Consider the following 72,089-nt stretch of genomic DNA (forward strand, 5'->3'; position numbering starts at 1 on the left):
GCAAGAGAATTTGAGCTTTGGTACATTATATGATAGTTTTGGTTAAGGCTCGAAGTGTTGTGATGACTTGGTAGAAGTATGACTTTTACTCATTTGAAATGCTGGCCCACTTGGAGTTAGCATTCTCTCGTCCCCTATAATCAACACCCACTCCCTATTATTGGTTTTGACTGATGTGACACTCCCACATTGCATGATGATTGATAAATGACTTTTCTTTCACTAACTGAGGGTGGCCAAGTTAACTGGCCACCTCGATTTTATAAAAAGACCTTACCTCCAAATTCATACATTTTTCATTATTTTAAACCTCGGGAGGAGCTTAGAGGTTACCATACCTATGTTCAATAGATGCATGATGGAGTGTTGGATATTTGTGCTACAACTCAAGGAGTTACCTTATTGTCGTTTTTAATCTTGTGTATGCTTTATTTGGTACAATGTGTTTGATTGTTGGTCTTGTTCATGTGTGTAGGTGCTTTGCTGATATCCCAGGTGATGTTGATGATGTTGTAGAGCCCTTCTTGGAGTGGCAAGGTACTTTAGAATGATGTTATCATCCCCTCAACTTGATGTGAAGAAAAAATTAGGTTTAAGGCTTATTCCAATAGTGGCACTGACTAATACACGAAATCCTTTAGCATCCCTTTTATCTTTTTCATGGGCTTCCAACTTTAGGGGAGTGAAGAGAAATAGTGTAGGGGGTTCTAGGATGATTTTAGATGCTTGATTGAGTAGTGAAGGGTGAAATGGAGGGAATTTCCTTTTTGTTTTTTTATTATTAATTTTTTTAGGATGAGAAAGAGATTAGGGTTAGTTTTGAAAGATAGTGATGTTTGTGATTCAGGGATGCATGGAGGATGGGTTATTGGTGGATCAAGGTGGAAGGACCCTAATTAACCTTTAATAGGTCATGCATGATGATTTTCCCAATAAAATCCTCTTCCTATAAAATTTCGAGACTTTCCTGTAGTGCTACAAGATCTTCCTGTCATAGTTAACAAACATCTTGTAACAATACACATAGGGCCTGCAATCACTTTTTGATCCCTAAGGATGGATGAGAGTGGCGAGGAAATGGTTTGCATGGATGGTATGGAGTGGATGGAGGGAAAAATTGAATCGAGCTTGAGCATGTTGTCCCTATAGCTTTGCAATTTTCCCTTGTCCTCAAAAGCCAACAAAATGATAGAAATTATTAATGGACAAGTTGTAGATCCATGTCATGGAATTCTCCTTTGTTTTTTTCTCTTTTTTATTTTTATTTTTTATTTTTATTTTTGTTTAGGGACATAGATTTTTCCTCAAGATATTTTTCAACCTGCATGTCTGCCCGAGGTGCCTCCAGGGATCTTTTCACCCAGGGATCTTTTATTTTCCTTTTTCTTATTTCACTCTTGGGCTACCTCAAGGAATTTTCAACCCAATATTTGGCCTCAGATGCCTCATGGAGGTTGTCATCCATGCCACTTATTGTTTTCTATTTTTTTTTTTCACACACAAAAATAATATCTAGGAATGTTGTGACTTGGAAGCTAACACACTTCCAATAACATTCACCTCTATGATAGTGGTGCTGATGAACTCTTCCTTGGACATAGTCTTTCTGTAAACCTTCAATCTATAGCCATTGATAAGAAAGGGAATCACTTACTCATCAATGGCCCTGATTAGAGCAGCTCCATTGTCATGGAATTTATCTATTAGGTATGGGCCTAACCACCTTATCAATTTTCCTTTGAAGTCATTCAACCTAGAGGAATATAGTAGATCCCAATCCCCTTCTTAAACAACCTTATCCTTGATGTTCCTATCACGTCAGACCTTCCTATACAATTGGATAACTTCATTGGAGTAGGAGGGCCTGCATTCTTAATTCATCCAACCCATTTAACTAGAGAAGCCTCTCCCACTATGCCTTTGTAACATCTAAATCCAATTCTCCTGCCATTCTCAAAGTATTATACTCAAACTCAATGGATATCAGAGCCTTATTTCCATAGACCAAGTCATAAGGAGTAAAACCAGTAGTTATCTTCCAAGTTGTATTATCCGTCCAAGTTTCCTCCACTAATTTGTTGGAAAATCCTTTCTGCTATTTTTGACAACCTTGGTGAGGATGCCTTATAATTCTGTATTTGTTACCTCTACTTGTCCATTGGTCTGAGGATGATAGGTAGTAGATTTTTTATGCTTGATATGATGTTTCCTTATCAAATTCTCGATTAGATGTGATGTGAATTGAACTCCTTGATTGGTGAATAACTCTTTTGGGAACCTAAATTTTTAGAACACATTCTCCCTTATGAACTCGGAAACTTTCTCCTCAGTTTCTACCTTGACATCCTTTGTCTCAGCCCACTTTATCAAATTATTAGTGCATACAATGATGTGCTTTTTCTTCCCTGATGGTGGATCAATTGGCCCAATGAAGCCCATGCCCCACTTTTCAAATGGCTCTAAAGCCACCTAAGGTTGTAAGGAAATTGCATCATTTCAAGTAGGTTTCCCCATCCTATTGCACTGATTCCATTGACTGGTGTATTTTCTTGCATCTTAGTTGAGAGTGGGCCAGTAGTAGCCAACTTGTAGAACCTTGGAAGTTGCCCTCTTGGCAGAAAAGTGACCTCCACAAGGCCCATAATGAAAGGATGAGAGAATGTCAAAGACTTCCTCTTCCTTGAAACATGTCCTAAAGATTTGATATGGTCCCAACTTGAAGAGATTTCCCCCAATCCATGTCAAAGGGGCACTCTTCCTTTCAATTTTTCTCCTCCCTGGATGACAAATTTGGAGGGAACTCTACAACACTAGGTAGTTGCTTATGTCAGCAAACCATGGAGAGCAAACTGAAATAAGAATTACGTGCTTAACTAGAAGCTGATCCTCAACCATCCCTTCCTCACCTACAAGCAAAGAAATTCCGGAAAAAAAATCTGCAACTACATTTTCTTTACCTAGCTTATCAATGATAGTTAAATCAAACTACTGTAATAGAAGCAACATTTTAATAATTCTAGCATTCACATCATGATTGTTCATTAATTAATTGATAGCTGCATTATCAGTATGAATTTTTTTTTGATATCCAATGATGTAATGTCTTAACTTGTTCAAAGAGTGGACAACATCTAGGAGTTCCTTCTCATTTATAGTGTAATTTGATTCATCCTTAGACAATTTCTAGCTAATTAAGTAAAAATCATATAAAATCTTATCATCTATCTAGTCTAGAGCTGCTCCTAAATATTTTTCAAATGCATCAGCATGGAGGTGAAAAGGAAGAGCCTAATTTGGGCCACTAAGTATGGGTGCAATAGTTAATTTGTCTTTCCATAACTCTAGGGCCTCTTGGCAACTATTCGACCAATGATCCAAACAATGGCAAGGATACTTTGTTGAAGTCTTTGACAAACATCCTATGATATCCAGCTACGCCCAGGAAGCTCCTAACATCCCTCTTCTTTTGAGGAGTAGGGACCCTTTTTGTGATGGAAATTTTGTTTGGGTCCATGTGTATTCCCTCCTAAGATATTGAACAACCAAGGAAAGTCCTTGCATTCATCAAGATTTCACACTTGTCAGGACTAAGAGAGAGGTTATTTTCAATGCACTTATTTATGAATTTACCCAAGTTAGAGAGAGCCTCTAGGAAGTCACACCCATAGGGAGTGAAATCATCCATGTACATCGTTACAAAGTCATGGACTAGCTCAACAAAGAGCTCAAAACGACCCTTTGAAAAGTGGCAAGCGAATTACATAATCCAAAAGGAAGGAGCCTATAAGAAAAGGTACCCCAAGGAAAATTGAATGTTGTTTTTTCTTGGTCCTCTGGGCTGATCTGGATCTAATTGTAACCACTGAATCCATCCAGGAAAGAGAATACTTTCTTCCCTGCAAGACCATACAAGACTTGATAAATGAAATGTAAAGGGAAATGGTCTTTTTAGTGGCTTTTTTTCAACTCTCTATAATCCACATAGATCTTCCACTTTCCATTCTTCCTTGGGACCAAAATTAAAGGGGACACCCACTCACTATATGAGATGGGGTAGATGAACCCTACATCCAATAATTTTTGCAACTATTCCTTCACTATGTCTTTGAGGGCTAGGTTCATTCTCCTCGAAGGTTGGTGCATAGGTTTGCATCCTTCATTGATTTAAATGTGATGAGTACACATCAAAGGATACACTCCCTTCATTTCATTATAGCTCCAAGAAAAGACATCTAAGTGTTCTCCTGACATGTTGTAAAACTTCTCTTCTTGGTTGGATGAGAGAGAGGGGTTGATATTCAAGGGTTTATATGGACCAAAATTTACCATTTTGACATGTGCAGGACTTGGGTACACTAGGAATAACTTATTCCAAGGATTACCCTCAGATTCCATCACAAGCTCATTAAGAGACATGGTGTTGGGGGGTTGGTTTTGGAGGATTTGGTCAATGAGGTCATATTCATTAGGTTTCCCCCCTCCTATAATAACATCTATGGTATATATTGGATGGGATGTGGTATGATACACTTTATCTTCCTCCTAATCTTCCAACCATAAGGGTATGTCATTCTCCAGAGATGGTTGAGCAGGAGGGACCAATACAAATTGTTTAGACAAATGCCCATTCTTAGTGGTCATGTTCCCATCTTCGCAACTTGTGTAAGCATCAATAGTGGCTATCCACGCTATTCCGAGGATGAGAGGATATCCATCAAATTTCTTCTTGTGCCGGAGAACTAGGAAGCCAATAGGATACTCCCAAAAATCAATAGAGACTGTTACATCCTCAACAACTCCCTCAGGAGTCACTGTGGACCTATCAGTAAGTTCCAGAATTGTGGTGGTCTTTCTCAAAGATCCTTGGGGGTTTAGTTTGAGCATGGCTTCCTTAGTAATCACATTTATGGCAGCCCTAAGATAAATCAAGGTTTTAGGTACAATGGTGCCATTAATGTGTACATCTACCATAGGACTTCCAGGGTGTAAATACTTTGGCCAAATCACTCTCCCTAGCATTAGATCAAACAATTGACCAATGACATTGATGGTAGGGGTGTTTTTATTTCTCCTCCTAAGATGTTTGAAGAATTTATCATTTATAAGATTTTTGTATATGGGAACATCCTTGATAATTTGGAGGAGTGGGATTTTAACACACAAGGTTTTCAATTCTCCCAGAAGTTCAGTCTCTTCTAGGGTGTGTTGGTTAGGATGGATCAATCTTTCAGGAAAAGGAGGTGGATTTACTTTAGGGAGAATTTGTTTCTTTTCCTCTTTAAGCTCCTCAAGTGGAGATGGAGGTTGGTTATCTGGGAGCAGCCTTCGAGACCTGAGGTTGATTTCTCGAATCTCCACAGCATAGGCAGGGTAAGATGTCTCTCCATTATGGACCTATGGTGCCTACTTTTCGTTTAGGTTTGGATTTGTTTGAGAAGGCATCTGAGGTTTATTGGGTGGAGGAGAATGAACGATATGTGGTTGAGATGGAGGTGGATGCAGTAAAACAAGAGGTTGGTTAAATTTAGGCCTCTAACATTGTGATGGATTATTCCATTGAGGATGTTTAAAAGCATATGGATGAAATGTTTTATTTCCAGATTGGGGAAGATACTAAGGTGCATAAGGCCAAGGAGAGGGTGTGGACCATGAAGGATGAGTACAAGAATACTAAGGGTAAGGGTGCATTTTGGTTGGGATGGTGATAGGAATAGGATGCACCTTGTATGCCATGATGGTATGGCTGAGGTCCTTGATGCCTCCCTTGGTTGATGTAATAGAGTTGTTCAACTTGACCTTTTGCCCCTTGGAATACAACTTTCAATCGAGGAAAAGAAGGACACTTATCTGTGGAATGGTTTTCATCACAGACCGAGGAGTTCTCTATAATATTTAATGGAAATTCATTCCTGGGATGCCTTCTAGTGCATTTAGGGAAAAGGATAGCTAAGGTTTTTGCTGATTCCTCTTCTCTCGTCTTGATGTACATGGTGTCTATTTATGGAGCAAGGGTGAGAAACATTTCAGTTTTAAAATCGCCCAACAAGTTTCCAATTTCATTATGGATAAATGCAGTGGAGGAAGAGGAAGTGGTAAAAGCTTGATTAGACCTACCCTTCTTCCTAGCATCCCTAGAATGGTTTTTGAATATTGTCTTGTTGTTGTCATAGGGTATATGATAAATTTCTCCTCCAAACAACATTTTTATGGTTTCCTGTATGTCCTCCTTGATTCCTCTTAGAAGGATTAACTTGAGTGATTCAGGATCAAGGGTTCATCTGGCCCTTTTGCAACTGAGCTAGATCCTTTCCTCATAGTCTTCCGACGATTCATCCAGTCTAACAGTCATGCTAAACATTTCCTCTTTGGTTTCTTTGGACCTACAATATTCCATGTACTTGTTGTTAAAGGATTGATGCATTTGAGCCTAGGTAGTGATGTTATCCCTAGGTAGACTCACAAAACAACATAAGGTTGAATCCTTAAGGGTGGACGAGAACAAATTCAACTTCTGGTCATCAGAGATATAATCATAAGTTCTATATACAACAACAAAATAAAAAAAAATGTAGTAGGGTCCTCTAAGGTGAAGCCATAGAAGTGAGGAAGGGAAGAAGGGCTTATACCCCATTAATCTCTCTAATGGGAAAATCACCCTCATTTCAGTTTTCAACCATGGTGTGGGTATTCGGAATGGTTTCTTCTTCTTCTTCCCCGACAGGCTCTTCAAAATCTCATGTTTTTCACCTAAGGGATCCACTAACTCCTCTCCAGTGAGAGAGGGAAGTTGACAGTAAGGGAAGAAGAGTGAAGGTTAACTGTTGGACAGTGTGGGGGTATTTGGGAAAAAATTCCCTAAAGTGTCTCTACTCCTACGAGGCATGAAAGATTTTTTTCTATTTTTAGGTCTTTTTTGCAAAATTAGTTGCAAAACAGAAAGGAAAGCAAGAATGACATCTACCTAATAAATGAAAAATAGAGAGAAAAGAAGAAATTATATTTACCTAGACTCCTCCCTAGAAACGGCCCCAAAAATATGGTGAGCCCGAGTATTGCACCAACAGTGGTGCAACTTCTAGACGGTCTTCAACTTTACTTTATCGACCTGAGGTTTCATATAAACTTAGATGTGACAATGCTATATAGACAGTAGATGCATCATCCTATTCATGCCACCCTTAACTGGGTCACTTGATCATTAGGGTTCCAGACCATTCCTCTACTGAACTCAAAGTAGTCTAACTACTGAAAGCAGAATGTGAAGGTTAGTCCTAGTGTAGAGAAAGGAAATGCATTTCAAATCTGAAAATGAAAGTTGTCAACTTGTAAATGCTATGAAAGGACACAAATCTTATGCTACTTTACATAAAGGAAACTATGTTATCTCGGACTCAATCATCTAGCTATCAGGGTTTCTTGAAAACATAATATTATTATACCATTTCATAATTCAATAATGCGTGTATTGACTCTCTAACTCACACTTGTAGAGAAAATAAAGTTCTAATTTCTAAATTCAGAATTGAAAGAGCTAATGCTATCTAATCTTACAAGAAAGGAAATGGAGTGAACGAACTAGTTTATGTGGCACTTTTGGTCATTGAATCGAAGTTAAGGGGTCAAACTACTCCTAAACTAAGCTAGGCTATCATTTCAGGTCAAAACAGGGTAAAAACATGCTGCTACAGGTGTGCTACATGATGTTGTTACATGATTCATGTACTGCTACAAGATGTCCTAAAATGATATAGGAAGTTGGCTAATGAGGTTTGAAGGGTAAGAATGGTCAGATGAAGTGCTGAAGGATTGTATGAAATTTGTGTAAAAAGTAGGGGAGGTCATCAACACCCTTATCCAAGCCTAGTACTTCAAGAAGGCCATATTTGGGCTAAGATGGTTGTTCATGGTGACTGAAAAATAGGGATCTAGAACATGGGTTGGAATGCATCAGGAAGGTGGAGAAGACCTAAATGGAGTTGGTGAAAGGGGTCCTTTCTTGCAGATCCAACAACCCTGGAATAACACATGTAGTTGTTTCTCTCTTCATTGCAAATTATTACAAGTCAATGTGGAAAAGATGAATTGAATATGGAAAATCTCATCTAACTAATGCTCAGAACTTGATCTATGAAATGAACTACCTTCTAAGAGACAATAGCCATGAGAAGAAAAAAAAATGTAAATCTTTCCAATAAATCATAATCAACTATCTAAACAATATTAAAACTTGATCTATGCAATGAACATGAAATCACAATCTATTTTTGGGTTGTGATAGTGGGGTCCTCTAATCATGATGGCATGAGGGAGATGAGATAGGGGTCACTGTCACTACCTTTTTGATGGATTTTTCCCTACTGTTTTGTAACAACTAATTTACTCTCTAAGAAAAGGGAAACATGAAAGAAACAACTTAATCAATCATCTAGGCTAAAGGAAAAATGAATAGACTTCAACAATTAATCAACATTCTAGACTAACAATATAGATACAGGAGAGGAACTTCTAATGGTAGGTTTGGGCACTAAACCAAGAGCTTCAACCCTTTGAGTGAACAAAGTGCTGGATAAAAAAAAAGAAAAAAAACTTCTCATTATCATTCAAAAAGTGTCAAATACATCATCAAAATTGTGGGTTTTTACCCCGTACAGAAATTAGCTGCATTTGAATTCTAGAAGATAGAAAATAAACAATGGTGAGAGAATAACACATAAAAAAATATACAGAGAGATTTTCGGCTAGATCCAAAAACCGGGACTACCAGATTGATTTTCATTACGTTCCTTTCAATGTTACAATACATATATATACATGATGAAGCATCCATAAACCCTAATCCATTAACCCTAGATTAGAACATACAGTAGTTTCCTTAACCGGATTTATAAAATACGATGGACCAAAAACCATCACGCCCAAAACCATGTGCGGAAACCATGCATAAAACCATAGGTAGGTTTTCCCACCGAATATAAGGTCCAAAAAAAAAAATTCCTAGGGTGCTTCTGTCCCCCTCAAACCCCCTGTGACCCCCCTGTTGCACATCCGCACAATGAAGGGGTGGCTCTGCCCCCCTTCTAACTCCTAAGTTAAACTACTAGGGCTAGTCATGGAAAGAATATAACACAACCCAAAAATATCCTAGTTTTTTTTCTTTTTCCATAGGGGGCAACATGAAAGCTTACTTATTTATCCAACCCTGTAACACCCATTGTTTCTTGACACCAAGAGAACTTCTTAGGGCTCACAGATTTTGTCAATGCATCTACAATATTCTTCAAAATGTCCACCTTTACTAGCAGCACCTTTTTGTATTATATCTTATCCCTCACAAAGTGATATTGAGCATCAATGAAATTTGGTTGTCATAGTCTATTCTTATAGCTCCCTGTAGTAACCCAATACTTGAACACAATCTCTGAAACCAAACTGCTTCCTTGCTTGCATGAGTGGCTGCCATGTATTCTACCTTTATAGTTGATAGTGCCACTACAAATTGTTTCTTACTCATCCAAATGATTGCTCCTCCAAATAGGTTAAACACATACCCACTTGTAGATGTTCTTTGGTTTAGATATCCATCCTAGTCTACATCAACAAAGCCACGAATATCCAAAACTCCATCCAATCTTGGTCTTCCTTGGTAGCACAAACCATAATCACTAGTGCCATGCAAATACCTACAAACATGCTTCACTGTTATCCAGTGCTCCTTCCCTAGTTCTGACATAAACCTGCTCAATACTCCCACTACATGTGTAATGTTTGGTCTAGTATAGACCATCACATACATCAGAGTACTGACTACACTTGCCTATGGAACATGGGACATGTCCTCTTCCTCTTCTTGTGTCTTGGGACACTATTCAGTAGATAAATTTACACCTATAAAAATAGGAACCTTCACCGGTTTACTATCCTACATATTAAACCTCTGTAGTATTGTCTCGACATACTTCCTCCAGTTTAACTAGAGATTCCTCTTTGCCAGATCTCTTTTAATTTCCATGCCAAAAATATAGTTTGCAGCACCAAGATTTTTCTTGTCAAATTTGCAGGATAATTGGGTCCGCAAATCCTAGATAATTTCTTTGTCATTTCCAACCAGCAATATATCATTCACATACAAGACCAAATAAATAACAGTCACCACTTAATTTAAAATACACACTGTGATATGATTTGCTTCTGGTGAAGCCAAGTCCTTGTATAACCCATACAGAGATATTTTTAACTTTCATACTAGTTCATTCTTACCCTTCACTGCAAAGCCTTCATGTTGCTTCATGTAGATCTCTTCTTCCAGATCCCTATGAAGAAATGTTGTCTTCACATCCTATTCTACCTCAAAATCAGGAGCAACAACAACAGATAAAAGTAATCCAATAGAAGCCACCTTGGCAACAGGAGAAAAAATATCACCAAAATCAATTCCCAACACCTGGGAATAACCTTTTGCTACCAAACGAGATATGTATTTCTCCACCTTTCCTTCTATATTCATCTTCATCTTGAACACCCATTTGCTGCCAATGGGTTTCCTTCTAGCTGGCAACTCCACCGAATCCCAAGCCTCATTTTTGTACAAAGATTCGATTTCATCAACCATACTCTCTTTCCAAAGTCTGCCATCCTCTAAATCTGTTGCTTCCTTCACAGTTTTGGGATCATTATCAGTAATAGATAAAGAAAAATTTGAACAAAAATAAGATGGACTATACCTTTTTGGCTGGCTTCTTTTTTGAATTGATATTCTCACAATGGGTGTTTGTAGCTCTTCATATTCTGATTCCTCTTCTGTTGTAGAGTTTGATTCTTCCTCCTAGAGCTCAAACTCTATCATCACAGGTTCCTCTAGTTGGAATTCATGTTTAATAACATCTTTCACCTCTATGAACACCACATCTCGGTTGTACATAACCTTCCCTTTTACTGCGTTCCAAATCTTATAACCCTTTAAACCATCCTTATACCCATTAAAGATGCACCTTTCATATTTACTATCCAACTTTGTTATTTTCTTATTTGGAACATGTACATATGCATCACATCCAAATACCCTCAGATGTGAAAGAGAAGGTTTCTTGCAAGTCCATAGCTCTTGTGGTGTCTTATCCTCCAATGTTGATGAAGGTGATCTGTTGACCAGGTAACATGCAGTCTCTACCACCTCTACCCAAAATTCCTATCCTAACCGAACACCACTAAGCATGCTTCCTACCCTTTCCATCAATGTATAGTTCATTCTTTCTTCTACTCCATTTTACTGAGATGTGTATGGAGTAGTATTCTATCATGCTATACCACACTTCTTACATATCTCTTCAAATTCCTTCTTGCAAAACTCTCCACTGTTATCTTTCCTCATCACCTTTATCTTCTTCTCTATCTAGTTTTCCACCAGAGACTTAAATTATTTAAACTTGTCAAAGATTTCAGATTTCTTCTTGAGGAAATATATCCATGTATTCCTTGAGAGGTCATCTATAAATTATACATGGTACATAGATTTACCCAGTGATGGGACCTTCACAGGTCCAAACACATCACTGTGCACAAGCTCTAATATTTCTTTCACCCTCTTACCACCAGAGGGGAAGCTTAACCAATTCTACTTCCGATATACACAATTTTCACATAAATCAAAATCCAGAGAGCTATTAGTCATACCTTATACCATAGCTTTACCATGAAGTGTTTGAAGGCCCTTCTCTCCAATATGTCCAAGTTTTTGATGCCATAGCATGGTATTTTGTCTACAGACGACTAGATTTTTTGCTCCACATTAAGGAACCATAGAAATGTTGCACCCATCAATAAAAATGCTACCTTGGAGCTTGTATAGAGTTCTAATCTGAACTCCCCGCATCAATAGTAGTGCTCCCCAAACCATCTTGCAAGTATCTTTCTCGAACACTATTTTTACACTTGCATAATCCAACTTGCTTACAGAAATCAAATTTTTCGGCAATCTAGGAATATGCAAAACACTTGGAAGTGTTCTTATCCTTCTACCATGCAACTTCAACTTTACTTTTCCATGACCAATGATTCTAGCCTTCCCATCATCCCCCAAGAAGACATCACCACCATCGTATTTCCCATATTCACAAAACCACTCTCGATGTGGAATGAAGTGAAAGGATGCACCTGAGTCAGTCAACCATGCCTCATGGTCTACATGTGTACTTGAAGAAGAAGACAAGTACACAACCCCACCATCATTTGAGGAGATTTTTGCCTCTACAAAAGGAGGATCATCATATCCCTTTCCTTTTTCAGGAGCTTTAGATTTACAATCCCTTTTGTAGTGCCCTTCCTTTCTGCATTTCTAGCACACCTTTACAAATTTTCCTGCAGATTTAGATCTCCACCTAGATTTAGATTTCCCACTCAAGGACTTATTTTGTTTTTTTCTGGGACCATCCTCGTATAGAAAAGGCATCACCATTCTGGCTCTCCATATCTTTCCATCTCATTTCCTCCATTAGAAAGGATGAGACCATTCCAACAAACTGCAAGGCTGTTGCATTGCTACCTATTGCAATAACCAGAGTATCCCACGAATTTGTTAGAGAACACAATAAACTAATGCACCTATCTTCATCTGAAATTTTAATACCAACAGACAATAACTGGCTTACAATAGTGTTAAATGCATTCATATGCTCTGTCACCGAGCCTCCATCTTTCATGCTCAGGTTATAAAGCTTTTTCCGTAGGAACATTTTACTCACTAGAGACTTAGATTGGTACAAAGTCCCTAACTTGTCCCGCAAATCCTTCATCGTAGCTTCCCCTAATACATTCAGCAATACTGAATTTGAGTCACATAATCGTATTGTTCTCTTTGCTCTCCGATCCAACTTCTTCCATTCTTAATCGGACACTCCTGTTGGTTTAATACCCGATTCTACTAAGATCCGCTGATCTTTATCCACCAACAGATCCTCCATCTTAAGTTTCCATAACTCAAAACTCTGAAATTAAATTTCTTGATCTCTATCTTTCCACTACTCACCATCTTCTTTCACCACCATAATCGATCCAGCAAATCTTCCACTGAAGAGGGTCTACCACAGGCCTGAGCAAAACCCCTCAGCAATAAAGGTGTCCCCTTGAATCCAAAACAACTCTGATACCAAATCTAGGTTTTAACACTGTACAAAAATTACTTGCATACAAATTCTAAAAACCAAAAAATAAACAATGGCAAGAGCATAACACATATAATAAATATACATAGAGATTTTCCATTCGATCCCAAAACTGGGACTACTTGATTGATTTTTCATTATGTTCCTTTCAATGTTACAATACATATATATACATGTCGAAGCATCCATAAACCCCAATCCATTAACTCTGGATTAGAACATAACCACAGTTCCCTTGACCAGATGAACAAAATACCATGGATCAAAAACCATCGCGTCCAAAACTAAGTGTGAAAACCATGCACAATACTATAGGTAGGTTCACCCATCTAATATAGGGTCAAAAAAAAATTTCCTAGGGCACTGCCCTGCACCCTGTAGAGGGGGACTACCACCCCCCTCAAACACCCTGTGACTGCCCTGTTGTGCATCAGTGAAACAAAGAGGGCACCCTAGCCCCTCTCTAACTCCCCTATTAAACTAATGTGGCTAGTTGTTTAAAGAGTACAACACAACCCAACAAAAGTAACTGTAAAATGTGCTTAAGCTCAATGGCCTCTTGGCTACAATAAAACTTTGAATCCTAATGAGTCCCTTAGTGTGTTTATTTATACAAAAGTGGAGCTACCAATAGAGCCCTAGAAAATAGGGATATGCCAATGACATTGAGTTGATGAGATAGAGTCAAGGGTCTTTGACTAATTGGAGGAGTTAAGGAGGTGGTCATTGAATATCTCTTTTTTGTCTAATTTGAGCTCCTGCATTCAAATCAAATCAAAAGTATCCCAATTCCTCCATTTAACACACATTAGGCCACATGACATAGCAACACATTGATGAGCCTCATCATTGGGTAATTATATGGGCCTTAATTCACCTGATAGCTTAGCCAAACCAACTTTTCTTGTAACTTATTACATGTTTTTTATTATATTTTCTTTATGAGGTGAGTTAGAGTTGGATATTATGCTTTGTGGTATAATATGCATTGAATGTAGGATAAAAGGAGAAAATCAAGGAACTTTTGCAAAGAGTAAGGTCAAGACTCGAATGGGACAAGGGAGAGGGATTGTAGGAGGTAAATCCTCCTCATTTACTACTCCTCGATTCGAATATTCTTCTATTCATCACATTCGCTTGGAGTGCAAACAACCAAATCATGAGGACTAGAACACAGCCGACCAAGTGAGAGACAAAACACCAATTTATCTCGATTTTGGGAGCCAAACCTCCATAATTTTAAGGAATTCATTAGGGACTTCAGATGTATAAGTAGAGAGGCCTAGGACCTCAGTAGGATTCAGATTTTTATTGTAAAACTCTAAGCTATTTTTGAGCTGCAATACTTGTGAAAGTTCTCTTGATGTAATTTTTTGTTATTGTAATAAGAACAAGTTTTGTTTTGAGCTAGCACTGAGTTAACCCAGAGGGCCAAAGGTCTTGGGTTAGGGCCCAACCCTAGCAGCCAAGGCTCCTCTTTATTGTACATGTATGTTCAGTGAGTGTAGATTAGATTGGTTGTTTAATAGTTTGCTTCCATTTGTGCCTTATTTCAAGTAGTAGGTTAGCAAGGAGAAAAATGATCACCATAAGGCTTTTAGCAGGTGCCTTGGCCTCACTTCCCCCCTTTGGGACCATGACTTGAGGAAGGGACCCTTAAGCAACACTAAAAACATAAATTTCTAGTTCTTTTATGAGCTCTGGAGTTTTCTATCTTTAATTTAGTATTTGTTTAGTTTTGCGAGGTAGATTTACGCTCATGTTTTTCATGTCCATTTCTGCAGTAGATCTCACTCATGCTTTCATTCCTTTCAACAACTTTCTACATGCATAGTATAGGAAGTTGACTCATTAATTCTTCTTTTCTAGTTTATGAAAATGTATCTTGTTGCATAGATTTTTGGATCACACACATGTTTTATGCAGAGTAGGTGCTTCAGGAGGAGACTAAGACTTCATAGCCAAAAACCACCTTCCCCTTCATCCAACTTAGCCATCCCTTGTTTTGACCATCACCTTCACTATTTTTTCATCATTTTTCATAGAAATTCTCCCAAGCACCTTGAGCAAATCTAGCCATCTATTATCTTTGATATTGACTCCTGAGCGATCCTAAACCTTGTCGCACTCCATTCCACCCATCACACACCTTTTATAATCCTCCCATCACCTCCAACATCTCACATTTAGCTCTTAGTTGTATCTTGTAGGTTTCCTATAATTCTTATAGGATCATCCTATAGGTTTCTAGTATATCCTATAGATTTTCTTGAAATGGCATGTTTTGAGGCCGAATTGATGGAAAACCTCTAGGAAGTCACAAAAAGCCTCCCAGGGGTCCTCCACACCATCCAACCACCTCATAACCATTCTAGCCATCCTGAAACATCCTTAATCCACCTGCCACATCCACAAGAACAATTAGCTTGCATACTTGATTTTGCATAAAAAGACCAAAAAATAAAAAACATATTTAGTTTAGTCACATTACTTGCACATTGGTATTGTTTGATGCTTTAGTAGCATTTGTTTCATGTTGATTTAGCATTTCTACCTAGCATAGCTTCTTAAATGGTTAATTAGGGAATGGTGTGATTTAGCATTACATGTTGACCTTCTCCATTAATGCAATAGAGTAACTCTCTTAGGGTATATTCACCTTTCTTCCATCAAATAATCAAGCTTCTTTTGACTCCATAGAATTTTGGCTTGGAATCCCAGTGGTCTCTCACCAGCTGAACAGTGACAAGAAGAAGAACCATCACTTTTACTTGTACATACAACACTGTCACCTCCAAGTTTGTACGAACCACGGGTTGATAAGTAAAGTTGGTAGCCCAAGAGTTGCAACATCCTTGCTGCAATACTGGTGTGCATCACCTTTTGGTGCGGTTGTTGGGGAGGCGTCTGAGTAGAATGTGGTTACTGCTTTCTTTTCTTCTATTTCTTGTCTTCCATATTCTACCATTAGTTTATTTCTGCAAAAGTAATCTAGTTCTTTCCTTTGTTTCATTTTGCATTGTTTGCTTTCCTATCCATTTTGCAAGCAAGATTCCAATTTAGCAAATAGATTTTTCATTATGTCAGTAAGTTTCATTCAGTCAGGAATTTCAATTTTGAAAGTACTTTCCATGTTTAAAAAATACAAAACCAAACCGAAAATATTTCCTTTCATGCCTCGTACGAATAGGGACAACTTAGGGAAATTTTTGCCAAATACCCCCACTACATCCAACAACCAACCTTCTCTCTTTGGTGTCTGTGAACTGGAGGAACCCTTAGGTGAGCAACCTAACATATTTAAAGAACCTACAGGGAAAGCAAAAGAAAAATCCATTCCTACTAAACTAATGGTTGAAAACAGAAATGGTAGAGGGAATAGAAAGAGATTTGAGGGTGCCTTCCCCATCAAGGAAACCAATGGGGACACTAAGATGAAAAATATAAACCCCTCTGCCCTACCTCATTTCCATGGCCTAACCATAGATGACCCCGACACTTTCCTAATTGAGTTTGTCGTTATATTCCAAACCTATAACTATACAGATGATGAGAAAAAGTTAAAATTATTTCCATCTACCCTCAATGATGCAGCATTACGCTAGTTCATGAGTTTACCTGGAGATAGCATCACAAATTGGGCTTAGATGCGGTAGGCCTTTAACAACAAATATTGGGACTACTGTCAGTCAAAGGATACTAAAGAACAAATTTTCAGGATAACCATAGAAAATGATGAATCCCTAGAGGATTACGAAGAAAGATTCTAGCTTAGCTACAAAAGGGCCAGGTGTACACTTGACCCTGAGTCACTAAAGCTGGCCCTCCTTAGGGGAGTAAGAGAATATTTTATGGATGCCTTACATTTGTTAGAAAGAGGAGATATCTACCAATTACCTTATGAGAATATCAAGAATGTCTTTAGAAACCATTCTAAGGCGGCCAGGAAAACGGGTATGGGTATTCAACTTATGGTCAGTACATTGTCTACCAACTCATCCATCAAGGGTGAGATTGGAAACATGCTGGAAGATTTCAAAAGTAAGATGTTGCAAACCCTTTCCTTGCAAATAGACACCATGCACATTAAGAAGAAGCAGGAGGAAGTAGAGAGAGCCTTGGCCATGTTTTGTCCTAGATGCACAAGGAGGCATCCTAAGAATGAATGCCCATTGAACTCTATTGAAATTTTCTCGGCCTGTGAAGAAAACAACTCCACAGAAAAGTGCCCTTCTTTTCCCCGATGCAAAGCTATATATCAAGGAGCTGAAGAGGTCATTGAGAAACTTTTCTACATTAACACAAGGAGACCTCATGGGCCTAGAATATACCAGCAGGGCATACATGGGTAGTCCCATGCATATCACAACCCCAACCAAACCACATCCATACCTTCTTGGGGACACCCTACTCATCCTTCTTGGTCCACACCCCCTCCTTGGTCCTATGCATCTCAGTATCACTCCCAGCGAGCCAACCAATCATTTCAACCACAACCTCAGTGGAATGCAACGCTCCAGGGGTGGAGGCTCCAATACAACAATGCTCCTGCTTTATTGCCTCCACTGCCTGCCCAACCATAGCTCCTATACTCTAATCCACCCAGGCAACTGCAGATGCCTGCCCAGCCAAACCTAAACCCAAACAATAGGTAGGCTCAACAAGTATACAATCGACAGACAGATATCCGACTTGTGTTGTGGAAATACAGGACATAAACCTGAGATCTGGGAGAGTTATCCCAGATAACCAACATCAACCTCCACCTAGAGAGGTTGAGGAAGAAAGAGATGAAACAAATATTAAAGTAAATCCTCCCTTTCTTCAGAGATTAGCCCAACCACTCCAGCCTATCCCTAAAGAGACTAACCTTCTGGGAGAATTTACTTACCTTTATGTTTGGAGGAGGAGGAGGAAGATGAATTTTATTCCGCCCAACTTTATGCTTTAGAAGTGACCATGGGAGGAGGACAACAGGATGAGGATGACTTGATTGAAAACCTACTACAAAGTCCAACTCCCGGTTCATTACCCTTAGATGAGGTAGTAAAGGAAACCCATAACAATAATCCAATTGACTTATGCTTGGCTGATTCCAACCCACTCCATGTCAAAACCATAGAATTCGACTGAGAGAGAACCTTGAAAATCAATCCATCTCTCTCTTCTCTCCAAGAAGAGAAGTTACGCAACATGTTAAATTAAAATCTAGAAGCCTTCGCTTGGAGTAACAAACAAATGAAGAGAGTATACCCCTCAATGTGTACTCACCACATATACATCAAAGAAGGTTGCAAGCTGGTCCACAATCACAAAGGAGGATGAATCTGACTCTTAATGATATAGTCAAGGAAGAACTTCAAAAACTGCTAGATGTAGGATTCATTTACCCTATCTCTGAGAGTAAGTGGGTTTCTCCTTTGATGTTAGTTCCCAAGAAAAATGGTAAGTGGAGAATTTGTGTTGATTACAGGGAGTTGAACAAAGCCACAAAGAAGGATCATTTTCTTCTACCCTTCATTGACCAGTGCTAGATGGCTTGGCAGGGAAAAGGTTTTTCTCTTTCCTAAATGGATTCAATGGGTACAACCAAATCCAAATCTACCCAGAAGACCAAGATAAAACCACATTCACTTGTCCTTGGGGTACTTTTGCTTATAGAGTCCTTCCTTTTGGCTTATGCAATGCTCCTGCCACTTTCGAGAGAGCAGTATTGAGTATTTTCGTTGAATTAGTCCATGATGCAATGGAGATCTATATGGATAAGTTTACACCTTATGGCTATGATTTTCAAGAACCCTTGTCTAGCCTAGGGAAAGTGTTGCACAAATGCATTGAGATGAACCCATCTCTCATTGTTGAAAATTGTGAATTCTTAATGACTGCAGGGACCGTGCTACGTCATTAAACATCTCAACAAGGAATGCAAGTGGACCCAATCAAAATAGCTGTCATCCAAAGGGTCCCACCTCCTCAAAAGAAAAGAGATGTTGGAAGTTTCCTTGGGTTAGCTTGATACTACCGAAGGTTCATAAAGGACATTAGCAAGTTGGCGTATCCTTTATTTGGTGTTCATACTAGCCATGTTGCAATCAAATATTTAGTTACTTTTATTACAACAACTTGATCTAACCATTGTTGATAAGCCTGGTAAGGAAAATTTTATTGCAAACATTTTGTCTAGAGTAAATTTGCTTACAGGTGAATAAGGAGTGGTCGATGACCAGTTACTGGATGAGCACTTATTACTATTTCAGTTCTCTCTTCGTGGTTTGCTGATATAACAAACTATTTGGTATCAACATAGTTCCCACCAAACTTTTCCACCAAAGAAAAGAGCAAGATAGTCAGGAAAAATGCCCCCTTCACTTGGATTGGGGAAATTTATTCAAACTTGGCCCAGATTAAATCTTGAGAAGGTGTGTCAGAGACGAGGAAGTCTTTGACATCCTTCTAACCTGTCATGATGGGCCTTGTGGAGGTCACTTTGTAGTAACGATGAAAGTGTTCAAAGTGTTACAAGAAAGCTATTATTGGCCCACTCTTCATCAGGATGTGAGAAAATATACTACTTAGTGTGATCGGTGCCAAAGGATGGGAAGGCCAACCCCAAGAGATGAAATGCCTCTACAACCTCAAGTGACTTTCGAGCCATTTGACAAGTGGAGCATGGACTTTGTTGGGCCTATTGAGCCTCTTTCAAAGAAAAAATAGTACATTATTGTGTGCATTGATCATTTGACTAAGTGGGTTGAAACCAAGGCAATTAAGGCAGCACCAGAAGAGAAGGTGGTTGAGCTCCTAAGAGAGAATGTATTCTGCATATTTGGGTACCCTAGAGAGCTGGTCGCAGACCAAGGTAGCCAGTTTACCTCTAACATGATTGAAGACTTGTTGAACCATCACAAGATCAAGCATAGAACCTCCACTCCCTGTCACCCACAAGCTAATGGGAAAGTGTATGTGACCAACAGAGGACTAGAGGGCATCTTGACCAAAGTGGTAAGTAGCAGCAGGAAGCATTGGGCAGAAAGACTAGTTGAGGCTACCTAGCCCTATAATACAACATGGAAGACCACCACTAGATTCACACCCTCTGAGCTTGTCTATGGGAAAAAGGCCTTGTTGTCCATTGAATTTGAGTACAATAAATTAAGGATGGCAACCCAACTAGATCTGGATCTCAGGAGTGCCCAAAAAGAGTGATTGTTCTAGTTGAATGGTTTGGATGAATTTACAATGTAGGCCCTCCTACATACAAAGGTAGTTCAACTTCAGAGGAAGATATGGCATGATAAAAATATCAAGGAGACACAATTTCAAGAAGGCGATTCGTTGTTACTATATGATTCTATTTATAAACACTTCAAGGGAAAGTTAAGGACAAGATGGCTAGGACCATATGTTGTGGAAAGATGCCGTGATAATGCTTTAGAGAAAATCAAAACCATAGATGAAGAGGTCATTCCTTTGCTTGTTAATGGACATCGATTGAAAATTTACAAGGGACCTGTTAGTGTCGGTATCATCATCCCTCCATCAGTGATAAAATTTCTCTTTTTGCATGCATATTAGGTGTCTAATCTGATCAACTGCATTCCATTAGGTCATGGATCAACTAATGGTAGTGGTTCATTGTCAATTTCCCTCATGGCATCTACTTGCTGGCATGTTTTCACATGTTCAATTCATTTATTGTTATTTTATTTCATTCCATTTACCAAATCATTTTTAGGGTTTTAGGTCTCACTAGGTCTAGGGTTTACCACCATGGTCATCAAAAACTCAATAAAGGGTCAACAGGCACATGAGGAGGTCTAATAAGTTCATCAGATCAAAATTTCATTAAAGATATGCTCAAGAAGTGATTTTTACCTCAAAACTCTTTTTTGAGGTGAAAACAGAGTTTTTATTTCTATGTACAAAATTTTATGTAATTTCAATATTTTCTATATGTAATAAGTTCAAAGTTGCTGCCCTTGCCCACCTTTCCAACTCCAGCCATTGCAAACAAAAGCACAAGTATCAATGCATCAGTCTACCAAGTGATTAAGAAAAAGCAAATCAAATGAAAAATAGAGCTTATGACCAAAAGTGACTTTGACATTAGAAAAGTGGGTTTGAGATGAGTAAAAATCAAAAGTCATCCATATATAAAGTGAAAGTGCCATTTATCATTTCATTGTGGAAAATACCCGTGGAGAGCAAAAAATCATGATTTGGAGCAAAGGAGATCAAAAACCATGTTTTCCAAAGCAACTTGGCCTGGCGCTATGCATCAGAGGCAGTGCACTGTGCATCAAGCTGGTGTTGCACATCATTGGCTTTCTTGGAGTGTAAATTTGCACAGGTGTTGCGCATCAGGACGGTGCTGCGCATTGGGCCCAGTGCGTTGCGCATCAACCCAGGACTTGCTAAATCACTCCAAATCATTCAAAAACCCTAAAAAATGTTGCATTTCCATTCTACAAGTAAGTAATCATCATCTTAAAGCTGAATTTGAGCTCATACTTGTGTTCTTCATGAATCTTGCATGTTGAAAGTGAAACCCTAGCTTGTCTTCACTGTTTTCCATTTCATTGTGCAATTTTCACTCCACCATCACTAAAAGCATCATTAAACCCTTTTCACTCTTTTATTACCCTAAATCACTCCATTTATCCCATTTTCCCATATCCCACTCCCCTAAAACAACTAATTCCCTCACCAAACCCTAAATCCCTCACTAAACCCTAACTTCTCAAAACTAATCCATCTATTCCCCAATTCCATTTCCCAAGAGTAAAATCTCTTCATACTCATCACCCTTGTCCTCTTACATTATCATTTTTCACCATATCTTCATCTCATCATTTTCCTAAGACAAGCACCAAGCACCATGGCAAGAAAGAGTGACTCAAGTTATGAAGAGGAAACACTAAGTGACAGTTCAAGAGAAAGGAATGTACAGCCTAGAAGACCTCACAAGGGTGGGAAAATTATTAGAGAGGAACCTATTAGCATGACTGAACTCCTTTCTTGCCCCCTTGCTACCACATGTTTGAGTTGTGCTTGGGTAAGGTCCATTTCCCTCTCCTAGGGTTTTGATGGTAATTTCTCTTGTATGGTCAAATCATCAACAAAACTTGTATCCTAATGTTCATACACCTTCCCATATCCTTAATATACCATATTAAACACTTTTCATCACTAATATCCCTCAAATTCATCATTTTCCCACAAACCCTAGCTTCTTGCTACAATTTGACGATTTTCTTGGCTAACCATGTGTTTTTCCCTTTTGGACCCCTTCCCCTCACTCAATCTTTGAAATTCCACTTTTGCCTATTTCCTAACATCCCTCCCTACTTCGAAAAACTTTCTCAAGAATTTAGAAGCCCCTTATCCCCTTCATTTCACTTCATTTCGTCAAATCCCCTGTTCCACACATCAGGATAGGTTTTACTCAAATGATGTTTCTGAGCAAGGAAAAATGAATTTGGAAAAAGTTAGAGATTGTTTTGTCCAGAATAGACGAAGGAATAACAGCCTCATTCACTTTTTACACAGGTTTTATGGTTTTAGAGAAATGTCAAAAAATATAGTTGCCTCAGGAGAATTGCTGCACCTCTGGAGTGACCTTGGGAAAATCATGTTTTCTCCTAGCTCGGTTGGCCAAATGACTTGCATGACGAGTGAAATGATAACTAGACACGAAGATATCTACAATGAGCTATCATGAGCTCAATGTTGAGTTGAGGAAGACCTTCAAAACTTGACTGCAACAACACTTTTCATTTAGGTAGCCTCATTTTGCACATTTTGACCAGTCTTGGGAGATTTGACTTTTGACAGGGTAAATGAAGTCCAAATTGAAAGATGCAAGATTTTTTGGAAAATAGACTCAATATGATTTCCAACGAGCTGTCCTGAACCCAATGTGGACACCAGGAAGGCCTCCAAAATCGGTCTGTAAAAGGGCACTGTGCATCAAATTTTTGCAAAACACAGGAATTTTCATCTGATCGGAAGCGCCACTAGCGTTGTGCATTGAGCTGGTTGGGAATTTTGTAAAATGGCTTACATTTTTGGATTCCTCATGAAAATATAATAAAACCCAAAAATTTTCATGAAATGTTTAGGATATTTGGGTCACCTAAAGGGCAAAAACACCTCAAAAAATGCCCTCTCTGCCACTTTTTGGACCCACAGGAAACAATCTTGGGAGAAGTGATTTTTGAAGGGGCAAATGGACTCCAAATCCAAAAATTCCAGTTGTCCTAGAAATTATATAGATAGGTCTTTCCCACAAGCCATCGTGGAGCTAATTTGGTGAAGGTGAAGGCCTTCAAACTCAGCCTTAAAGAGGCACTGCGCATGAGGCAAAATTTTGCCAAATTTGCTCAAAAACTCAGATTTTCGCCTAGTTTTCTACTAGTTTGATTTTTTCTTCTCTCATGGTCAAATTCATGATGTAATATGACGTAAATTGATGTACTATGACGTATAAATGATGAAAAATGACTCAAAGAGGTAGATACATCAGTTTTAGGTGGTTTTGAATTGAATGAATCAGTTTCCATAGTTTTAGAGGCAAGTTGTTCCACTACCTATTTTTTAGTTCGTAGTTTAGATCTTGTTGAAACAGCTCCTTGACTCATGGATTCGACCCCTGATGGCTAGCATAGGTGTTTTGATGCCTATATCTTGTACTTTCTTAGTCATTTGTCAAGGTTGGACTCTTGTGGATGCATTGAGCTACTTTGTACATCACTTCTGCAGTTTGGCAAGGCAATGAACGAGGGTTTTGCAACATTTTGTGGGATTCTTATGGTAATGTGTACTAGAATTGTTTTCTCCTCTGTAATTTAGTTTTATCTTATGTGTATATGTGCCATTATCTATCTTTTTCTGCATAACTAAATGAATCAAGTGTAGAAGGTGGAGTTCGTTGGTGTTTCAGTGCTCTACCTTGGGGTTTATTTAGTTTTAAATGTGTTCTACTATTTGAAGAGGATTCATGACACTTGCATGCCCTCTCTAGCTCCTCACCAGTCTTTAGACTCACCATTACACTCATTTCAAAGTGCTAAAACACTTGCCTAACTCGCCCCACAGAAACCTCTGCAAATTTGTATTGAATTCCTGGGCCCAAAACTGCCTTCCCCATCTAATCCAACAACCAAACATTAAAATCAATCAAATTCATTTGAGCACATACCTAGCCTAAAATTAGTATTTATATCAGTCATCTCAGAGCCTTTCTTGACATATTTTCAATGATATTGACAAGGAGAGAGCCCTCTCTCGACCTGGTAGGGCTAGCTACCAGGTTAAGCGTGGTTTGATGTTACCTTAGACCTGTCTTTGTCAGCGTGAGGTAGATTTAGGCACTAACAAGACCTTTATCAAAAAAATAGTTCATTTATGATATCAATAAAATAGTGATGATAATGGAGCAAGTTCCATCTCCTCCCTCATCAAATCACTGAGAAAAAGAAAAAAGAATAATGACTCAGGTGAAAACCTCCATGACGAACCTCAGTCCCATCATTGGGTTGAAAACCTCTTAAGGCGGCTCAGTGGTGTCAAAAGAAAAAAAAGAGAAAAAAGATAATAGGAAAGATCCCTAGGTGAAAACCTCTCTTGAGGCACCTAGGGAAAACAACTAGGGTGAAAACCTCTCCGAGGCAGCCTAGTTGTTTTAAAAAAAATAAAATAATAAAAATAAATAAATAAGTAAACAAATTTAAATCATGTAATTTCCATTTGATGGTGTTATAGACATATTTGGGCACTGCAACCCCAGTCTCATATGTCCATAAACCAAGGGCTTCTAAGCCCTTAAAAGTGTTGTTTTATACCCTAAAGGAACAAGGTAAGCTGATTACATCATCTCCCAGAAGTTCTCCCTGAAAAACTACTCAGAACTGGTCAAAACTAGACCATACAGACTGCTCAGTGCTAAGGGTGCGATGCATACTGAAAATCCCTTCTGTAGGGTGCGATGAGTGAGAGCGGACAAATGGCAGAGGTAGTTGGCTAGGTGGAAACCCAAAGAATCTTCTAGAAACTACCCATTTGACACTTGCCTCTCTGAATTCGCCCAGGGATGACTACAAGATCATGAAATCTCCAAGTGGAACCAATAAATATCAGAGAAATGACACTAATCAAAATCCTAGAAGCTGAATCACCCACATGCAAATATCTATATATGGATCCCTCATTATAGAGATCAAATAGGCTGGAATTTTGTATTTTGTAAGGAAGTGTTGTTGGTTTCTTTGTGAAACATTGTATTGTTGGGTGATCTAGATTTTCATGAGGTGAAGAGGGCTTTCATGCTAGGAGGATGGCGCTGGGTCAGACCACTGGGTTGTAATCCTCTCTTCTACTACTTTTATCAATAAATCTATTTGAGTTTTCCTCCATATTCTTGTATATTTCTGAATCGTGTATTGATATATGCATTTGTATGGTTAATACACATATGATCCTATATTGTTTATGCTTATAGATCTCTATGCTTTGATGGTTTTATGCTTCTTTGACTCTACAGATGTTCTTTGAAGCAAGGCAAGTAAGGAAGGAGTGGCGATGTCAAAGGAGGGAGGAAACAAGCAAGGAGCCAAGCGAAAGATTGAGGTTGGTACTCTCTGCTTCTCTCTAATCTATCTCTCATAAATGAAAACACAAGTAACTTTAGTTTGTTTGTTTCTAAGATAGCTACCTATCTTAGTGGGACTAGCAGCTCTGAATGGACACTAGTTTTCCTAATAACAGATGGTCAGCAAAAAGGGCAGTCAAGGAGAAAAGGAGGATCACCAAGAGAGCCCTATCACTCACATATGTATTTTTCCACTCATTACCATGCATTCCTCCATCATTTTTGTCATTTTCCCACTCCATTGCTTCAATTTCCAAAGGGACTGTGTTTTCTACAGGATCCCCTAAAAACCTACAAGATGATCCTGCAGGAATTACAGTGACCTAGAAACCCTACAAGAAGAATTCCTAAGGCAAATGAATGACTTTCTAGGCCACTAAAATTCACCCTCTTCATCATCAATCACCACACCTTGTCCACCATTATCATCCATGCACTCACCATTAAAAACATCAGTTTCAAGTGTATTTTTTTTCCAATTTTTGAAAAAGGGAAACATAGAGGAATAAAGAGAATCACTTGAATATTCCTTTCTCTCCACACACCTATTCCTTCTTTCCATCCATTTCACCATCCTCACAACCCCAGTAAGAAGAATTATTAAAGAGCTTTAAGGGAGAAGTAGCTACAAGACATCCTGTAGCAGCCTATCCAAAACAATAGGCCAGTTAACTTGGCCACCTTCGTTCAGTCAACACATGCACAACCTGGTGTCCTCTCACATGTGGCTGCAATAAACTCAAAGACAGAGAAGGAGTAGGAAAAAGGAAGTTAAAACTACAAATTCATAGCATGGGAGCTGATTACGAGGAGTAGGGAATGATGAGGTGGTAGTGGGGACGAACGATCCAAAAATGGAAATGTACCTTTGCTACTAGCACACCACCTTGCCTCGAATCACCATAAGAGGAAATAAAGCATTGTTCATATGCATTCATGTATTTCACTTCCTCTAAAATCACTCACTCAGGACACTCTCATACCTAGGCAACCCACCAAAAGCAAAACTCCATTGTTTCACTACATAGGAATTCCTACAGGATTTCACAGGAATTCCTACAAGATTTCACAGGAATTCCTACAGGATCATGCACAAGAATTCCTACAGGATACAAAAAGATTGTCTACAAGATTGGCAGAGAAGAGTTCAGAAGGGATATCATGGGAGTTGGCCACTACAAAAAATATAAGGAGGTAGGCTCTATAATTACATCCCTCTTTAGAAGTAGTTAAACCAAAAATTCTCTACGTTTAAGTGAATTTAGCAACTGTGTAAGGGAATTATATATACAGTCATTTATGTTTTGGTTCTGCATTTGAAAGTTGTTTCAACCCTCTTATCTCCTCAAAATCCACCAACAATATTACATGAGGGTTTAATAGGAGGGAGCCCACCGAAATTGTGAGAATCCAACAACACCGCCACGTGCTTGAAATCTTCAGAAGACATAATTGGATGGGATTTTTTGAAAAATTCAGAGGGTATGATGATGAGCTGGCTCAAGGATTTGCTCTCTCCCTCACTCCACTCACTAGAATCCATGCCACTGTTGTAATAAGGGGGCTCTCTATAGATCTCACCCTTGATGTCATCAGCAGAGTAACCACACTTCGCCTAGGAATCCCATGGAGGAAAGAAGACAAATGAGATATTCAAGTTTCCAAAAGAAAATTATTTTTAGAAGTTGATGAACCCACTGAGGACAAAAATGGAGTAAGTAGGGAAAGTCTGCCATATCCATGGAATCAGGTAAGCTACCAACTAATCAAATACATTTCATGTGAGGGTAGTTATAGTGTGGTCTATGGCTATCATTTTGGGATCCTTGAAGAATTGAGGTTTGGAGCAAAAAAATCCCCTCACCAAAGGCTCAACATATCATACTTCTTGCTTCAATCACTCATAGACTCATGCATCAAAGTGAAGGAGGGAAATTCCCAACAGTTAGCTCACCATGGGTTAATTAGGATCCTTATAGAAGATGCCCTCTAGAGCCTCAGAACTCCTATAACATGGTCAGTTTTCAGAGACATTCCAGCAGAGGATGACATCAAATCTCTCACTTATGATGTTAGTCCTACTGCCAGTGACGAGGAAGTAAAGAAGGAAGAGGAAGAAACACAAGGAGATAAGGATGAGATGGATGAAGAAGGAGATGACACCGAGGAACATGATGAAGATGAAGAAGAATGGGGAGAAGAGGAGCATGATGAAGAAACAGAGGAGGATGTTAAGGAGGAAACTGATAGAGATGATGAAGATCTACAAGAAGAAGAAGACACGAAGGACAGAGAGGAAGAATGCAATGGAAAAGAGGGGAAAGAAAACAAGGAGTCACCTAGGGTGTCTCCAGAAGCCACTGAGAGAGAGGTAATAGCTATCCTCACTGCACTTAGCACCCCAGCCAAGGAAAAAGGAAAAAGTCAAAGGCAAGCCCCATTATATTTCAAGACAAGAAAAAGCACAAGAATAAGACAGGGAAAACTCCAAACATCAACCAAAATTCCTATTGTGATTAAAGACTCCCCTACACAAAAAGAGAAAATTCTTTCCCCTGAGTCCCCATCACCTATGTGAGAAGTCCTACTACTAGATCAACTTCCTCCAAGGGAAAGGAAATCCAAGAGGATACACAACAAAATCTACAGGAGGCACATAAATTGGAAAGGTAGGTAGGGGAGTTGCAACAAACTAAAGAAGAGGAACCAAAAACAAAAGAACCTAGCCCCAACCTAACCTAGACTCCTATTACCATCTTATTGAAGGAGGCGAGGTCATATATCAAAAATTTTCCGTCCCACTGTTCTTTGAGCTTGAGAACGAGAGGGCCAGAACTCACCGATGGATACAGATCACCAAATCAAAGGGGGTGGAAGACATTTGGCACATGGAAGAGAAACTCAAGGAGATGGGAAGAGAGCTAAGTGGTGTGAGGGACAGAGAAGCTATAATGAGAAATCAACTAGAGACAAAAAATGCATGATTGAGGGGACAACTATAGGAAAGAGAGAATCAATCTCTCTTTGGAAGCAATCTAGTGTAGGATGCCAGCTAAATCCTATGCTCTCTACCTCAAAGAACTATGGTTGTAGTTTCAGATTAAGACACTAGCATAGAGAGGCACCACGTCATTTCAAGACTATAGGGAGTTTATAGATCTTTGTGATCAAAGTACACAAGAAGATAGGGCCAAAATGGTTGAGTTTTATTTGCACAACATGTCCCTCACAGAGATGAATGTATGGGACCCTAATGCTAAGCTAGGAGATTTACAATCAATGGCTTTGGCATCATGGATGAGCCATGAGGAGTCAAGGGCTGCAAATATGAAAAGGATATTGGCAAGAGAGAAAATTGAACCTCTTCTGATGAGAGCTGAAGAATCAAATCACATGGCCCTCATCAATACCCATAATTTAATTACCAATGACCCTTAGTTAGCACCTACATATCTCGCTGCACAAGAGTAACTAGTTTCACATTTTGAGGACATGTTCAGGTTGCTAGGAGATGATAGTATACATGCTTGCTTGAGGAGATGTAACACACTACCATACAAATTAAAGAAGAGAGAGTATCACTCTCGTCAAAGGTTGAGAGAGGAACTCAACAGGACACCTATGTATAAGAAATCTATGAAAAGGTTGAACGTCAATTGGATTGGCCTAAAACTCAGTCCAACACTACTCTTAGGGATGCCAGAAGGGAGAAAAAAAAGAAGAAGAAAAGAGGAAGTGGGATGAGGTAGAAAAGAAAGTAGGCTTCTATGAACAAGATGAGGAGACCACAACAGAGGCATGGGATGTCAGAGAGGCCACTAGAGCCATGAAGGATATGGATATTGATTAAGTTGATCAGAGGATGAGCAACACTTTCAGTAGGGGGGTGATGATGAGCCTCATCATTGGGTAATTATATGGGCCTTAATTCACCTCTTAGCTCAGTCAAACTGAATTTTCACATAAATTATTACATGTTTTTTATTATATTTTGCTTATGAGGTGAGTTAGAGTTGGATATTATGCTTTGTGGTCTAATATGCATTGAATGCAAGATTAAAGGAGAAAATAAAGGAGTTTTAGCAAAGACTAAGGTAAAAACTCGAATGGGACAAGGGAGAGGGATTGTAGGAGGTAAATCCTCCTCATTTACTACTACTCCATTTGAATATTCGTCAATTCACCACTTCAGCTCGGAGTGCAAATAACCAAATCATGAGGACTAGAAGGCAACCGAGCAAGTGAGAGACAAAGCACCAGTTTATCTCGAGTTTGGGAGCCGAGCCTCCCTAATTTTAAGGAAGTCGCTAGGGACTTCAGATGTATAAGTAGAGAGGTCTAGGACTTAAGTAGGATTTAGATTTTTATTTTAAAATGTTAAGCTATTTTCGAGCTGCAATACTTGTGAAAGGTCTCTTGATGTAATTTGTTGTTTTTCTAATAAGAATGAGTTTTTTTTTGAGCTAGCACTGAGTTAAATTAGAAGGGTGAAGCTCTTGGGTTAGGGACCAACCCTAGTAGCCAAGGACCCTATTTATTATACATCTATGTTTAGTTTAGGTTCATATCTTCATTGTTAATTTGTTTTTTAGATGCATTTCCATTACAAGTAGTGTAGATTAGATTGGTTGCTTAATAGTTTACTTCCATTTGTGCCTCATTTCAAGTAGCAGGTTAGCAAGGAGAAAATAGGTCACCACAAGGTTGTTAGCATGTGTCTCACCCTCACTTCCCCCCTTTGGGACCATGACTTGACAAAACGGACCCTTAAGCAATCCCAAAAACAGAGATTTCTAATTGTTTTATGAGCTCCGGTGTTTGGTTAGTTTTGCAAGGTAGATTTCATGGTCATCATTTTCATCTCCATTTCTGCAGTATATCTCGCTAATGCTTTCATTCCTTTCAGCAACTTTCTACATGCATACCATAGGTAGTTGATTCACTAATTCTGTTTTTATAGTTTATGAGAATGTATCTTGTTGCATAGATTGTTGGAAGACACACATGTTTTATGTAGAGCAAGTGCTTCGAGAGGATATTAAGACTTCATAGCCAATAGCCACCTTCCACTTCATCCACCTTAGCCATTCCTTTTTTGCACCATCACTTTCACTAGTTTTTCATCATTTTTCATAGAAATTCTCCCAAGCACCTTGAGCGAATCTAACCATCTATTATCTTGGATATTGACTCCTGAGTCATCCTAGACCTTCTCCCACTCAATTCCACCCATCACACACCTTTCTTAAGCCTCCCATTACCTCAAACACCTCACATTTAGCTCTCGGTTGTATCTTGTAGGTTTCCTGTAATTCCTACATGATCATCCTGTCAGTTTCTAGTACATCCTGTAGGTTTTCCCGAAACAACCTGTTTTGAGGCCAAATTGATGGAAAACCTCTAGGAAGTCACCAAACGCCTCCCAGGGGTCCTCCACACCATCCAACCATTTCATAATCTTTCTAGCCATCCTCAAACATTCTTAAACCACCTGCCACATCCACAAGAACAATTAGTTTTCATACTTGTTTGATGCTTCTTGCTTCTGCAACCTAGATAGTAGCATTTGTTTCATGTTGATTTAGCATTTCTGCCTAGCATAGCTTCTTAAATGGTTAATTAGGGAATGGTGTGATTTAGCATTGCATGTTGACCTCTTCCATTAATGCAGTAAAGTAACTCTCTTGGAGTAGATTTACATTTCTTCCATCAAAGAATCAAGCTTCTTTTAACTCCATAGAAGTCTGTCTTGGACAGGGAAAATTTTAAGAAGCCCCCTAAATTTATAAATATAATAAATGGGTGAATCTCCATGGTATATAGGAAAAATGGAAGGCGATTTTATCAATAATATAATATGTATATATAATTTCTTGGCGAATGTCTCACCAGGCATGGCGAATATTTTACTCAATTATAAAATCTTGTAAGATCTTGGCGAGTCTTTCACTAAATAATAAAACTTTGTAAAGTCCTAGTGAATCTTAGCATAGGCTACATGTTGGTTTAATTCCCCCATTTAAATAGGCTACATTCCAGGTGAATACCATGGGTCAATACCATGTGCCATTTTTATTTTTATTAATTCTAATATTAGGGTTAATAATGGTTTTTTGCATGGTATTAATAACAATCTAGTCCATGGTATTTGTCCCATAGTATTTTGGCCATAGGTTTAACCTAAATATAACCCATTTTTTGAGTGTTCGTAAATTTAAGGTGACTTATGGAGTAAATAAAAAAAAATGTGTTATTTGTTTACCATACCTCTCGTTTATTTATATTTTTATTAATTTACCATACCTCTTTTACAAATATGGTATTTGGCCCATAGGATTCACTTAAATAAAACCTCTTTCTTGAGCCTTCATAAATAGAACGAGGGTTATGGATTAAATATAAAAAGAGGTTTTATTTATTTACGATATGTTTAGTTTATTTATATTTTTATTTATTTACCATACCCTTTGAGTAAGTATAAAAAGACGTTTTATTTATTTACCATACCTCCACTTTACTTATATTTTTATTTTTTTACACCCTTACATGTATATAAGGTGACTTATGGAGTAAATATAAAAAATGTTTTATTTATTTACCATACCTCTCATTTATTTATATTTTTATTAATTTACCATACCTCTTTTATAAATATGGTATTTGGCCCATAGGATTCACTTAAATAAAACCTATTCTTGAAAATGGGCGAATGGAAGGTTGTAAGTCCTAATTTCAAGGGCTAAATTTACCTTTTTTACCCTCTCCCTTAAAATAAGGTGGGCTATTTGAGGTGATTTGTAAAAATGTACTATGATACAAAATATTCGCCCACTAAAAATTTAAAACCCCTTCATTTCGCCAAGGGGCAAACATTCGCTCCTAAAATTATCCTTGGTCTTGGAACCCCAGTGGTCTCTCGCAAGCTGAACATTAATAGCAGGCAGAACCATCACTTGTACTTGTGCATACAATACCGTCACCTCCATGTTTGTATGAAGCCCAAGTTGATAAATAAAGCTGGTAGCCTAGGAGTTGCAGCATCCTCGCTATAATACTAGCACTCATCACACATGTTTACTCCTCACACTAAGCATTATATAAAAAAAATTGTAGATAAATGTGAGAAAAATCTAATTTTATAAGCCGAAGGATGGAATTGTGTCCCATATAATATACCCGTTGATTATACCCATCTAGTCTCAACATTGAAACCCCCTAATTCCAAAATTTAATATACAACACCTATAACCTGATTAGATACTTGAAATTTCATGCTTTTATAAGTTTTTTCCTACATTTGTTAATAGCTAGGTATGGCATACTTATAGAAATTTTTGTACTGGCATAAATTTTCTTTAAAAGCAGTCAAAATATCTACTTTCACCGGTGGTAGATTGATACTGCTGTACCTAGTCTTAGAAAGTCATATACATATGAGAAATGTATGATGACGATATAAGTTTATGAGGTAATACAATATTTAACTTGCAAAATATATATGTATATTGATACGAAAATGTACAAACTTAAAAGTACTTTGCAAAATGAATCAATTTATTGTACTAACTAAGATTACATTAAAAGGTTAATCCTTTAATCATAATTAGATTGCAATAATTAAAATATTTAGCAATAAAACGTAAACAAGTTAGTGAAAGAAAATCATAATTTTTAGAGGAGCTAGCAACTTCTACCAAAATACATTTCTACCTACATATCCAATAAATTTCCGCTTGTTGATTACTTTGTGAGACAAGGAGGATGAAGAATTCAAAAAACCAAGTACGGTAGTTATGAGAATTAATTATTAACAAAGAAAACATCCAAAAAAGAAGAATACACCCTAGTGAAGCAAGGTGCACCTAGATAAGGAGGGCATAGTGCAACACAATATCATTTAGTTTTGTAGTTGTGAAGACTAGCATTGAACTAAATGTTTTTAGTTTTCTAATATTTAGCAGTATGTCAAAAGAGAATCTCTTTCTAGACTTATGTTCATGCATGTGCATTTAAATATTATTTCTTTATATCTTTTAGGAATTTGCATCATTAGATTATGGTTTTGACCTTGTCAAGCATAAGGTAATGAAAGTATATAAATCTATAAAAGGAAGGGTCGTTCATCATCAAATTAGGTCATTCCAATCACAAATCACATATTCCAAGGCTTTTATTACATTAAGTTTTAGTTTCTCATCTTAATCATTAGTGCAGTTTAATTCTCTTAGTTATTTTAAAGTAATTTTTTTTTTTCATCATGTTTTTCTTCTATGATATTCATTCGTCCATAACAATTGGTATGAGAGAAGTCAATAAAGGATTGTTGCTTAAACATTTTTATTTTATCTTATCCATTCTAGTTAGGCCTTTGTAGGTCAACTCTACATTCCAACAATAATTATTTTCCCAACTACTTCTATTCTTTAGGATGCACCAGTTATGTAACCAAATCACAAATAGAAGAAAAGATAATTCAAAAACTTGAAAATAAGCCCATTCGAGGGTGAAACCTCCTTTTACATCACATAAATGAATAATTCTTGGATGATTCAAATGACAAGACATTGATATATATATATAGGATTTTGAAGGGTAAAATTATAATTAGGTCCTACATAACAGTAATAATGTAAAGGCTCAATAATAACAATAGTAGGCTTCTATGGGGCACAAAAATAATAATATGAGGGGTACTCAAGTATTATAGCGACATAAAATTTCCCTCTCCTTAAATAAAGTATTTTCCTCAACACTTGAGCAGTTTTAGATGCTTCTGTATGAAATCCTCACCCTCCCATGTGGAATCTTCAATAGATAATTTCTTCCACTTAATGAGATACTTTGAAATTGGTCAATTTCATAGTTGTTGGATTCTTGTTTTCGTTATTTATTTAGGACCCAATATGATTTTTCCTTCCTCATCAAGTTCTATAAATACTTTATGAGCTGGGAGATTGTCACCAATAACCTTCTCTAAGCATGAAATATGGAAAACTAGGTGTACTCATGAAGATGTAGTAAGCTCCAATGTGTATGCCATGGTACCAATTTTTTGCAACACTCTATAAGGAACATAGTTTTTGAGTGATAATTTATTATCATTCTTAGGTTGCTTGAGGGATATTTGTTTGAATGGTTGTAGTCATAAAATTACCCAATTTCCTTCATCAAAACTTCTTTCACTGTGATGTTGATCTGCCTATTGTTTTCATTTTTCCCATAATCAAGTTATCCTTTGAGAGTTTGAGAATTTATTGTTGATGCTCGATGTGATCTTCTACTACTTCAACCTTATAATTGTCCCTTAAAGAGAATGTGATGAAAGGTGGATACTATGCATAAATCACAATAAATGGGATCATTTTTGTTGTGGTATGGAAGGAAGTGTTATACCACCATTTTACTGGAGGTAATCACTTTAAGAATTGTGTTTGTTTATCAGATACAAATAAACGAAGATATCCTTCCAAACATTTGTTCACTATCTTAGTTTTCCCATCAGGATGATAAGATGAGCTATGAGCTAATTGAGTACTAAGACAAAAATAATTATATCCAAAAATTTCTATTGAAAATATGATATCTCTTTCACTTACAATAATCTTTGGACTTCCATGTGGATTTTCAATTATTTCCACAAACGTAGTAGTCACTGTACTGGCATTGAAAGCAAAAAATAGTGCACAAAAGTGTTCATTCTTGGTAAGTCTATCAATTATCACCATGATGACACTCTTTCCTTCAGATTTGGGTAAAATTTTGATAAAATCCATTGAGACCTCCACCCAACACTAAATTGGAATAGCTAATTCTTTTAAAGGACCCAAGGTATTAAGTATCCCCACTTTATTTTCTTAGAAAACCAAAAATTTTGAATATCAAATTTAAGGCCATCCCAAAATAACTCCTCTTTGACCCTATGGTATGTTCTTAAAACTCCTGAGTTCCTTCTTATAGGAGAGACATGAAATTTCATAAGAACCTTTAGTTTAAGTTGGGAATTCTTATATCGATATAAGTGATATATGTACCATAGTGAATCATTTTTCGAGATAAATGAATCAAATGCATTGGGATCTTGTTGTAACTTTTGAATTAATGCCTAATCCTATTCATCTTTCTTCCATTCATTCTTTTCTTAAGTTATCTAATCAAGTTAAATAATAGAAATGAACCTTCTTTTTTAAATTGAACCTACGTACAGATCTATAAAAGATGATTTAAACATAACAATAGTTGCAGACTTCAATCATACCCAAATCATCATATTTACAGACTACAACATATGCCAGTTATTTAGATATCTAATCAAACCACATAAAGATAATTCACTTCAAGCCTTAAGAGCTGGATACATCGTTAAATCTTGTCCTTGATCAAGCTCTAAGTTTCTTCCTCGGTTCAGATCAAGCACGACACCATAAGCTAATAACCTTCTTATTAGATCTCACACTATATCAGATATTCGATACTTGCACACCTTGGCCTAATGATCTTCTCCTCCTTTTATAGTTTTAGGCCTTTCTCAATACCATGGTCCAAAACCACTTAGGACCAATATCTTGGACCAAATACCTGGGGTCAATACCTCGGACCCAATACCTTGGACCAATACCATGGATCAAAATACCATGGAACAAATACTTCGGACCAAACATTTAGTTTTCCAAGGTATACGCGCTTTTACTTTTCTGAAATTGCATGTGTATGTATACGCGACTTGTATACAGTGAACCCGCGTGTATACGCAGCTTGGTCAATGGTGAACTTTCGTATACCTCTCTTTCTTCATTCTGTGTAATCTAATCTGTAATTCTGTGTTTTTAACTTGCAGTATTGTGATTTATTATCTGAGTGAGTTACTTTCTGAATTGATTCCTTGAAGTTGCCCTGCATTTCATCACATTTGTCATGCATTCTATCACATCTGATATCTCTTCTGTAGATTCATCTAGTTACCATATACAAGAGAGTTGTTTTGCTACAAGAGGGTTGCCATCAAGTTCAATACATAAATCATAATGACAACAATCTCCCCCTTTGGACTTGATGGCAACATCCATACCAACATCCATACCATGTCACTCTCCCCTTTTGACATCAAGGGCAAAGGGTCATGCTCCCCCTAAGAGCATGCTGAATTCTCTGATGTGCTGAAGTGCTAATTGAGCTCCCATGATTGAGTCCATGCTCCCCCTTAGCATAAGCAAAGTCTGCAAAAAGATGTTCTAAGAGAAGAACATGATTCTATACATATATCACAAATGACCTACCTATCACCAATGACTCATACATGCATCCTTCTCCCATCCAAGTGGGGATATACCAAATTTGACTCATCCACCCAACCAAGTGGGGATATATCAATTGTTTATGCAAGTCAAAAACAAGAAACATTAGATTATTCATCCCATGCATAGTGAGGTTACAAATTAGGTCTTTTCATGTCTGTTACATTAAAATATATACATGACATATATAATAGAGACCAAATGTCTTAAACAAAACCATTATAGTCATCAACAACTATCATCAACAGCATTTGTCAACAACATCCAGGCCAGAAACCTGTATATGTCCATCAATAGTTCCCAAAATATCATCAACCATGTTCTCCCCCTGAACTTGTGCCACCTATTCACTGTCAGATATGATCATTGCATATGTTAGTAAGAGATATCAAAGCATGATCATCAATCAGATATACATAAAGTGATCAATAACACTATGAGTACCAATATATTAGTAGAGTGAAATCATCATCAAATAGAGCAGATAATTGTCAGACCCATAATAGACCGCCTTTTTCCTAAGTTTGGCCCAATGTTTTTCTTCAAACCAACATATACGTGCCTGTGTCCACATAAAATCACGTATGTACATGAATACACTTCAAGAAACTCATGTATAACCAATTTTCCCTAAAAAATAGGATTTAACAGCAGGATGATGTGGAAACTACTCCCAACTTTTGTCTGAGATATTCAAATGTCTCTCTAGGTAGTGGTTTAGTGAATATATCAACATCCTGTTCTCTGGAGGGAACATACTCCAATTTGACTTTTTGTTCAAACACTTGTTCACCTAGGAAATGATATTTGATCGATATGTGTTTGGTCTTGGAGTGCATGACTGGATTTTTTGAAATACTCATGGCACTTGTATTATCACATAGAATGGAGATGGGCAGAGTACATTTGATCTGAATATCTTGCAAGGTTTTCATCATCCAAAGTAATTGTGTGCAGTAAGATGCAACAACCACGTATTCTACTTCAGTTGTAGATAATGCAATTGAACTTTGTTTCTTGTTGAACCAAGACACCAACCTAGAAACCATATAGAATGCACCACCACTAGTACTTTTACTGTCATCAACACTTCCTGCCCAATCTGCATCTATATATGCATGAAGTGTAAGATCAATATCTCTAGGATACCATAAACCAATGTTTTGTGTTCCTTGAAGATATTTGAAGATCCTTTTTAGTTCCTGAAGGTGAGATTCCTTTGGATTTTCTTGGAATCTTCCAACTATTCCCACTGCATGCATGATGTCCGGTTAGGTACCTGTTAGATAAAGTAGACTTCCAATCATGGATCTGTAAGTTGGTTGATGTACCGCTATAGATTCATCATTTGAGCTGAGACTACATCCTGTTACCGTTGGAGTACATATTGGTTTAGAATCTTCCATGCCATACTTTTTCAGGATCTATTTGAGATATTTGGTTTGTGAGAGAAAAATACCATATTGATTTTGCTGAACTTGTAGACCAAGAAAGTAGGTAAGCTCACCAAGCAAGGACATTTCAAATTCTTGTTGCATTACTGAAGCAAAATTATAACTCATGGATTCTTCATTGCTACCAAAAAAGATGTCATCAACATACACAACAATTATTATCAATTTATCATTGTCCATCTTTGTATATAGATTGTTGTTTGCTGATCCCTTTGAAAAACCATGTTGGTGGAGATATTTGTTCAGACAGTAATACCATGCCCTTGGAGCCTGTTTTAGACCATAGAGATCTTTCCTGAGTTTGCATACAAGTTTTACATCATTTCCAAGAATGAATCCTTCTGGTTGTTCAATATAGATTTCTTCTTCTAAGTCTCCATTAAGAAAGGCAGATTTTACATCCATTTGGTATGCTTTGAATTTCTGAAAGCTAGAAAGAGAAAGAAACATTTATGGCTTCAAGTCTAGCAATAGGTCCAAAAGTTTCTTCAAATTCTATACCTTCCTGTTGAGCATATCCTTTACAAACAAGTCTGGCCTTGTTTCTAATAACTTCTCCATTTTCTTTCATTGAATATCCATTTAGTTCTTATGATATTCTTACCATGAGGTCTAGGAACTAATTCCCAAGTATTATTCTTTTCAATTTTTTCAAGTTCTTCATTCATGGCCTTGACCCAACATTCATCTTTGCATGCTTCATTTACATTTTGAGGTTCATTTGAAGATAATAATGCTGGATATCTTGAAGCTTCGGCAATGGTTATTCTAGTCTGCACACCTACCTCATTTTCTCCTAAGATTTGAGCTTCTGGATGATTTTTCTAAACATTCCTGGATGGAGTCTTTTGTTCTATCATTATCTCTTCTTCTGGTGCTTCATTGGTTTCTTCTTTAGAATCAGTGTGACTTGATGTGGGAAAATGATCCTCATCTTCTTCATTGTCATAATCTTTAGTTTTTAACTATTTTGGATTTTTGCATGCCTCACCAACCACAACATCAATACTTTCAATATTTTTCCCAAGTATTTTATTGTAACATTTATATCCTTTACTTCAGGAAGAGTAGCCAAGAAGAATACCTTCATCTGCTCTGGGTTCAAACTTACCAAGATTTTCATCAGTCCTTTTGATGTAACATTTTCTTCCAAAAACTTTGAAGTATTTTACAGTCGGAGTCTTACCATACCAAAGTTTATGTGGAGTTTGAGTTTTGTTTACCCGAACATTTGCTTTATTTAGAATAGTGATGACGACGAATGCAGCTTCACTCCAGAAGGTTGCAGGAGTTCTAGATTCATCTAGCATAGGACGAGCCATTTGTTGAAGAATTCTGTTAATCCTTTCTACCACTCCATTTTGTTGAGGAGTCCTTGCGGTGGAGAAATGCCTTTTTATTCAATGTTGTTCACAAAAGTCAAAGAATTTGTGTGAGGTAAATTCCCCTCCTCAATTAGATCTGAGGCATTTGATTTTGCAATCTGATTCATTTTCAACCAAGCTTTGAATGCTTTGAACTTTTCAAATGCTCCATCTTTATGCTTTAGAAGACCTATCCAACACATTCTAGAAAATAATCAATGAATAATATAAAGTATTCTTCTCCACGAGGCGACTTTTTCTTTGATGGTCCACATAAATCAGTATAAACGAGTTCAAGAGGCTTACTAGCTGACCCTTCCTTTTCGAAGAATTGAGATCTAGTTTTCTTACCAACTTGACATGATTTGCATATAGTATTTTCAGGAGTGTTGATATTTGGAAGATCATGAGTAGCCTAGAATCTGCATGCTTTTCTTATTTGATAAAAGATTAGATGTCCCAATCTTTTGTGCCATAGCTAGTTTTCATCATTTTTGCTTAGATAGCACTGTTGTTGTCCTCCTTTGAGTATGTATAGGTTGTTTGGAGTTCTTGTTCATTTAATCACGGTTTCTCATGTATCAAGCTCATGAACAACACATCCATTTGATCGAAACACTACTTCATTTCCTTGATCACACATTTGACTCACACTCAATAGATTATGCTTTAAGTGATCAACGTACATAACATTCCCAACTTTAACTTTTTCTTTCAAGAAAATAGAGCCTTTACCTTTTATGACAACAAGAGTGTCGTTTCCAAATGAGACAATCTTTTCCTTTTCTAAGGAATTATATGAGTGTAATTTTTCTCTGTCACCTGTCATGTGTTTTGAGCATCCACTGTCGATGTACCACTAGTTTTGTTGTCCTTTTGCATACAAGGCTATACCACATATTTCTATTTATAGTTCTTTCTTTCTCCATATTTTGGGATTTAATGGAGTTTCATCTTTTTGAGCTATTTGCTGAAATTTACTCCTGCATTCAGATTCTTCATGGTCAAAGTTGTTACAGATTGAGCATTCTATTTCATTTTCAAGAAGAGAAAATTTATTATAGGAAATTTTCTTGATCTCTGTCACATTCCTTCGATTTAGTGCTTCTCTAATCATGATAATTTTGTAAGAAACACAGTGAGCAACTTTGTGTGCAAAATTGTGACATGAGAAACAATGACCATTAAAGAAGTTCCTGCGATTATCGAATCTACTGACCTGTTGATTGTATTTGAAGTTCCTCCTACTAACTTGTTGATTGATATTATTTGAAGCAAATTGAGTATGATTTACCTAAGGTTGATTGTGACTTCTGTTCATCCTTGAAGTAAATTGAGCCTGATTCACCTAGTGATCTGCTTTATGCCTTTGCTAACGATTTTTGAACTATTCACTGCTCTTTGCTGCATCACGATAGCTTTTAGTGGAGGTCAACAACTTCTGTGATTGAGATGTTTCTTCAGTATATCCAAGACCTGTCTTTACCAGAGGAGAGAACTACACTTTGATAATTTCATTTAAGGTTTCTGACCTTTAGAAAATCTAATATTGAGGGCTTTTGTTTTTTCAAGATCCTTTCTTAGACCCACAATTTCACATTTTAGCTTTTCATTGTGATTTTCTCTTTTAGCAAGTTGGTATGTCAAGGTATCTATAAGCATATTCTTTTCTTCTAAACAGATTTTGAGTTTAGAGATTTCTTCATACAAGTCATCTTCATCTAAAGCATCCAAAAAATCATCTTCTTCATAAGCCATCAAAAGTCTATAGTCATTATTGTTTTCATCTTCATCACCATTTGATAAACCATCACTATCTTCGTGGGTATAGTAGCTCTTTTTACTTACACTTTGTTTTCTATTCCATTTTGCTGTTTCCTTCCCTTTATCATTTTTATCTTTATGAGGACATTTGGTAGCACAATAGCTGACACTACCACAGGCAAAACATTTGAAAGGTAGTTTACCTCTGAATCTACTGGAATGCCATTGAAGATTCTTGACAAAGTTCACTTCCTCTTCTTCTTCTCAAATATGTCCTGATTCATTGAGTTCTTCTCCTCTTTTTGCTAAAGCTTTAAACGCGGCTTCTCTCATATCTGATGGACCTCCTTTTCTCATCTCAAAAGCAGTTAAGATTCCGTGAAGCTATGTCATAGTAAGAGTCTGTAGATCCTACTTTTATTATATGGCAGATACTTTTTATTCAAATTTAGCAGATAAGGATCTTAAAACTTTTTCAACTAAGGTAACTTCCTTTATCTCTTCGCCCAGATTCTTCATGCAATTAACAATCTCATTTATATGTAAGAACTAGTTACACTTTCATCATTGTGCATCTTGAGACTTTCATATTGAATTCTGAGAGTTTGTAGTTTAGCATGTTTTACATGAGAGTCTCCTTCGTAGCTTAGAATGATTTTGTCCCATATTTCTTTGGCTGATTTGAGTTGCATAACTTTGAAAAACTTTGATTGTGACAGACTTTCCAATAATGTATTGACAGCCTTGGCATTAGTTTCATATTTCATTTTACCTGCTGCATCTGAGGAATTGTTGATGGAAATGTATATCCTCCTTCCACGATTTCCCAGACATTTGTTCCAAGATATTGAAGATAGGTTGTGGCTCTTCCCTTCCAATAAACAAAGTTGCTCCCATCAAAGATTGGCAGTCTGATGGATCCCCCACTTTCTTGATTACTCATGATGATGGATCTTCCTTCAAGTGATCAAGCTTCCTCTGAAGGACCTTCTCTAATACAAATTATTGGAAATAATACTGAGAGGGGGGTGAATCACTATTATCAAAATGATAATTTTTCATTTCCATAATCAGATTCATATACGCTACTTTAGTTAAGGGAACTCACGTGTACACGCAACTGTGTTTTTTCCAACTAGCGTATATCCCACGAACTTATGATTCATTTAATTCATCATATATTGATCTTTAATCAATGCATCAGAACCATATAAATAGTAACCAGGTGTAGTGATAATAGAATAGATCATCACACATAAGAAATAGAGATGAACACTAAGATAAAAGGTGGAAACCCAATGTGGGTGAAAGCCATCTATTGTAATCATCTTTTTCTTCTTTTAATAATAAGAGAATTATGTTTAAAATTTTTGTACTCGTGCAGTCTTATACCAGTACACAGGCTTCTATCTATAGAAGGCTACAACCTTCTCTCATTCTCTAGCTTCTACTGGAAGGGAGATACAAACCCCTAGCTCTTGTAGTAGCTGATATGTTTACTAGTACGTAGGTGCTGGCCTACAGAATGCTACAACCTTCTCTTTCCTTCCAGGGACCACGTTTCATAAATTTTCAGACTGGATCCATCAACAACATCAATCAATCATCAAATATATCTGCATCAACCAATCTCCTTTTCAAACAACCCCAAGTAAATCAATCAATCACTATGATCATTCAGAATGTTGTCACTAGAATATAGTAACCAAAACCCAAGCAATAACACAGAACACTGTAACAGAAAATAGAAGCAACTAAAACATATTTTATAAGGTATACGCTACTTTTATGTGTCGAACCTGCATGTGTACATGCTTTCCTCAAAGCGAACCAGCATACAGATATGCAAATCAAATTTATGAGGTAGACACTGTTTTGATAAACAGAACCAGCGTGTATATGCTTCTTTTCTAAAGTGAATCTGCGTACATATTTGTAAAAGATGATTTAAACATAACAATAGTTGCAGACTTCAATCATACCCAGATCATCATATTTACAGTCTACAACATGTGCCAGTGATTCAGATACATGATCAAACCACATAAAGATAATTCACTTCAAACCTTAAGATCCTGATACATCATTATATCTTGTCCTTCATCAAGTTCTAAAGTTCTTCCTCGATTCAAATCAAGCACGACACCATAAGCTAATAACCTGCATATTAGATCTCACACTATATCAAATATTCCATACTTGAACACCTTGGCCTAATGATCTTCTCCTCCTTTTATAGTTTTAGGCCTTTCTCAATACCATGGTTCAAAGCCACTTAGGACCAATACCTTGGACCAAATACCTGGGCTCAATACCTTGGACCCGATACCTTGGACCAATACCATGGATCAAAATACCATGGACCAAATACTTCAGACCAAACATTTAGTTTTCCAAGGTATACACAATTTTCCTTTTGTGAAAGTGTGTGCGTATGTATACACGACTTGTAAACAGTGAACTTGCATATACCTCTCTTCCCTCATTCTTTGTAATCTGATCTATAATTCTGTGTTCTTAACCTGCAATATTGTGATCTGTTATCTGATTGAGTTGCTTTCTGCACTGATTCCTTGAAGTTGCCCTACATTTCATCACATTTGTCATGCATTCTGTCACATTTGATATCTCTCCTATAGATTCATCTAGTTACCATATACAAGAGAGTTGTTCTACTACAAGTGGGTTGCCATCAAGTTCAATACATACATCATAATGCCAACACAAAGGCCTTACTTACTTCTAGATTCCAAAAAAGTGCATCTTTCTTCAGTAATGTTGTTATTGGTGTTGCTATTTTTCCATATTTCTTAAGAAAATTTTGATAATCCCTTGTCAACCCAAGAAATCCTCAAATATGCTTTAAGATTGTGCGAATTTTCCATTCCTTTATGGATTTAATATTGCTACGGTATCCTTTAACACCCTTGTGAGATACAATATGACACAAATATTCCATTTCTTGCACCTCAAAGAATATTTTTTTGGTTTTTGCATACAATGGTTCCTCCTCCAATATTTTGAATACCTTGTCAACACGTTGAACAAGATGTTTTCAAGACTTTTTGTAGAATATTATATCATAAAAAAATAATAACACAAATTTCTAAGTAAGGATTTGAAAATGGAATTCATCAAACCTTGAAATGTGGAAAATGCATTAGTAAGTCCAAAAGGCATGACCAAAAATTCGTAATGACCTTCATGATTCTAAATGTTTTTTTCGGAATGTCTTTTGTCTTCATTCTAATTACGCCGTAAGGCGTTTCCCTCTGAGATGAACTCCCTCAGATGCCTTTCTGTCTTAATGGTAGTCGTCGGATCTTTTGTTAGACGATTGAAATAAAATCAGCCGTCCAATTTAATAAGAAATATTTTAAAATATTAAGAAAACCGTTATCGAACCCGTCCTGACGCGTGGATATCAACGTTTGATGTAGAGGAGGGCGGGGATGTTGACGGAGGCGGGAACCTGCAGAGAAGCGTTAGTGCAGAGTTTTGTTAAGGAATATTACTCTGAACGCGGCACCATTCGAGCATCATTTGATTCTCACGGTCGAGAATCGTTTGGGGATATCTGAGGATGAAATTCTTGGGAGAGTAACAATTCCTGTGAATAACATAGACAAACGACTGGATGATAAGCCTGTGAATCCTCGATGGTTCAGACTTGACAACCCTGCTGTTGCTCCGGGGGAGGGAAAGTCGAAGAAGAAAGAAATGGAGTCCGCCAGTAGAATTTATCTGAGATTGTCTTTAGATGGGGGCTATCATGTGCTGGGCGAGCCTATTCACTACAGTGGCGATGTGAGGCCGACCGACGAGCGTCTCTGGAAGCCTAACATTGGTATTTTGCAGGTTGAGATCTTGCGCGCTCAGAACTTGCTTCCTACGAAGTGCAAAGATGGACGACACAGAATGGATGCTTACTGCGTTGCAAAATATGGACAGAAATGGGTTCGTACCAGGACTATGATTGATACCTTGAGTCCAAAATGGAATGTGCAATATACCTGGGAAGTTTATGATCCCTGTACAGTAATCACTGTTTGTGTTTTTGACGATTGCCATCTTCAAGGAGACGAAAAGTCTTCAGCATCCGTGAAAGATGCCGGGATCGGTAAGGTTCGAATCCGCCTTTCGACTCTCGAAACAGATCGCGTACACACGCATGCCTATCCTCTGTTGAGGTTTAATCCCTCAGGAGTCCTGAAGGTGGGCGAGCTTCATCTGGCTTTTCGTTTCTCCTGTTCGTCTCTGATGAACATGATGCTGATTTATACACAGACATTGCTGCCGAAGATGCATTATCTTTGTCCCCTTTCTCTAAGGCAGTTTGACCATTTGACATACCAGGCAATGCGGATAGTGGCAATGCAGCTGAGCCGAGCCGAGCCTCCTCTGAGGAGAGAAGTGGTGGAGTATATCATGGATGTGGATTCACATATGTGGAGCATGCGCCGCAGTAAGGCGGAATTCTTCCGCATAATGAATATCCTGGCTCCTCTCACAGCGGTAGGGCGATCGTTTAACGATATATGCCTCTGGAAAAACCCTGCAACCACCGTCCTGGTGCACATCCTCTTCATCCTCTTCTTGATTCTCATCTGGTACCCAGAGCTAATTCTTCCTACCGTCTTCCTCTGCATGTTCCTGATTGGCTTATGGCAATTTCGTTTCCGTCCACGGCACTCACTCGATATGGACACAAGCCTCTTCCAGGCCGGACTGGTTCATCCTGACGAAATCGGTGAAGAATTCAACACATTCCCCACTAGCAAAGCCTCTAACGTTGTGAGAATGAGATACGATCGAATCCGGGAGTTTGCTGGGCGAATACAGGCCATGGCGGGGGATATGGCTACTGAAGTAGAAAGGCTTCAAAATCTTCTGAGGTGGAGCGATCCACGAGCGACTACCATATTTGTCATATTTTGCTTGATAGCTGCCACAGTTCTCTATACCACGCCCTTCCAAACTGCAGTGGTTTTTGTTCTGTATCTCCTGCGCCATCCGAGGTTCCGCCACGGGCTTCCTTCTGCTCCTCTCAATTTCTTCAGGAGATTGCCTGCTCGTACCGATAGTCTGTTGTAAAAATAGCTTGGTCTTTCATGTCTGCTGAAGCTAGACCTCTGTTCTTTTAATTTAGCTTTTGTTCTGCGAATATACTATTCTAGTTGTGTATGTTTCTTTAATTTACATTTCCATGTTATTTCTTAACCGATGTAATTGACGATCTATCTATGATTTTATAGCTGCAACAGTGCAGAATTACCAGCATTCCTGTTCCGAGACTATGTCATCAAGGCTTTTCTCCTTCAGCTAATCTAATGTATTGGCACTTCCTCATGTTGTGTAGTGGAGGAGCTTGTAAATTTTCTTATAATCTAATTTCCTTCTGGAACTGCTGGAGAGTTGATGCGCTGTATAGCCAACTGTACCATATTTTTCAACACAGAAAATGGATGCTATTTCAGCTGTGCTCTCTTTTCCCTACATTACAGCTCCAGCTTTGGATACTATATAGGAGCCACCCGTGCTTCTGCCATAGTCTTTTCAGAAGATAAACCAATATTATGTTTCTTAACTGGACTGACTGCATTAATAACAAGTTAATTTGGTGTGGGAACGTGGTTGAATCTGATCAATATCTGAAATTTTTGATCTTTTTTAGATTTGTGATCTAGAAGAAATGCTTATGCCACAAGATTAGTAACTCTTTATTTGGTTTTTAAGAGATTTAAATTTGTAACCACAGAGAAGATCCTTCCACCAGAGAGACCACCACAGGATTACCATAGTCTCGGTTTATTATCCAAAACTAAGAAGAAAGTGGAAGACCACCACAGGATTACCATAGTCTCTGTTTATTATCCAAAACTAAGAAGAAACAGTTGTAAATTAAGGTTCAAACAAAATAGTTCAATCATAAGAAGAAGCAGTTGTAACTTAAGGTTCAAACAAAATAGTTCAATCACTTCATTTCGACTAAAATAGTTCAATCACTTTATTCCAACTATGATGCTTAAAGCGAATTCAATCACTTTACTTCAACTAGGATGCTTACAGTGACATCTGTGAAGTGGTTTGTGGAATTATGCAATTGATGTGAGTTATTTCTCCATCTCCATATTCTGTATGGCTGTGCAACACCATTGTATTAACTATTTCAGCATGTAAATATTTTGCATCACTGTGCAACACATATGCAACAACTATCGAGAAAGCAGGTCAGACTCCCTAAACTTCCCTGAGTTACCGTTTTGCATTGAACGAAACAAATCTTCAACCTGTAAACAGTGCTAAACATACCCTAACCCTCCCAGTATCCAGTTCAATTCTAAAGTCCTCACCAAACAGGATTTCATAAAACCTCTTCTTTTAATGAATCAAAATTTTGTAAGAAGTATCACATGTGTTTAATTTGAATTTGAGTGAATAAGAAAAATTTACTTTTGGAGTTTTGGTGTTTGGAATTGCTTTACAGTAGTCCCACTAATGTGCCCTCATTTTTTGCACAGTTTCTATTTCTATAAAATGACATGTTAATATTTTCTGATAAAGTTTCTATTTATGTAAAGTGGCATGTTGGTATGTTATAATAAAAAAAAAAAGTAAAGATGTCTTAATTCTTGCTGAATTAAATGAGAAAGATAAAAATTCCAAATAATATGTCTCAATTCTGGTTAAGTTTGTAAAATTTAGTTAAGTTAAAAAGATAAAAACTCCAAATAACATGCCTCAAATCTTGTTACGTCTATAAAATTAATTGATTGTTGATACTAGCTTAAAAATTAAGTTAATTCTTGTTAAGTCTGTAAAGTTTAGTTAAATTAAAAAAATAAAAACTCCAAATAACATGCCTCAAATCTTGTTAAGTCTATAAAATTGAGTGATTGTAAGAATGGTTGATACCAACTTAAAAATTAAGTTATAATGTCAAAATTAAGTTATAATGTCAACTAACTTGACCCAAATAAATTAAGCAGTAAAAAAACATTTAAAAACATTTCATCAATATAAAATTGTGCTAACCACATACACAAGAATTTCCCCCAAACTCATTCCATGGATAATATGAAAAAGAATTTAATATTTCACAGCTTTTAAACTGTCACTTGTCATGTAATTCCTATGGCTTTTACGCCATCCCTTGTCCCATACTCCACTTTTTTAAGGCATCCCTGGTCACAAAACCCGCCCTTCACTGATGTAGCAATACCATGGACAAGTTAAAAAGCATGGATGAATGTGTATACCTAGAACCATCCACTAGAGAGTAACAGAGATGTGTTACCATCTAGTGTGGGGATGACACTCTCAGCACCTTATCTATTTATTTTAGTAAAAGATACTAGCTTAAAAATTAAGTTAATTCTTGTTAAGTCTGTAAAGTTTAGTTAAATTAAAAAAATAAAAACTCCAAATAACATGCCTCAAATCTTGTTAAGTCTATAAAATTGAGTGATTGTAAGAATGGTTGATACCAACTTAAAAATTAAGTTATAATGTCAAAATTAAGTTATAATGTCAACTAACTTGACCCAAATAAATTAAGCAGTAAAAAAACATTTAAAAACATTTCATCAATATAAAATTGTGCTAACTACATACACAAGAATTTCCCCCCAAACTCATTCCATGGATAATATGAAAAAGAATTTAATATTTCACAGCTTTTAAACTGTAACTTGTCATGTAATTCCTATGGCTTTTACGCCATCCCTTGTCCCATACTCCACTTTTTTAAGGCATCCCTGGTCACAAAACCCGCCCTTTACTGATGTAGCAATACCATGGACAAGTTAAAAAGCATGGATGAAAAAAAGCATGGATGAATGTGTATACCTAGAACCATCCACTAGAGAGTAACAGAGATGTGTTACCATCTAGTGTGGGGATGACACTCTCAACACCTTATCTATTTATTTTAGTAAAAAGATTCTATGTAAATTTTCTTTCCCTTATAAAATATAAATTTTGATAAAATACATTGGGGGTTCATTCGAGGAAATTTTATTTTTTAGTTAAATTTCAAATCATATAATTCATAACTTTAAAAGGGTGCAAGAGAGGGATTCCAAAGTTTTATTTTATGAAGAATATCATTGTTCATTTAACTTTTTGTTTCAACGAGTTTTATTTTAGAATAAAGTTTTATTTTTATATTTGATATTAAAATTTAAATATATGAAAAAATTAATATTAAAAATTAAAATTTTTTAAGAAAAAACAATTTCTTTATATGGATTGGTTATGATGATGATAATGAATGGTAATGATGAAATGTAATGTATATAATTTGATAAACTTATTTATAAATATATATTGTATAGAGATTTGCTTTTTAAAAGATTTATAGGTGAATCTTTCATGCCTTTGCAGTCAATAAAAGGATAATTGTTGTCATCAAGCTTTTTACTCCCTAGGGGACGTGTTATCGCTGCTGCCGGGGTTCTATGCCTTGTTATTTCATTTTACATATTTCATGCACTAAACTACTTGTCGATCCGATGTAAGAGATGAGAATGTAGTCAATATCGCCACTTAAAATGCATGCAATCACATGCCCACCTCAGCTTTTGATCCACTAGAAGAGATGTCAATGTTATCAATATCGCCACTTGAAGTGCCCCACAACCACATGTCCACCTTAGCTGCATACTCGGGAGTCCCTTTAGGAACAACAACGACAATGCAAGTGAGAAGCTCTTCATCAACATGAGCCATAACGAAGATGAAAAAAACTTGGGATGTTCTGGGGAAGGGTTCGATAGTTCTAGGCTTGTCTTCGTCAATACATTGTCTAGTGGTAAATGAACTATGCTCACGGATAGATATAAGGTAACCATTTGAAAATATTTTTAAAGTTTAGATATGTGTGTTTCCCAATAAAATGAAACAATTGTCCAACAATGGTTATATCTTGCCCCTTTATAGATTTGAAAGTGTTATGACTTATGCATGAAGTTTTATGTTAACGTGAGTTTTGGACCATCGTTTTTTTTAAACCCAAGGTACTTTACAAAACATATAAGGGTTGTTCTTTGTATTTGTGGCTGGGAGACTTCATTAAAGATGATATTACTAATGCAAAACTATTTTGCTTTCATAAATGAGTATGATATCTGAGTTTTCACTTGTCATTTTCTTTTGTGATGAAGTTTGTGATATTTGAGTTTTCACTTGTCATTTTGTTTTGCGTTGAAGTTTGAATGTTGTATTCACCATTGATTATGATATTTACATTTTTACTTTTTATTTATTTTTAACTGAAGTTTGTTGGAATAATTTAATTTATATATTTTTGTAAGAGAAGTTAGTATTTCAACATGTTAATGGGCATGTTAGTTCATATTTGGTTTCTTGTTAGTTGACATTTGGTTGCATATTTGTTAGGTGTATCTTTGCACCTTATAGGGGAAATTGCCAGTATAGACTTTTAGTGAGTTATCTTGTATCATTTTTTTAATACTTTTTAGGTATGCTAAATGGTTTTATTAATCAGGTAATTAGAGTAATTTATAACTTTGTTGGTCTCATATGACATGGAATTAAATTAGTTGAATGATACCATTCAACTTACTATAGCTATGTTGCACTTCCTTTGGGGATAACAAGGACGAGGGGACAATTTTTCGGTGTGGCTATAACACACCCACAAATTTTCCAAGGGACGACATATATATATATATATATATATATATATATATATATATATATATATATATATATATATATATATATATATATATATCTGATTTTAAATTTTAAATTCACCATATGCATAAAGATTGTAACATACATCCTCTCACAACTACCCACTTTCATCGGCTTACTCGGGGTAAACATGAGATGAATGGCTACTATGATATGACTCAACCTCCTAGATGCCCTTAAGGAAATGCTTGTTGAGAATGCAACAAGATGATGGATCTTAGTGAAAAGAGTCGCCTTCACTACGTGGGCCCGCAGGCAAATTATGGCACAAGTTCTATTTTTGATCACAGTGTGGATGACCACAGTGTGGGTGATCACAGTGTGAGTGATCACAGTGTGGGTGATCACAGTTTGAGTGATCAAAGTCTATTTTTAGACTGGCTGTCAAAAATAGAAAAGTCAAATATTATTGTCTCATAATAATATTTGGACTATAAACTTGATCTTATTCTCTTTGAGCACTTTAGGATGAGCTATGGATGTGGTACATACAGATCCCAGAGGGAAATATGTGGTTACCTATGGGATGACTAATATTTGCATGCAGGACTTCAGTTAGAACTCAAGTGAGTTGAGTTTAGTGGACTGGAGGTGCAGTTGATGGAGTTGTGTTCAGTTTAACTTTGTTAAACTAGTTGTATTTAGTCTAACTGATCAATAGACTAGAGATGAGTTGGGTGAATTAGTTATTAATTAATTCACAAGTTATTAACTCATAATGCAACTATAGAATACATCAGTTAACTCAATTGCATGTCAGTGCATGTTCAGTTCAGCAGGGACAGGTGTTAGAGGATCAGATTGCTATGAGTGTGACTATAGTTGTGCATGATGATTTGCACAATCAGAGGGATTTAGTATGACAATGAATTGGCCAATATCAAGAATTGTAGTTTGTGCTCACGTCCAACAGAGTGTGAGTGATTATTTGCAGGTCAAATACAAGTTTGGTAAGCCATTCTCATCAGTTCTTGAGCAGGTATTGAGCTGGAGAGGCAGACAAGAAGTGGAATAGATTTGGAGATCAGATCTGAGTTGTATTGTGTGTAGCATGTGGAGATAGTACTGAGTACTTGTGAGGAGTATTGTACTATGTATTGTTACATGATTCAATCAATATAATATACAGATAATGTGGGGTTTTTAGCGAGATGCTTTCCCCCAGATACATACTGTGTTAATGAGTTTGATTGATGCTTCTATGTGTACCTGTGAATGTTTCTGCTTCTGTAAATTAATGATCAACGTAGAGGAGATTATGTATTATACATGTTCCGCTTATAATTGTATGATCAGGATAATCTCTGTGAATATGTGTTAAATTATTCAAAATTTCTACAACCTCACTATGATGCTAATTGCTCAATCCTTTGGTGATGGCTTCGATCCCTTAGCTTCTAGGCTCGCTCCATGCTTATGCCTTACATCTGAATACTTGCAAGAGAGATCAAAGGACAATACGAGATACCAGAGCATACATAATATATATCAAACATTAACTACTTGATAGATCAAGGAATATCAAGCTAAATGCATAAATATTTAGACATTGATGGAAAGTGAACATTAGATGTATATATTAATGAATAGAAAATGGGAAGCATACAACCATTGCCTTGATGTTGGAGACCTCCTTTTGGTGGATGTCCAAGTCCAAGCCAATACTCTTTAATCACTCCTTCTCCAAGTTAGATGGGCAACATTTAGGCATAATCTCATCATAGGAATGCAGGATATCGATGACCAACCATTTGGGAATGGAGGGGATTTGATTTATAGGAAAGGAGAGGGAGTTAGGGATCCAAAAAAGAGGGAGGAAGGTCCACATCTCAAGGTGAAGGCCCTTAAAGGTAAGCTAAGGAGCTCCAAATGAGAGAGCTCAACCATATCTCTACCCAACAACATCTAGCTCGTTGATTCTCAAAGTTTCCAGCATACGAAGATTCTCCTCCATTTTGAGAAAACCTGCCAGAAGAGGTTCAACACACGTTTTCATATCAAAACCCGCGTTGGCAGAGCTAGGTCAAAGAATTGAAACCTGCCATCAACACAGGCAAGCAGTGGAGCAAAGAGTGTTGGCCCTGAAATTTAGGGTTTCAGTCAACCTTTTCCATAATTGACTTGGGGCAGTTTTTCTTCCATTCTTCGGGGATGTTTCAGTATGTGTTTCATGATGAGTACACTACACAGTTGTCAATATTTTGGCATTTTGGGATGTGTAACAGGAAGTGAATAGGAGGTGTGACAAAATACTATGTAACAGATGCCCCCTAAAGCATGAAGAAAGCACAGGGAGTGATGGGTGAAATAATTTACAAGTCAAGGAAAGGACCAGAAAAACATCGTGAGGAGACCCACAATTCAAGCATATACATATACATATCTGACATCTATGACATAAACATGCCTAATGATACATGAATAGGCATCTAATAGTACATGAATCCACGGTATGGGTGCAACCATCCGAGTAAAAAGGATCATATATATGGACCCACGATATGGTCGCAGCCATCTATATAATCACGTGTACAATCATGAATAACTCACAACTCCACACAACCTAGGTTTTATTAGATGGAACCTAGGGTCTTGAGGTTTGTCCCGATTCGATCAATGTATGAATTCTAGCATGCGAATAGATGTGTCGAAGTTGAACATGATAGAAAACCACCTGATTACTGGTCAATGATGTAAACCATTAACATGCACGAGAGAAAACACCAATAATGAAAATGGCTCTCAAGGTATAATAAGAAAAATCCAAAAGTGTAGATAATGAAGATGAATTCAAACACTTGTAGAATAATTCGATCAAAAGCTAATAATGTAAACCTATTTTTGAATGTGAAGAACTTGCCATTGAGGCATGCAAGCTCCAACGTATTAGAAGTGAGTTTCTAGATCATCTTCTTGGATAATGAGCTGAAGTCGACAGGAAGTGATCTGTGAAAGGAGGGCCATAATGTATCCCACATCATTGATATGAAACAAAGGATATAGTAAAGTAGGTAAGTTTGATTCAGGACTGTGGCAGAAAGGTAAGACAATGTATAGGTCGTAAAAACTATAGATAGGACTTCTCTTGAACATATCGATGACACGAATCTAGAGTTTGGCACCATTTGACTCAACATGGGATCAGAGGTCATGATGACGAGGTAGTATAATCAGATGATAGGAAAAATGGATTTCCCAAACCCAGGAAGGCAAGTGATGAAGTGAGGATATCCCAAACCTGACATGAGCAATAAATAAGTGTCATGTTCAAGAGCGACACGCTTCCTTTACACAAAATATAAGAGATGTTCACCTTCATTTTTCCTCCAGTATTTCTAGTGAGTACACCATTATTTTTTATCACAAGCTTGAAGGGGATAACATATCCTTGCCATATAAGTTCATCCTTCAGATGAATCCATCGTAGTAAGTTTAACGAGTCCTAGCAAGGAGAAACTCGATCTTGTCATGATGACAAGTCTTACGTTGTTTAAGTTTTACGAGTTTGACGTAGGTAAAACTCAACATTTTTTTCATGTTTAGAGAGTTTGAAAAAGAGGTGAAAAAGAAAACTCCAAAGGTCCCTTTTCATAAATTGTCTCTTGAATCCAAAAAGGTAGAAAATGATATCCAAAAGAACCTCTTAGCCATGTTCGAATAAGGTATTCCTTTTTCATACAATAGTCTATCTCAGTGCGGAAAAGGGTTAAACTTATACTGAGTAGACATCACTTCATTTACTTGAACAAGTTCGAAACGACAAGTACTCGATGATCTCTTCATGTTTCGAGAGTCAGAAAAGAGCTTAAAGATGACTCCAAGGGGTTCTTTTTTCGTTTATTTTTATGAGTCCGAAAAAGTGATAAAACAAAACTCATTGAATTGGTCATAATTAATCACTGTCACCATGTTACATGACTTATCGTTGCACAAGTGAAACACACATTACCAATTTCGAGGAAAAATATTAAAATATATGTTGAATATGCCCTAATTTGGTAAAAATGTCATTTAAAAACTTATAAAATCTCAAAAAAGTAAATCATTTTCACCATTTTACCATTTTGTAAATCAGAGAGCATTTTTACCCTATTTTACCTCGATCTTCAAGTGAAGAGCACGATCAATCCCGAACACCATTCGTTGAGCCGTTTACTGTAGGTAAGAGATCTATCGCTTCCCTTTAATTTGGTTGTATTTTTATGCATTTTCATCCATAGAATAGGTTGCATGTAGGGCTTAGAAAAAATTCATTTCAAGGGAGATTGACATGGGTTTTACCCATCGGACCTATGCTGTTCACCCTGCTACCAACTGTGGCAGCGCAGAAAAATATATAGACAATCGCACTGGCACAAAGTTATGAATTTTTTGGAAAATCCTCCATGTTTAATGATTTATTTCTAGATTTGTTTCCATAGAAACTCATGAAATGTTGTTTGATGGATGTTTTATAGGTTAATCAACCAAAACTAGCAACCAAATGGAAAGAAGCAAGACACGGAGCCAAAGACCATCAAGCAACGCAGGACCCAAATTGCATTGCTTCCCTTCAAGACTATGGTTTACTAAAATTCTTCTGAATTCCTAGGATTAGGATCCAGGTAGAGTTATTACAACATTTTATTAGTTGGTGGGATGTGGATCACCAACTATTCATGATTGGGGACCAAGAACTCAAAATAAATGTTGTAGACATTTATTTCATTACTGGTTTTTCTAGAAAGGGACAACATATTCAGTTTTCTAGTTCTCGCACTAGAGGGAGAGCACGGATATGTTAATTGTGAGACACTGTCTAGGAACTTGAAAAACTAAAAGTGGGGAGATAGTTATAAAAACCATCACTAATCTCCCGCTACGAATAATCCTTCATACTATGGCCCAAATAGCTGGGGCTCAAGCATTGCATGAAGCAACAATGTATTATTTCCAAATGCCATTGATTGTCTAAGTCTCATAGTTTTCAATTGGTGTGAGGGTGTTTTGGTCAATATGAAGAGCCAATTTATGAAGTGCAAGTCAGGAGAGTTGAAACAATTCGGCTTCAGATACATCTTGGTGACATTCTTCTTGGAATGTGTGCCATTTTTTCAATATCAGTGGATAGAAGCAGATGCACCAATGCCCAAAGATCCATGGTTGATGAGGTGGGGTGAGTTGATGCCTCGACAGGGAGGTGGTCAGAGGATATCCTTTCCCCCAACATTTTTTGGATGGCTGCGAAAGTAGCTAATCATGACAGATGATTGGGAATACACTGACACAAATTTCTGAGGAGATCCCGATCTTCCACTTCCACCAAGTGCACAATGGATTGATTCAGGTAAAAACTAGTTTTTAAAGTTTTTGAAGCTTTTAATTTTTTTATATATGTGCTGAGATCTGATACTAGTGATTTTTGCAGATTTTGGACATGAGAGACCTCCAGGGGTTTCTACGATAGCTAGGTGAAACTAAGGGTGTAACTAAGGGTGTACCCATCGAAGAAATGATTTTTCAATGGAGAAAGCATTGGTTTTGGAAGAATATAGTTCCACTCGTGGATGAGGCGGCACAGACTTTGAAGCAACCACATCTGTGATTGATGTAAAGACTAATTTAGGTTCTGTGATTGATGTAAAGAGTAATTTAGTTTATGAGTTTGCTCCACTCTTTATTGTAACTTGCAAGTGTATGTGTATTTAAGTAGGATTTATCTCCACATATATAGAAGGGTATATGTACAATGTTTCCATACATGGATATATAATGAATCACATAGAAATTGTTTCCTCCACACATGTAAAAAGCACTCCCATATATGTGTATGCACATATAAGTAGTTTCTCATGGATATGTAAAAAAACACTCATGCACTTCCACTCGTATATAGAGGTGTTTGACACATATATAGAAGCTTCATGTCGTTTCATATAAATGGATATGTAGAAAGTGATTTAATATAAGAATATATACAGAAGTCATACACAGAAATGTACATAGGTATGTAGTTTTGTATATATAAGTTTCTATATGTATGTGGATATATGGAATTTATTTTGTATATATAGTATATATAGTTGTAGTCTAGTTAGTTAGTTTTCAAATTTGCCCAGAAAATTATGGAAATTTTGGTAAGATTTTGATATAATCTGGTGGGAAGTTTTGTAAATCCAGGTTACAATTATCAAACTTTGAGATTTTGGGTGCTGAGGAGTTTTTGATAGTGCTGAATCTATTTTCGCCACTAAAAACAGGATTCAAACACTCCTACTCAGAGACTTTTTGAAAAAAAAATTGCCAGATTCCAGCCATTGTGGCTGTCTGGGCAAATCCACTGCCTCGGTAGATGATGCCGTATACATATGCATGACTATGGAAGCATTTCTATATATTCGTATATAGAATTGGTTTTGTATATGTATGAAGCATTTCTATTTGCTTACTTTGACATGTCAATTTCCCAGAAATCTCTGCGTGACTTTTCTATCTGCACATAGAAGAATAGCCAGTCTGTTGTTGAAGTATGAAAGGGATACTTGTGTATCTCAACTTGGTGATTATTTATTATCTGGGCTCTTCAAAGGTCTGAGGACTCGCAAAGAATACACCGACCCAAATGATCGTGTCCCACCTTTCTTTTCTAGATCTCCCCAACAGATATTGTGTTACCTGCTGAGAAGAGGACCTTCACTTAAATCAATTCAATTTGCCACAGGACAGCTTACCTATTGAATTTTTTGTAGTTCTCTTAACTCGATAATTGTTTGTTATGATTTTATACTCAGGTTGATATTTTCTCTTATTTATTATGCAACATAAAACAATTATACAGAGAAGTACAACAGAAAAACATGAAGAGACAACCACACAAGAAATTACACAGGAAAACACCACTCCAAGGGGAGAAACCCAACAATCCTTTCATTATGGAATCAAGTCAACAAGACATCAAGTCATATACAAACCAACCAGTAATGTAGCTAAGATAACCAACCTCCAAGTGCCAACTCAACCCTTGAGCATACCAAGAGAAAATGCTTCCAAATCTATCCATAAAGGAGGTCTGCTTCAGTTCTCCAAAAGCCGAACTTTTCCTTCTACCTCAGCCTCAGATTATGCCACAGACCTTAGCACTATATTTCAAAATAAAAGCCTCAAACTTCACATGGTTCCACTTCTCATTATTTCACTCAGACTTCACACTTACTTCCATAAGAAGGAGCCACAATACCCCAGAGAATTATGCCTCAGGCTTTGTCTTCTACTTGACCTTGCAAGTCTCCTTGAGCAAGGGCAGATCAGAGATATGTTTTACTTCTGATTTCGGCCTCTGAGATCAGAAATATATGTGTGTGAGATGTATCAAATGAGGAATGCGAGAGGGCTATATGTATAGTCTCCAAGCCATGCGAAAGGGTGCCACTTAAGCTGAGCCAACATGAGGGTTAGGAGGGCCTACTTGGCCACTTAGCAAGGTAAATGACACTTAACAAAATTCAATTTTATTCCTTTGAAAGCGTCAAGATGAACATGCCTTTCTATATTTTTCTTTTGACCAATACAAAGCATGAAGAACATGCTTGTCAATAATAATATTAATTATTCAAAAGTGAATAATAGATATGATATTTAGAAAAATTGAATAGATATGTTGATATTTAGGTCATTGACATAACGCACACATTGCATGGATAATGAATTTCCGCATTTTATGCCTTACGGTGTTTCCTTTGCAACCTCTGGTGCAAATGCTAGTTTAGTGATATCCTAAGAAAGGATCCATCTTGCTGAAGTAAGTTTCTCCATGTAGTTCATCCAGCATTTCGTCAATGACAGGAATGAGAAATTTATATTTAATATTGAGATTATTGAACTCTCTATAATCTAGGCAGAGATGCCATGATCCATCCTTATTATGAATCAATAGTACTAGAGAAGAGAAAGAACCTTGGAAAGGTTGAATTATACCTACGTCAAGCATTTCTTCAATCATACTTTCAATTTCACTCTTCTAGGCAATGGGATATTTGTAAGGTCTGATGTTTGGATGAATGCTTCTTGGAATCAAGTGAATAGTGTGATCATGATCATGAATAGGTGGGAGACTTTTGGGAGTCTCAAATCCCTTGGAATAATTATCAAAGGCTCTTTGGAGATCTCGAGAAATGGATGACTTAGAATTTTAGAAATATAGTGTGAATGATTTTGTAATTAATCCTCATTCTCCCTTATTCAAAAGTTTTGTCATGCCAATAGAGGCAATTATCTTCCCAATTTTTATCGTGATACCTCTGAATTCAATTTCCTTTCCTTCCCAGAAAATCTTCAAGAAAAATACTTGAAGATTAAAAGATATCATCCCCAAATATTATAACTATTGAACTCGTAATACAACATCAACACCACCCATTGAAATGGAAAACGTTGTAGTATTCAATACATATTCCCCTATGGTTAGATTCATATTATGTAACTTTCCTAAGCAATTTCTAATTCCTTGATTTGAAAGAAAAACTTGTCACACTCGTGTGGGATATAGAAAGCAATTTCAATCTTTGTCTATCTTATGATGAATACAATTATGGTTAGGACCTGAATCATTCAACATTATCACATTTTTCTTCTTGATATATCTTCTATATTGAGGGTTTGAGGAGTGGTAATTCCCACCAATGAAGTACAAGATAAGTTTTGATTCATTTCTTGCTTATCAACCCCTTACGATGGTTCCTGGTGTATATATTCTTCTTTTGATGTTTCTTGTTCACAATCTATGTCAAATAATTTATTCTCATACCACTTATGACCTTTATTGTATTTTAGATCATAGACAAAGTCCTTTTGCTGTTTTTTTCCTCTAATTTTTGTAGTGTCAACCTTCTAGGCTATGGGAGGCTAGGAGCTACAACACATCCATATTTATAGTTGTGAGTGGTAGACCCTTTTATTGCTATACCTTTGCTTTCAACCATTAAAGAAATTTTGATATCTAAAATGGACCTCCTAAGGAATATTATAAAATAATAGTTGAAATAATAAAATAAGATTAAATTAACATATCATGTTTTGGAGGGAAAAAGGAAAATACTACCTTTTCAAATAGTATTTTCAACTTATCTTCCTTTGATTTTACTCAAATTTCAAGCAGGAGCATTGGTTAGATGTGGAATTTAATTTTTCATCCAAGGAGTACCCATCTTGCATGCTTTTGATGAACCCTACTACTTGAAAACTATGAAATACATGGAAAAATGTGATTGAAATAACATTTGTAATGTATCTCAAATTTTTTTGTATTAGGGTCCATCGAAAGTATTCAAAATGGGTAGTCCTTGAATGTAAAATTAAATTCCACGTCCCAAAAGCATTCCCACTATTGTGGCTTCTAGAGATAACCTCTAGGTTGAGAAGAAGGTTAGTTCCTAGGACACCTTAGTGTATCTTGAAGATAAGTAAATGTTGCTCAAGGGTTGATTGTAAAATAATTTAGATTTGGTTCAATTACCTTACTCAGAGACAAATCACAAATTATTCATAAGCAATATTTCATTCCAAAGACTTAATGATCAGTTGTGGTGACTTACAAATTGAGATTGAAATTTATTTAATTGTTGTAGCATAGGTGAACGAAGAAATGAAAGAAAGAAACCTAATGTATAGGGATAGTAATAGAATGTTGTGTACTAAATTCTAGTAGAATTATAAATATAAAAAAGGGATAAAATCAAAAACCGTGGAGCACTCTTTAAGGACTTCAATCTCACACACTATAGGTACCATTTTCCTTGACATGACATAGATAAATTGGATATACATGACTAAATTTCAGTAGATACAATTACATAATTTCTGAGAGAAAAGAAACACATATGAAAATGATAAACAAAGACGATATCATATACTCCACATATTAATGCTCGGAATCAATAAAAAATATTCATTAATATTCAGGAATAATATATATCTCATAAAGCTTCAGAACTTGCAAAATATGTGGAAATTACAACCTCTGGAATTGAAAACAGAACCCTTAAAAATGAGCTCTTATTCCCTTTTATAGCGAGAGTCCCAAAAAATCCAGTTACAAAAATATATTCAAGTGCTACAACAGTGTAAGATACTCATATGTGCAAGCATGACAATGGCCTAGTTGTCGTAATGATGACATAATATATTTGATTCCTTCTTGAATTTTTTTATTTTTTTTTTACAAATTGCAAAATGACAGTGGTATGCACTGATTCCCAAATGAAAAAAAAAATATTTAGTGGTTTCTCACGTGATCTCTCAAAGTGGAGCCATTCTCCACTACCTAAACTTATGGTGGGTTAACTAGCTTATCACATCTTTGCCATAATTTTTGAATGTTTAGAAGCATCACCAACTTTGGAGGGGAATGCGGATTGGTTTTCATCTAGCCACTCAAGATAGCCTCTCGCAATGGCGGAAAAATGTGAATGGAGATGTTGGTAAGTGACTTTAAAACTAACCAATTGGTGTGAGGTTTAACCAAAAAATTCTAATTAGATTCGAGATCAACTTTACTTAAATGGTTAATATGTTTAGTAAATTCGCCCACCCATTCAAGCTAACTATTGAGAAATATTTCAACATCTGATAGGGAATCCTATGTATTTCTGGAGAGGAGATTTGATTCAAGTAAGGATTCATTAATATATTCAAATAGGGAATTTGACATTTCACTAGCATCACTGATGATTTTTTTAACTGAACGTATCTTGGCCTTCCATCCCTTAAGAATGACTAATTTATGAATTTTGTTGGTTTTGGGAAAGTCAATTTTCCTCCCTTCAACACTTTCTTTCCATTTTAACATTTCATTGAGATCCTTATTCACTTCATCATAACATGAGATCATTTCTGCTAACTCATCAGTCGTAGTATTTCCAAATATGCATTGTTCCTAGATCAAACTCAGTTTGTCACAAAATAGTTGTTGCTTCCTTTGTAGTTGTACATTTAAATCATGGGCCTATAGTTTGAAATGCTTTATTTGAAGGGTTCCAACCTATAGTTGTTCTAATTTTTGTTGAGATTCTAAGAGTTTTTTATTTTCCTTGATCTCCTCCGCATGTTGAATCTGAAGATAATTGAACTACTTTTGTAGTTATGCTAGTGAAATTTCCTTTTTATCTAATTGAGCTTGCCACTATGGTCTCATCTTTTCTTCCTTATTGGTGAATTCTTGTTCCATAGTGTCAATATTATCATCTGTATCCCTTATTAATTCTTGTAATTCAATCACTTTTTCCTTGGTGGTAGAAGCATACACACTTGTGAATTGTGTTAACTTTCTAAGTTCATCAGCAAGGGCAGCTTAAGTATCTTTGTAGAGAACTTTAAGAGAAGTAACTTGTGAAAATTTCCCTGGGAATAAGGCTTGGGAATCATCTATCTTCCTTTTCTTCCTTCCTCTTTTTACCACTGCTTTGTGCATAGGGCTGTAAAAAATGTCCATTGGAGGGATCTCTTCAATGTTGAGAAAGATCTCTGAAGTAGGATTGAATGGAATAATCTCTACATTAGGTTGGGTAATTAATGGTGTATTATCAGTTGTAGATTTCTCTGACATGGTGTACTACTGAGAAGATAAATTACTTAATGGAGTCTATTGTTGAAAAATAATTTCTCCCTCTGGGATCTCTTTCCCTTTTTTACCTTCCTTGGATTATTTCAAGGCCTGATCAAACTAGTCCCAGAGTTGTTCCATGCTTGGGTCTACTCTATGCATCTCTCCTACATGCTTTTAAGAGGTATTTGTTGTTGTTTACTATTATTGAGGAGGAACCACTAGTTGGGAGGAACTCTCCTACTCATTAGATGTTGTAGTTCCCTCTAAATATACTTATTTTTGTAGAGGAAGTTGAAACAAATCTAATGCTAGGGGGGCCAATCTTGCATTTCCAAAAGAGAGGAACTATTCTTGCTTCTGAACTAATAATTTCAAATTCACCCTTTTCAAAATAGAATTATAAGAAGCTACTTCAGTGAATAAGTCATCAAACTTATTTTCTTCATGGAGGAATATTCTAATACCAAATACTAGGGCCACCTGTTTCACTACTCCATCTGGGTCATAAGGCCTAGTCAGAATGGTGGCTAACTTTAATACCTCAATAGGTTTCAGCTCCTTTTCATCATGTCCATAATTGGCCAAAGAGAAGATTCCAAAAGGTAGAAGGAATTGAGGCCAAACCTTCTTGTTGGAGTCTTTCAAGGCTTTGGTAATCCCATGACCAACTCTTTGATATGCTACTTCCCTACATAACAACTTATTTGGAACATAAAGTGGCAATACATGTGGGTGTTCATAGTTTTCCAAGACTGATATACGTAAATTACTCTTCACCAAATATATTCCCAATTTTCTTAAGGTTTTGAGATCTTAGGGGGTTTGGTTTCAAATATAACTTCATAAATTGGGATCATGACCTTGTGTCAAATCTGATAAAAATTACCAAAATAATTGGTCTCCCACAGTACATTGAGATAAATATATATTGGTGAGGGATCATAGATGGGCCCCTTCCATTGCATGGCTGGAAAATCAAGAGAATAGTAGAGAGATTCTATGATGTAGGTTGATATATAAAATGAAGGGATTTTATTATCTGAAAAAAATGCAGGCAAAACAAAAAGCCAAAATGTGTTTGGAAAAATTGTTGGATAGTATGGTGGCCCAATAAAAAATTTACCTCTCAGAAGCCCCATCCATTAGAGAAACCCAACTGTTAGGGAATTCAAAGCCATTTGGATATGCATGTAATGTGAAAAGCATGGCATCAAATTCACTAAAAGGAGAAGCGGGTGAACCTATAGAGTAGTTACCACACTAGAAGAAAATGATGAAATTATTGACTGGGTGACTGAAAAAGTTAGTCACCATAGCTTTTGCAAGTGAAATGCTAAATAAAATGAGAAATTTTAAGTGATTAACTAAAAATGACTATCATAAATGACTAATTGAGTCTCGGGTTAAAGTATACGAATAGCTAATAAGTAATACAACTAAAAATAACTAACGTGAATGTCTAATTTAGTTTAGTAACATAAATATGACTACTTAAAAAGTAATACAGTAGTACAAATCAGTCATTTATGTTAGTCATTTTAATTATGTAACTTCAACAATCTAAACTCACAAGGGATAGGGAATTCAAAAGTTGTTATAGATTTGGCTGAAAGGTTATATTTCCTTAAACACATCTTTACTGCATCAATGGACTATTAGAGTTATGGAGATGATTAAAACCTTCAATGTTATACCCTTTGATCACATTCATAGGGAATTACATTAAAATATTGATAGATTATCCAAAATGTAAGTGGGCTTATAGCTAGGTTAAATACATTATGAAGAATAACTACAAGTAGAAGTGTTGACTAATTAGTAGAGGACACATTTCCTTTAGGTGAAGACTTTACTTTTCATGCATGTCTACATTTTTTATTATCAGAGTCATATCCATTGAAATTAGGATACTAGTTTTTAACTTGGATACCATGTTTTCTATCTAGTTTGAACATACATTACAAACATAGTAGTACTAGACTCTTATGAAATTATTTTGAATCCTATGGGGATTTCCATATTGCATGAACATCAGATGTGGAACATATTACAATATCATGTCATTTAGGTAAAGAAAATTCAGTATATGTTAGATCATGTAAATTACATATTTTCATTAATATTAATACAAAAATGATTTCTTTTACTTATTGGAAAAGAGTATGTAATTTCCTACCACCTAAGTTATTAGACATAATTTACATAGGAATACATGAAACTACAAGAACCTTTGCTTAGTTTCTAAACATGGTTTGATTTCATAACAATGATGATCATTATTTATATCCTTGGTACCATATGTCAATGTTGGGCTTCCATGGTGGCTCTTTGATGGTTGGGATTCCTCATAATAGGCATGTGAACCCCTAGTGTGTAGACAACTTGTTGAATGTGAATATGGGGTTTCAAACATGGTAGGCACAATTTTGTATATGTTGTATGAAATGTCGTTGAGGCTTCAAGACATTATCTTAAATCCTACAAGAACATTGTGCCACCCCTTAAACCCTGTATTAAACAATCCATGCTTTGGTATTGATGTGCAAAAATAAATTTCATGAAAAATATGTATTTCTAATTTATAAAAAAACATACATAAAATACATGTAATTATGCTAAAATTATACAAAATATCCAAGTATGATTTTCCTCATAAAAACTTCAAATACATATAGCTAGCATAGATCCATCTTAACACCGGATCTATGAAGCGCCAAGAGGGATCCAATCTCTCGAGGTGAAAACCTATTTTTTTAGTGCAAAACTTGAGGAAAGGTGTGCACCTCGAGACATTTGGTCCCTCTCAAAAATTTATAGATCTGAGGTTAAGATGGATCTAGGCTAGTTATATAACACTATATAACTATTTCTGTATTTATGTGTCTCTTTCTTATTCTCTCTCTCTATTTCACCCCCAAACATGCACACACTCTCACCATCTCTCTCTCTCTCTCTCTCTCTTCAGTGTTTCCCACCTGTCCCCCCTGTCTCTCCCCTTTACTTTTATTTTTGTCATCCCTTGGATGCTTAACTAAGACGGATCTATGTTGGTTGTTACTAACACTATTTATATTATATAAATTTCACATCTTTAAACATAAAAGTATTCTCACTTTTAATTTTATTAAAACCTTAATTTATTTTCTATGGGAATATTTCTAGTAGTGGTGAGGATAAAGAGTTTAGATACATCTCAAAAGTAACTGTAAAAATTTTCCTTTCATCTTCAATTTAAAAAAAATTATAAAAGTTAATTAAAATAAATTATTTTTATTGTGAAATATGTTATGGTTATTGGGCATGTGATATTGATAAGCCATGGTATTGGCCCACGATATTGTAACAAAGCCTATTTACAAGTTAATAATAATATCCATGGTAAACTGGGGATGAATATCTATGTTTAAGAATCTTGTTATATTGTTAAAATATATTTTAATTGTGAAATAAGTTATGATTTTTTGGCATGTGGTATTGATAAGCCTTGATATTAGCCCCATGCTATTATAACAAAGCCTATTAACAAGTTCATATTATCAATGGAAAAGTGAGGGTGAATGTCCATGATCAAGAATCTTGTCATAATGTTACAAAATATTTTGATTGTGAAATATGTTATGTTTTTGTGGGCATGTGGTGCTTCTAAGTGGTGGCATTGGCCAATGGAACTGTAACAAACCATATTTACAATTTAATAATATGCATGGTAAAATGGGGTTGAATATCCATGGTTTACAATATTTTCATATTTTTTTAAATATTTTGATTGTGAAATAAGTTTTTTTTTTGTATGTGGTATTGATAAGCCATGGTAACGTGGGGTGAATATCCATGGTTAAGAATCCTATGATATTATTATAAAATAGTTTGGTTATGAAATAAGTTATGGTTTTTGGGCATGTGGTATTGATAAGCCATATTGTAAAAAAGCTTATTCACAAGTTAATAACAAAATCAAAATATAACAAATTTATTTTTATTATTAATTAACCCAACATTTACATGTTTATAGTCATCCCCAATATCACTTTGAGTTTTTTTCTATTTTTTAATTAAGTTGATATTTAATTTTTTTTTCATACTTGCATTATGCCTACACATCTGCTCTTAACTGGGAATTTCTATTATTAAAAAAAGAATAAATTAAACAATTACCATCAAATTTAATCTCTAATTTCTTTAGTAATTAGTCCCAAATTTGTAATGGGAACTTCGTAGACAAGTCCAAATTATGTAATCGAACATCTTTGGAATGATGACTTCAAAGGTAAACTAATGAAAAAATTTAACGCGGGGGAATTGACTATCCAAACATAGCCATCAAATTTGAATATAAACCACATAACAATTTAAATTAGTTTTTCAATAAAAAATGTCATCATCTACCAAGGTTGCAAATAGGATGACCAAAAACTTGTGGGGATGGCCCAAAATAAGCCTAGATATTGAAAAAAAAATTCCCAGTAAAATTGTGTGAATTATATTCTTACCTCGGAAATTCTAAAACCATATGTTACCTAAATTCTTGAAAATCCCAAAATTGGCTTGGATCTTGCAATTTTTTTTCCTAGTAAAATTGTTTGAATTATATTTTTACGAGGGAAATTCTAATGCCCTATGTTACCTAATATCTGGGTTTACAAATTATTCCTAAGAACCATAGGAAGGGCATATTATTCATAAAGTTATATGTACAACTATGAATAATTTGAAACTTCACTTTACATTTTCAGCTACCAAAAATATACAAATCGTTACACAAGAGTGGAGCAATACTTGCAGAGGGCTTGCATGAAAAAGGCATTTCTCTACTCGAAGACATAGTACTCCAATATTTGTTCTTTGATCACTTCAGGAAATGCTTTATCATTACCTTCATCATTAACCAATGGATACCAAGGGTTTTATGGACAAGAATGTTGTATCCAAAAGGCTCTGGGTCAAGCCCAAAAACAAGGTTCTATTCATATTTCCTGATGTTTTCTCTCTTCAAATTATTTATGGCTAATTTATTTCTTTAGTGGGAACAAAATATTTTCGCTTTAGAAAAAAGTGTTTCGTTGTGGGTGCATTGTTCTTTATCATCCACAACAAAATTTAATGTGATTTGGGTACTTTGACACCAGATCTATATAGGTATTTATGATTGCCTGTAGATATCATCTGATCTGATGTGAATTGTATTCATGGTGGATGTGCTTTGACTCTAATACAAGGAATCTCGCATATGAATTTGTCACCTATGGGATTTTCATTTGTGTGGATTTTTCTTCATCTCATCGTAGTCTTGGTGTTCATGTTAGCTTTGTCAGGTGTGCATTTTAATCTTTACTACTCAAATTTCAATGTGTATTTCTTTTTTTAAGAACTAAAATTTCTCAGGGTTTCTTGTCCACTTTTTGGTTCCTTCTTGTATCTGTGATGTCTGTAAGAAAATTAATTAAAATTAAAGTAACATATTTTGTTTTGAGGGTTTTGTTGACTTAGTGATGTCTTCTTCACAACAAATTTTTTAAATTAAAATTGATATGGAATATCCCTTTTCTAGGATTTTGTTTAGCATGCATGCCACTATCTCATTGTAATGCATATTGAATGATACATTGCAAATATCTATGTTAAAAATGAACATTAGTAAATATGGTGTTCTAATATTTAGCATAGCACAATAATATTTAGCATAGGATGACCATCATGACATATCTACCCCTATAATCAAATACATGAGAGATATGCCTTGGTCTTCTCATCAGCTTAAGGAAGAGCTTTTAATTTTTACTATAACTGTAACATATTATCCCTCATTTCGGAACTAACCATGCTTAGAGGTACTTTTGTGTTTTTTGATTCCCTATTGTCTTTGTATCGCTTTAATTTTAAGCTAACTGGAAATAAAAATTTAAGTGACTTATATTTCCATGAGGATTTTGATATGTATTAATGACATTATCTCCTTGTACTGTATATTGGGTGATACATTGTAAACTGATTTGTTGAAGTGCATATTACTGAAGGTTGCATTTTGATATTTAGCTTAACATAATAGTGATTAACATTGCACAATCATGACGGATATGTTGATACAATTAATAGCAATTAATAAAAACAACATTGCATCATTTAAGAGGGTATACATTGGGATAAAACAATTCGATGTTGTGGTTTTGAGCATCTCATGGTGTATATCCCTACATGTATGCTCATCAAGTGCTGTAGTGCTAGGTGCATATTCGTTGTCTACAATCAATAGGTGAGAGCACTATTTCATGTATAGGTTTGTATTTTGTAGGAGATATGTCACATTTCAATTATGATGTTTATGCATTGTAACTAGTTATTGCATTTTTTACCTGGAGACAAAAACATATTGTCTACAACTAATCAACATAGAACCTAAGACTGAATTTTTCTACCAGTGATGTATTATTTTACAAAAAATTGTCTGAATTTTATTAGATTGGTGCATAAAACATGAGAATATATCTCAGTTGATTCCACTAAGATCTTGCACCTAGGACTTTTACCCAGTGCCATCCCTTTCAAATTTGTTCCATTTGAGTGGGTCAAAGCACATTGAAAATAGAATTGTGGTGGACAAATTAATTGTGTGTTGACGTAAATCGTGAACTAATACTTCATTTCCAAGCATATAGGGTTTATGAATGACCCTATCAGATAAATTTGGTGCATGTAGTGCTAGGCAAGACATTGTACACCAAACACGTCAAGGTGCCTACTCAAATGCATGATTGTTTTTGGTAATGTGAATTCATGGATGTGATATTACATTGGTTATAGTCTATTAAGAACATGAGATGCACATGTGATTGGCTGATTAAGGCCACCTTAATTCTTTCTGTTTTGTTTTGACATAAATTTAACTCCTTTTCTTGCTCACCTTCAGTTTTCTTGAATCTTTCCTAAACTGTTTTAGGATTGTTGTCCCTAAAATCCCTTAGAGTCACTTGTTTGTATTATGGGTGGGCTAGAGTGAACTTGGCTTAGTATCTCAACAACTTCTCCTAATAAAAACTTTCTTAATTGATTTATCTTTCTTTAGTTTCTTTTCTACACTTTATTTCTCGAGTTTCTATGATATTAGCCTTGTAATGAAACCATTAGAGAATATCCTCTCTTTTTAGTTTTTCAACTAAATATATTGACATTTGGCATCACATTGAGAGGTGAATTATATAATCTACATCTCTAGTATGCCAAAAACCATAAATATATAAAGTTGATGTATTATGATAAAATATAAACCAGTGTAGATTCATATTAACCGTGTATCTATCATGTGTTGAGAATCAAGGAGCAAACATTTTTTTATAGTGAAAAAACATAAGGAAATGTTTGCACTTCAAAGGATTTTGTCAGTCTTGGTGCTTGACAGTTCTAGCATTAAGATAGATCTACTTAGGGTGATTTGAATTATGATACAAATAAATATCACTTTTTGATATATTTATCTCCATCTCTCTCAACCATGTTTGTTATTTTTCTTATTTCCTATTTTGGTTGGCTTGCTAGATTATGAAAACCTTTGTTCTTATTTATTGCAATATACTATTCATGTTTCTTGCAAATAATATCATATTAATCACCTTCGGCCTAAAGCATACAAATTTACAGGAGAATGAATTCATGGAAATATTTTAGTTATGTATTATAACTGCAGATGAGAGCATACATAATGGAATAAAAGAAGAAAAATTGAAATATAATAAATAGAGGGAATGTGTTGAATGTTGGAAAATATCACCAGTAAGTATCCCCACTAAGGAGCATTACTAATCCAAATTCAACCTTGTTACATAATAAAAATAAGGGTTAAGGACATTCATCATGGCTACTTGTAAAGAGAAAAAATTAAATTAGTGGGTCCAATTTTGGAACATTGACTCGTCCTAACTTCATTCTCTTATGGCTTTCCCAAATATCTCTAGGAAACAACGAACTGCTCCTACAAGCTATAGCATTGATCCATAGACATCTATCATCATTAATTCCCTTTATTCTTGGGTATGCGTCATATTCTTTATACTAGTAGCTTCATGCATAGGTCATATATGTTAGGGTCAATGAGATCATACACAATTGAGATGCATCAAAAAAGATTATCTATCAAGATGCTAACAAATTAGTTGGAAACAATAAAATATGATGGCAAGTACAAGTCATCACTCTCAGAACATTCAACGGCCCTTGCCACACACAAAGAGAAATTTATCCACACAAAGGAACAAGTTCATGTTGTAGAACTTCAAATGTCTAACAATTTGGTTTTGGCTAACTTTAATGATGCCAGTTAAACATAGTTTACTAGTTTTCTTCCAACAATAAAGAAATATGTGTTGGAATCATATAATTAGTCATTGTTTTGCATGATGAATGTTTTCTTTTCAGACCTATTGTTTTCTTATCTAAAAATACACCAAGGAAAAATCAAATAATGCACATAGGAAAACAGAAATCGAGAAAATGAAAGTTGACAAATCAGCTAATGTAGCAACTAATTCCTCCATTACCTGTTGCACCTTTTCATGGAAAAGAAAGTGTGGAAAAGGAGAATGCAATATATACTCTTGCTAAATAAACCTTGCAAGATGCATGCAAGTTAGCTTCCATGTCTAATAAAGATATGGGAAAGAAAGGTGAAAATGAACACATGTGTGTATCTAGTTGGCTTCACTTAGAATAATCAATCGACTATATTACAACTAGGATTTTGTTATTTCTGCCTGCAATTTTATATCCACTCTATTGTTTTGTAATATTGACCATCTCTATTAAGATTATTTTTCTATCTCAAAATATGAAAGTTTTCCTTTTAATTTGAAGTCTTCTAAGAAATATTGTACACAATTTTTTACTTGCTTGAATTATCTATCACATGGCAAACTATTATTTTTCAGTACACTAAGTATTTTATGAAAATTAATGAAATTAACAGCTTCATTTGGCAAGCCCTTTGGGAAGCTTAAGAAACCTAAAATATTGAATGGAAATTATGTTTTTAGGATAGCAGAAAGCTTCATGGATAGAGCAAAGAATTGGAAATATGGGTTTTCCAAGTAGTATTTCTCTTTGAATAAGACCACTACTTGTAGTG

The 72,089-nt window shown here is 36.1% G+C and overlaps 1 protein-coding gene across 1 annotated transcript; it reads left to right on the forward strand.

Moving 5' to 3' along the window:
* Nucleotides 1–5,375: 5,375 nt before the first annotated feature.
* Nucleotides 5,376–47,046, forward strand: LOC149247535 (FT-interacting protein 3-like). The gene is made up of 3 exons (XM_089444497.1): nucleotides 5,376–5,513; nucleotides 5,601–5,701; nucleotides 45,186–47,046. Exons 1-3 carry the CDS (start codon nucleotides 5,376–5,378, stop codon nucleotides 46,771–46,773), a joined length of 1,827 nt encoding a protein of 608 aa, XP_089300623.1. The 3' UTR covers nucleotides 46,774–47,046.
* Nucleotides 47,047–72,089: the final 25,043 nt, after the last annotated feature.

The sequence above is a fragment of the Pinus tabuliformis genome, chromosome 7 (assembly GCF_031772625.1).
Source record: "Pinus tabuliformis cultivar Carrire ecotype Pingquan chromosome 7, CPIR1, whole genome shotgun sequence".
NCBI lineage: Eukaryota > Viridiplantae > Streptophyta > Pinopsida > Pinales > Pinaceae > Pinus > Pinus tabuliformis.

Bases quoted from the DNA above. Each gene is read 5' to 3' on its own strand.
- LOC149247535 (XM_089444497.1), top strand. From the start codon at position 5,376: ATGTCTCTCCATTATGGACCTATGGTGCCTACTTTTCGTTTAGGTTTG. The intron at 5,514-5,600 runs GTTGGTTAAATT...TTTTATTTCCAG, and splicing joins TGGATGCAGTAAAACAAGAG to ATTGGGGAAGATACTAAGGT. The intron at 5,702-45,185 runs GTGATAGGAATA...AGTTTTGTTAAG, and splicing joins GGTGCATTTTGGTTGGGATG to GAATATTACTCTGAACGCGG.